Genomic DNA, 72,089 nt, shown 5'->3' with positions numbered 1-72,089 from the left:
TCTGCTTTGCTTTTTGTAGTGGTTAAACATTAAAAGGCTACTCAAAATTACCAAGAAACATTATAAAATTCAGGTGATAGCACATATATCTGAAACCGGTAATTTCAGAAAAAGAATTGAGACTGTTTGGAGTGCAGTGAAAAGGGGTAAAGGACAAAAGGCCAGAGGCTGGATAACATCAGCATTGATTTAACTGTTACAGCTATAAAGGAAATTTGCAAGAAGCTGGTATGTTTAATAATCGTTTCTTAAATGTAGCAGAAAATGTAGGGACGAACAGTTCAAGAAAAAAATCAAAGTTATTTGCTGAAAAACAACTCACATACAGTCCTATCTTATGTATGTCCCACCACTGTTCCTTCTCAAATTAAAAAAAAAAAAGGTCATCTGGTTTTAACGGTGTTTCCAAACAGAGTGCTAAAGACATGTTAGGTATAATTAGCGCTTATGGATGGTGGGCTCCATGTCGTTCCCAAGTTGTGCAGCGACCGTAAACCATAAAATTACCAGTTATGCCGCAACCAGTCACCAAATCATGTTTATTTATTCACTTTTGCAAATCGATTTCAACTGATTAACAGCCATCATCGGTGCTACAAATACAAGAATAAAAAGAATTAATAACAGTGACCAAATGAATGAATGTACATAAAGCAACGTAAACCAATTAAATGTATATAGACGCATTAAACCATTTAAAATGAACATACAAGTTTACCTTTCAACGAATATGTGCCCTGAGTAGTAATAAAGTCTTGAACGAGGACAAACATAAAGTGATACATCGAGAATTGGCAATGACAACGAGAAACCATAAGGGGGCGCTGCAAAGCAAACCGTCTATGAGAAACGATACAGCTAAAATAAAAATGAGGACAAGAAGAAAGAGGTATGACACACAAAGTGAGGTAAAATATAATGATATAATACGAAATTATCTACATGAAATGGATATATTGCCAAAGATTTTGTCAACCACATAGTACAACTATATACGCCAAAAAGCGATTGTATAAATTAGTAAAAAGGAAGAAACATAGATCAGAAGCACACCATCGAAAAAAAATTTTTTTTTTAATTTTTAATAATTATTTATCATATTTTTATCCAAGAGCAAAAGCTAATCATAATTCCAAAACGTAAAACCGGTGTTGGCATCCATCTAGCGTAGAGTTTATGACATTCAGGAAGATCGGACTTTTTTTCGGCAGATGGCGCCACATTGCTGAATGCGTATGTAATGTAAACTAAGTTATAAGAAAATTACGGACACGACGAAACAAATGTAGTAACGAAACAAGGTCAAATGAAAAAAAAGTGCTAGTGCATTTGAAACATGGAAAATTAACATTGGCTCGATAGGATGAATTGAGATCTCGTGTCTCATGATATACGGGCATACCGTAAGAGTCCCTACGGTTTAATTCATTAAGAAACATTAGTAATTGTTTTAACAAGCGAAATATACTGCATTTACTCAATTTCATGCGATTTTATACGTGGCTCAGCGCTCGACATGCCTTGCCTGCGGTATGTAGTGTGATTTCTCACATGATACTGCTATATACATATATGTAAAAAATGTTACTAAAATACGGATTCTTTAATTTTTTGTCGTTTTTATACAGGGCTATGTCTAGTGTAACGTCATACAGGCAGACTCATACAGTACTTAACACTTGACGTTTCTGTCATCTGGTACCATTTCACTTTCTGTCAGCTTGGATCCGCAATGTTTGATTTCGACATCGTAGTGTCAGCCACATTGGATAAATATGGCAACCATGCATTCTGGGACAGTAGTCCCAGCCAATAGGACAATGCCCCGTTCCTCATTTTTTAACATCCCACTACTCATATTTCCCTCAACTGACGTAGAAGAGAAGGAGAGAGTAAGAAGCGAGAAGGGAGGGGGAAGGGGTTGGTGCGATGTCGTGACCTTGACCTTAGTGGAGATATGACAACAATACAGAGTGGGCAGTACACACACTACCACCGTACTTGTTATTCTCGTGCCCTCACTTACAAATTATGGTGAGATTCTGGCCTGCGTTGTGCGGCTTTGTATGATACTATTAGCGACATTTTCAGGTCTCTAGCTTTTGTTTACATAGTTCAAACTTAATATTCACTGTTGAGTGAGGTGGATGCTTTCGGTTCAAATGGTTCAAATGGCTCTGAGCACTATGGGACTCAACTTCTGAGGTCATTAGTCCCCTAGAACTTAGAACTAGTTAAACCTAACTAACCTACGGACAGCACACGCATCCATGCCCGAGGCAGGATTAGAACCTGCGACCGTAGCGGTTTCGCGGTTCCAGACTGCAGCGCCTAGAACCGCACGGCCACTTCGGCTGGCGTATGCTTTCGGGACACAGGTATGAGATGACTAACACATATCTCTTGGTTGGTTTGTTTGCGGGATTGAAGGGACCAGACTGCTACGGTCATCGGTCCCAACACATATCTCCAAGTGATACTATTTACATTCTGCCAATATTTCAAGGTTATTTTATTGGGTGTACTGGACATGTACGCCAGGGAGGAAAGCTTTCATTTTTTCTCACTACCAAGGTGTACTACTGAGTGGTGTCATTTCCTGTTTGTCGGCAGGAGACACTCAGTGAATCTCATGTCGGGCGGCGAGAATCCCTAGAGAGCGGGGTAGGCTTTGTAGAAGTTTGGCTTCAGCCTGTTCTGAGGTTTTGATGGACTCAGGACAGAGGGCACCTTGCCACCACTGCCGTCCCCAGAGAGTAACTGACCATGACATTTCTGCCTTTTCTATAGCGAATCAGAATTCTGTGTTGCGTTGCAGATTTTTTCCTGAACTGTTAACAACATAGAATATTATATTCTCATCCCTCTGACCAGTGTAGTCATTCTCTTAATTGGTTTGTTACTTAGGTACATGTTCCTTCGATAATATGAACGATTATTTTATCGAAATGATATGTGACAAGTCAGTTTACGGGATATATGTACATGATTAGTGTTAGTATAAAGGAAGGCACTGTCATTTTATTCCTGCTCATACAATTACATTGAAAAACTATTTCTTTAATTCTTATTTTTATAATGGCTATCAGTTTTTCAGTAGAAATTCAGCAATGGAATGCTTCATAATTTCGGACCACATTCAGTATGAGAAGTGACTCTCCTGTTTGTTGCCGTCTCTTCACTATATTTTATTATGGAAAAGGACTGCATAACCGAGAGCCTACGAGCTGGCTGGGAAAAGATAAGGGTTATGTTGAAAGAAAAATCAGGGTTACTAACGGGTTCTCGTCCCATGCACTGTAGGTGGCTCACGTGGATAGCAATGAGCTAGGAAAAAGTGGAATATTGTTCAAGGAGTTCTTGTAAGAAGGTAAAGTCCAGGCTGGCGTCGCTTTCCAGAGGCTGGCGTGAGAACTGCCACTGCCTCAGCGGCCGCACTACTGAATAGTTTTCTGTTTAAATTTCTAAAACAAGCGTTTTCATTGGTTCGTAGCGTTATTTTTATTACAGTGTGTGCTTTTTTATGCGTGTTTACGTGAGAGCTCTCTTATTTATCAGCTTCGGAATCGTATGATAGAATGAGAGGAGTCTCATGGCTTCTTCTCCGTGTCACCTCACTTGTTTAACGATAACGAAATTTACAAGAGCAGCAGTTTGTTTGACCTGACTGTGGAAATATTACTGAATGGAACTCACAGTATCTGCTTCTAATGGTCGACAAGATTCATGTTCTGACAGAAACGGAGAAGTTTCAGAGTGGAGTGAGAAAACGCTTGCCGCAAGGTGATGGAGGAGTAAACACTTGTCGCTGGGGGTCTGAAAAGTAATTAGGTGGTGCAAGGCACGGAAAGGATATCTCCACTTCAGCACTGAGTACAGAGCGAACTGCACTCAGAGTCTCCAGCCAGTACCACTGATGCGTTCTGCATTCAAACTACGTGAGTTTGGTGAGATGGGCCAGCACTGCAAAGACCGATGAAGTAGGAACGCAAAGTTAATTCACTCCCTTCAGGAGTGAGTTGTTCTGTTGTAACGTTTCGCAGCCAGCCAGCTGCCAGCAGTATGCACTCTGGTGAGCTTTCTGGTCTTCATACCTAGTTTACGGTGTTCTTCCTGTAATCAGCTAAACACTACTGCAGTCGCAGGTCGTCTCTGTGAAATATTCTCACACTTGTGCTTTTAACATGCCCATTCACCTGCGCCAAGGTTAGGTTCTACAATTATAGTCGCTTGTCCAGTTATTAAAGGTTGGTTTCAGTTATATTAGTGAGTAACTCATATGTTGATGTTTTTATGATAATAAACCTGACTGTTATAGTGACTTGTTTTTGTTATAGATGGATGATAACTCTTCTCACTAATATACCTATGTGTGTGGTGTGGTACCCATATTTTCATACTTGATAGGACCACCCCTGTCAATTATCATTTCTGTAAGATGTTTGCATTTTCACAACACTATAGTTTCCCTTAAATTAATTTACCTGATCGTATGTGGCGCTTCACTCCTCTGTAGGTAACCAGGGATCGGACTGTAGCATTTAGGTACAACACTCCCCTTGGGCTTACAAGACCAGTATCTCTCTATCCTAGAGCAACTGTACGCGGTGAAGTCCTCATTGGAGATGTGCAGGTCCATCACATCTCGCAGATATTGGTCTGATATCCAACAAACTGCTTCTGTCAGATGACGTGACTTTTGCTGCAGTGGAGGCACTAGACGTCGACTCACCGGAACTGTAAGCGGTGGTATAGTTGCAATGGTAAACTGCAAAATGAATTCTCTGGTACCGTTTTATTCAGTAAAGAGCGTACACGATTTAAAACGGAATGCCATATACACTGAAGGCATTCCTTTTTAAATCGTGTACGCTCTTTACTGAGTATAATAAGGGTATCTGTTGAGAGGCCAGACATACATGTGGTTAATGAAGAGGGGCAGCAGCCTTTTCAGTAGTTGCAGGGGCAACAGTCTGGATGATTGACTGATCTCGCCTTGTAACACTAACAAAAAAGGCCTTGCTGTACTGGTACTGCGAACGGCTGAAAGCAAGGGGAAACTACAGCGGTAATTTTTCTCGAGGGCATGCAGCTTTACTGTATGGTTAAATGATGATGGCGTCATCTTGGGTAAAATATTCCGGATGTAAAATATTCCCCCAATCGGATCTCCGCGAGGGGACTACTCAGGAGGACGTCGTTATCAGGAGAAAGAAAATTGGCGTTCTACGGATCGGAGAGTGGAATGTCAGACCCCTTAATCGGCCAGGTAGGTTAGAAATTTTAAAAAGGGAAATGGATTGGTTAAAGATAGATATAGTGGGAATTAGTGAAGTTCGGTGGCAGGAGGAACAAGACTTTTGGTCAGGCGAATGCAGGATTATAAATACAAAATCAAGTAGGGGTAATGCAGGAGTAGGTTAAATAATGAATAAAAAATAGGAGTACGGGTAAGCTACTACAAACAGCATAGTGAACGCATTATTGTGGCCAAGATAGACACGAAGCCCACGCCTACTACAGTACTACAAGGTTATATGCCAACTAGCTCGGCAGATGACGAAGAAATTGAAGAAATGTATGATGAAATCAAAGAAATTATTCAGATAGTGAAGGGATACGAAAACTTAATAGTCATGGGTGACTGGAATTCGGTAGTAGCAAAGGGGAGAGAAGGAAACGTAGTAGGTGAATATGGATTGGGGCTAAGAAATGAAAGAGGAAGCCGCCTGGTAGAATTTTGCACAGAACACAACTTAATTGTAGCTAACACTTGGTTCAAGGACCATGACAGGAGGCTGTATACATGGAAGCAGCCTGGAGATACTTACAGGTTTCGGATGGATTATATAATGGTAAGGCAGAGATTTGGGAACCAGGTTTTAAATTGTAAGACATTTCCAGGGGCAGATGTGGACTCCGACTACAATCTATTGGTTATGAACTGTCTATTAAAACTGAAGGAACTGCAAAAATGTGGCAATTTGAAGACATAGGGCCCTGGATAAACTGACTAAACCAGAGGTTGTATAGAGTTTCAGGGAGAGCATAAGGGAACAATTGACAGGAATGGGGGAAAGAAATACAGTAGAAGAAGAATGGGTAGGTTTGAGGGATGAAGTAGTGAAGGCAGCAGAGGACCAAGAAGGTAAAAAGACGAGGGCTAGTAGAACTCCATGGGTAACAGAAGAAATATTGAATTTAATTGATGAAAGGAGAAAATATAAAAATGCAGTAAATGAAGCAGGCAAAAAGGAATACAAACGTCTCAAAAATGATATCGACAGGAAGTGCAAAATGGCTAAGCAGTGATGGCTAGAGGACAAATGTAAGGACGTAGAGGCTTATTTAACTGGGGGTAAGATAGATACAGCCTACAGGAAAGTTAAAGAGACCTTTGGAGAAAAGAGAAGCACTTCTATGAATATCAAGAGATCAGATGGAAACCCAGTTCTAAGCAAAGAAGGGAAAGCAGGAAGATGGAAGGAGTATGTAGAGGGTCTATACAAGGACGGTGTTCTTGAGGACAATATTATGGAAATGGCAGAAGATGCAGATGAAGATGAAATGGGAAATATGATACTGCGTGAAGAGTTTGACAGAGCACTGAAAGACCAGAGTCGAAACAAGGCCCTGGGAGTAGACAACATTCCATTAGAATTACTGACAGCCTTGGGAGAGCCAGTCCTGACAAAACTCTACCATCTGGTGAGCAATGACGTAAGAGACAGGCGAAATACCCTCAGACGTCAAGAAGAAAATAATAATTCCAATCCCAAAGAAAGCAAGTGTTGACAGATGTGAAAATAACCGAACTATCAGTTTAATAGGCCACAGCTTCAAAATACTAACGCGAATTCTTTACAGACGTATGGAAAAACTAGTAGAAGCCGACCTCGGGGAAGACCAGTTAGGATTCCGTAGAAATGTTGGAACACGTGAGGCAACACGGACCCTACGACTTATCTTAGAAGAAAGATTAAGTAAAGGCAAACCTACGTTTCTAGCATTTGTAGACTTAGAGAAAGCTTTTGACAATGTTGAGTGGAATAATCTCTTTCAAATTCTGATGGTGGCAGGGGTAAGGTACAGGGAGCGAAAGGCGATTTACAATTTGTACAGAAACCAGATGGGAGTTATAAGAGTCGAGGGACATGAAAGGGAAGCAGTCGTTGGGAAGGGAGTGAGACAGGGTTGTAGCCTATCCCCGTCGTTGTTCAATCTGTATATTGAGCAAGCAGTGCAGGAAACAAAAGAAAAATTTGGAGTAGTTATTAAAATCCATGTAGAAGAAATAAAAACTTTGATGTTTGCCGATGACATTGTAATTCTGTGAGAGACAGCAAAGGATTTGGAAGAGCAGTTGAACGGAATGGATAATGTCTTGAAAGGAGGATATAATATGAACATCAAAAAAAGCGAAACGCGGATAATGGAATGTAGTCGAATTAAGTCGGGTGATGCTGAGAGAATTAGATTAGGAAATGATACACTTAAAGTAGTAAAGGAGTTTTGCTATTTGGGGAGAAAAATAACTGATGATGGACGAAGTAGAGAGGATGTAAAATGTAGACTGGCAATCGCAAGGAAAGCGTTTCTGAAGAAGGGAAATTTGTTAACATCGAGTATAGATTTAAGTGTCAGGAAGTCGTTTCAGAAAGTATTTGAGTGTAGCCATGTATGGAAGTGAAACATGGACGATAAATAGTTTGGACAAGAAGAGAATAGAAGCTTTCGAAATGTGGTGCTACAGAAGAATGCTGAAGATTAGATGGGTAGATCACATAACTAATTAGCAGTTACTGAACAGAATTGGGGAGAAGAGAAATTTGTGGCACAACTTGACTAGAAGAAGGGATCGGTTGGTAGGACATGTTCTGAGGCATCAAGGGATCACCAATTTAGTGTTGGAGGGCAGCTTGGAGGGTAAAAATCGTAGACCAAGAGATGAATACACTAAGCAGATTCAAAAGGATGTAGGCTGCAGTAGGTACTGGGAGATGAAGAAGATTGCACAGGATAGAGTAGCATGGAGAGCTGCATCAGACCAGTCTCAGGACTGAAGACCACAACAACAAACACACACTGAAGGGATAAAAGTCATGGGATAGCGGTATCTACGCATACAGATGGCGGAAACACCGCGTACACAAGTTATAAAAAGGAAGTGCATTGGCGGAGCTGTCATTTGAGCTCAAGTGATTCATGTGAAAAGGTTCTCGTCGCAAGACGGGAGCTAACAAACTGTGGACGCAAATTGGTACTTGGAGCTAGACGCATGGAATATTCCATTTCTGAAATGGTTAGGGAATTGAATATTCCGAATCCACATTGTCTAGAGAGTGACCAGAATACCAAATTTCAGGCATTACCTATCATAACAGACAACTCAGTGGCTGGCAGCTTTTGGTTAAAAAAATTGGTACTGCTATCTTTGCGTGTTGTTAGTGTTAGTGTTAACATATAAGCAGTACTGCCTGAAACAGGCTTACGGGACAGTAGGGCGAAATGTGGCGTCAGTGTTCTATGGCAGCCGGCTACCGATGAGAGTGCCTTATCTCATAGCGCGACATGGCCTGCAGCACCTCTACTGGGCTGGTGACCATATCGTTTGAACCACTGTTGTTGTTGTCGTTGTTGTGGTCTTCAATCCAGAGACTGGTTTGATACTGCTATCCATGCTACTCTATGCTGAGCAAGCTTCTTCATCTGCCAGTAACTAGTGCAACCTACATCCTTCTGAATCTGCTTAGTGTATTCTTCTCTTGCTCTCCCTCTACGATTTTTACCCTCCAAGCTGCCCTCCAACACTAAATTGGTGATCCCTTGATGCCTCAGAACATGTCCTACCAACAGATCCCTTCTTCTAGTCAAGTTGTGCCACAAATTTCTCTTCTCCCCAACCCTATTCAATACCTCCTCATTAGTTATGTGATATACCCATCTAATCTTCAGCATTCCTTTGTAGCACCACATTTCGAAAGCTTCTATTCTCTTCTTGTCCAAACTACTTATCGTCCACGTTTCACTTCTATACATGGCTACACTCCATAGAAATACTTTCAGAAACGACTTCCTGCGACTTAAATCTATACTCGATGTTAACAAATTTCCCTTCTTCAGAAACGCTTTCCTCGCTATTGCCAGTCTGCATTTATATCCTCTCTACTTCGACCATCATCAGTTATTTTGCTCCCCAAATAGCAAAACTCATTTACTACTTCAAGCGTCTCATTTCCTAAGCTAATTCCCTGAGCATTACCCGATTTAATTCGACTACATTCCATTATCGTCGTTTTGCTTTTGTTATGTTCATATTAAATCCTCCTTTAAAGACACTGCCCATTCCGTTCAGCTGCTCTTCCAGCTCCTTTGCTGTCTCTGACAGTATTACAACGTCATCGGCGAACCTCAAAGTTTTTATTTCTTCTCCGTGGATTTTAATTCCTACTCCGAATTTTTCCTTCTTTCCCTTACGTTTGAACCATAGACGACTGAAAAACGGTGGCCCGCTCAGATAAGCCCCTGTTTCGGTTGCTAAGAGCTGATACTAGGGTTCGAGTGTGGTACAGACGTAATCATGCAGCCAAGTTGTCGGCAAGGCACTGTGCAAGGTGATGGCGGCTCCATAATGGTGTGGGCTGTGTTTACTTGGAAAGGACTGGGTCCCTCGTTCCAACTGAACCGATCATGACAGGAAATGGTTATGTTCGGCTACATGGAGAGCGTTTGCATGGACTTCAAGTGCCCAAACAACCTTGTAATTTTGTATGGATGACAATGCGCTATGTCACCGGGCCACAATCGTTCCGAATGGTTTGAATAACATTCTGGACGATTCGAGAGATTGATTTGGCCACGTACATCGCCCGATATGAATCCCATCGAACATTTATGGGACATAATCTAGAGGTCAGTTCGTGCACAAAATCCTGCACCGGCAACATCTCCACAATTACGGACGGCTACAGAGACAACACGGCTCGGTATTCCCGCAGGGCGCTTCCAACGACTTGTTGAGTCCACGACACATAGAAGTGCTGCCCTGCAGTGAGCAAAAGGAGGCCGACGCGGTATCAGGAGATATCCCGCGACTCCCGTCACCTCAGTGTAATTCCATTTATCTAGTGACCTCGTCACACACACTTCATTACACAATTATACCGTGTCTGAAACTGTAAGCAGATTATTCTCAGTGCACGTATGTGACGCATATATGCGATCTAATACTCGCGGACTACATCTACATCTACATCTACATCTATACTCCGCGAGCCACCTTACGGTGTGTGGCGGAGGGTACTTATTGTACCACTATCTGATCCCCCCTTCCCTGTTCCATTCACGAATTGTGCGTGGGAAGAATGACTGCTTGTAAGTCTCCGTATTTGCTCTAATTTCTCGGATCTTTTCGTTGTGATCATTACGCGAGATATATGTGGGCGGTAGTAATATGTTGCCCATCTCTTCCCGGAATGTGCTCTCTCGTAATTTCGATAATAAACCTCTCCGTATTGCGTAACGCCTTTCTTGAAGTGTCCGCCACTGGAGCTTGTTCAGCATCTCCGTAACGCTCTCGCGCTGACTAAATGTCCCCATGACGAATCGCGCTGCTTTTCGCTGGATCATGTCTATCTCTTCTATTAATCCAACCTGGTAAGGGTCCCATACTGATGAGCAATACTCAAGAATCGGACGAACAAGCGTTTTGTAAGCTACTTCTTTCGTCGATGAGTCACATTTTCTTAGAATTCTTCCTACGAATCTCAACCTGGCGCCTGCTTTTCCCACTATTTGTTTTATGTGATTATTCCACTTCAGATCGCTCCGGATATTAACTCCTAAGTATTTTACGGTCGTTACCGCTTCCAATGATTTACCCCCTATGGCATAATCGTACTGGAATGGATTTCTGCCCCTATGTATGCGCATTATATTACATTTATCTACGTTTAGGGAAAGCTGCCAGCTGTCGCACCATGCATTAATCCTCTGCAGGTTGTCCTGGAGTACGTACGAGTCTTCTACGAATGTACAATACGAGCAGTAAACTGTATTGTAATCCACGAAGATTATTTTCGACATGTTGACTAAGGAGGACACTGACGGTATTCTGTTACACTTATACAGGGCTATTACAAATGATTGAAGCGATTTCATAAATTCACTGTAGCTCCATTCATTGACATATGGTCAGGACACACTACAGATACGTAGAAAAACTCATATAGTTTTATTCGGCTGAAGCCGCACTTCAGGTTTCTGCCGTCAGAGCGCTCGAGAGCGCAGTGAGACAAAATGGCGACAGGAGCCGAGAAAGCGTATGTCGTGCTTGAAATGTACTCACATCAGTCAGTCATAACAGTGCAACGACACTTCAGGACGATGTTCAACAAAGATCCACCAACTGCTAACTCCATACGGCGATGGTATGCGCAGTTTAAAGCTTCCGGATGCCTCTGTAAGGGGAAATCAACGGGTCGGCCTGCAGTGAGCGAAGAAACGGTTGAACGCGTGCGGGCAAGTTTCACGCGTAGCCCGCGGAAAATTGGCTCATGCCACAACTGGAGACCGACAGCGCCGACTTCATCTTTCAACGGGATGGTGCTCCACCGCACTTCCATCATGATGTTCGGCATTTCTTAAACAGGAGATTGGAAAACCGATGGATCGGTCGTGGTGGAGATCATGATCAGCAATTCATGTCATGGCCTCCACGCTCTCCCGACTTAACCCCATGCGATTTCTTTCTGTGGGGTTATGTGAAAGATTCAGTGTTTAAACCTCCTCTACCAAGAAACGTGCCAGAACTGCGAGCTCGCATCAACGATGCTTTCGAACTCATTGATGGGGACATGCTGTGCCGAGTGTGGGAGGAACTTGATTATCGGCTTGATGTCTGCCGAATCACTAAAGGGGCACATATCGAACATTTGTGAATGCCTAAAAAAACCTTTTGAGTTTTTGTATGCGTGTGCAAAGCATTGTGAAAATATCTCAGATAATAAAGTTATTGTAGAGCTGTGAAATCGCTTCAATCATTTGTAATAACCCTGTATTATGATTAACGTAATGGGCGAAAGCTACGACCGACACGCATACGCTCATGGTGGCCGGCTCTCCGTGGCGGCCTCTCATGCTCAATGCGACACAGATTAGGGACCTGCTGTTCTGTCTTTCGGCCAATCAGCGCTACAGAAATGTTTCCTGACTATATGTATTGTTGCCCACCTCGGCCAGTGGCGTTCTCTTGCGTGGCCGCCGCCCATCCACGTCACCAAGATACCACAGTGTAAGTTCCACGTCATCCGAAGCTGTCTTCCCTCTCTTTCTCATTATAGACTGGCAATATATCGCACAACTTTATAAGCTAAAATTATTAGGTACCCATTTTTAGACATAAGTGCTACAGGGGGTTGTGGCAAACAGTACAGTCGACACCCCACGAGTTGTTGCCGCCCTAAAAGCATGGCAAATTCGACTACATCCAATCCAAAATTTTCGTATAACAACTTGAATGAGTCAACCCCGCCACAGTGCTTGGCGCAAAGAGACTGACCCATCGAGGAGACACAAAGCAGTACCATCTCGTCTTTGTAAATGTGACTAGTGCACCGAGAGTGGGACGTTTCTGCAGTATTCCACTGCTTTTTCGTAAAATAAGCGACATTCTCGTTGGTCACAGTGGCAACAACATCGTGTCGTTCTCTGGATGGAGCGTCTTTTTTGAAAGAGAGCAATTGACCATTCTGAGCAAAGATTCTGAACGACTCGTCACCGAGCCGCTGTCTGATGCTGGTCGAGGCACGCTAGCTGGTTTTTGGCAAAACTTAAGTGTCGCAATTGCGGCACAGCGTTCCACATCCTGAGCAGCTCCCTACTTACTCACATACTTTGCCACGCAACTTCCATTGAGTAACTGGTTAAAATCTGTGGCTTCCATTTGCATCGTTAGCTTTGAATTCGTGAACTGTCCAGGTGACGAGATCTTGATGTGTTTTTTCCGTACAGTCAACCACATAGCTTAGTACCTCATGACAGCATCATTTAGTATTTTCATTTGAGCATTTAGATAAATGTGCTTTCTGTTAATTTTATGTGAATTACGTAAGACGTTAAGAGCAAATAAATATTTGTTAGTCTCACTGTTGTCTTAGATATTAAGATCCCTTACTGTGCTACAACTTATAAAGGCACATTTGCATGCCGAGCGTGAGTTTCCTCGGAAACGCGAGATATTAATTAAATAAATAATCAGTGACAAATAAATAAAGCCTATGGCACACAACTGCAGCGCTGTGTCGCTGATAAAACAAAAGCACAATTACGTTACTCGTATGTTTGATTAAGGAAAGAGAGCTCTGGTTGAAGTGGTGCGAGAAGCACGTATTTTAGTTTATTGTCTGGCACACCGCCATATTTCATGTTATAGAAAATTACTGCGAGTTGCAACCATACTAGGCACTCGATTCTGAAAAGAATTTATATTTATAAAAGTAAGTAGGATTATGAACTGTAGGCTTATTCATTGAATATATCTGATTTAACTAACTGTGTAATTTTTTGTTTAGTAGACAATCACCTCTGTACGACGTTTTGGCATGGCTGGCAAATTATTGTAATATTGAGATTTAGATTATGAGTCCGCACCTACCGCAGCAGTCTTTGGAAACGATTTAATTACGAAGTCCGATTATTTCAGTTTTATTTCACGCTCAACTACGAGTAACATTGCCTTTACGAAAAAGCCATTGTCAAGCGTCTGATACCGAATAATTAAAACCTGACGACTCATAGGAGAGACAATCATACAGATAAAATAATTAATATTTTATTTTATTTAATTTATTTTATTAATTTTATATTGGCGACTGCGTGTCGGACTTGTTATTTTGTCATTTGTTACATTGTTCTCTTTGTTTCATGTGAAAAATCAACTTTCTGGACCTGGACTTGACTATATGAGAAATAACAAAAATCAGAAGATATTTGCCAATTATAAAATTTTTGCGGGAAGACGCAAAGAAGCTTCCAGCAAAATAAGGTAAGACGCAGCATCTTTGCATTAGCAGGCTTGACCAGACGTATAATCCAGTGTATTAGCTTTTCAGTAAAATTCTGTAGTGTTTCTTTTCCGCATAACAGTTTCAGTGATAAATTTCGTTCTCAGTACTTTTCCCTAAACAATAACGTATGCAACAATACCAATACACGAGTGTACAATATGGCCGACTTCTGTACGATATCATGTAACATGGCCAGCAGCCATTACCAATAATCTCAAATTCAGTTTATATTTTTAAATTAACAGACAGCCATTGTTGCTACGACCGATTCATGCTCAACAGCATTTTATTTTAAAATCAGTGTCAAATATTTTCTTGAAACATATATCACGTGTGGCATGGTAATAACTAGAAAACAATACGCAAAAATGGAACAGCAAAGACGTACTATTCAGACGCAATCCGACTCGGACGAGAGACAAATGTTAGAAAATGACTTTACGACAGCAACCGGTAGTGACGATTCATCAAACATTGACGCGAGTGTTGACGAAAATTTTGACAACAGGCCTTCCACCACAAAAATTTCAAAGTCTCAATCAGAGCCCATGTTAATGCATGACGTCACGTCTAATGACGCGGCGGGGGCAGAGACCTTGCAAACGGCAAACATTGCCGACATGTTACAAATGCTAATGAAACAAAACGCAGAAAATATGGCAACCTTACAGACGCAAAATGAACAGTTAAAGACACAAAATGACGGAATCAAATCTGATCTCATAGCACTCAAGACAGGTAATGACACTTTATGTAAGCGTGTGGAACTTATAGACGCCACACTGACCAAACAGATGACTGAACTCAGTGCTAAATTTTCCCAGCTTAATACGAGACAAGAAAAGACTACAACTGACGTAGCACTTTTACAGACACAAGTAAAAAACCTTAATGTCACGTGTGAAGTTCTTACTGAACAAATTCAAACATATCCTTCAGTACACGACAACCTTGAAAAACGAATTACTGACGTACAGAATAAATTTGACAATGTTGAACAACACCTGACTGACATCTTACAATCTGATGCCACAGCTCATTTTCAAAATATTAATAAAGAATTTCATGATTGGGTAGTGAACAAAGACAAACATTTTGATAGATGCTTACGTGAAAATTTACCAACAATTGTGCACGACTCCGTAGCGCAATACATTACTAATAACAAACAGCTGATCAGTGACGCAATACAATCCGTCACTGCACCCATGAGACAATTCACCGATCGACCACAGTCTGAATGCAACGAAAATATCAGTCAAAATGCACAGTTCAGGAACCAATATACATTCGAGTATGACACACACATACCGCACACGACAAATACACAAGAACAAAACACACCACGACTACAACACATACCACGATGTGGAAACACAAACACAAGCTATTATCATGGTAAACCACAGCAACATTATCGTAATTACTCGCCAGCTGGACATAGCAGTAATTACAGTGGGACAAATCCATATCATAATGCAAAGGAAGACGAAAGCTTAATGAAACACAGGCAATTTCAGATTTTTATCCCAGAAAAACGAACCATTCATCCGGTGATTTTTCTCAAATCTTTTAGTAACGCATTTCCACGCACTTGGAGTGACCGGAAAAAGATTTCATATATTGTCGGTTACATCCAAGGCGATGCAGCTGTCTGGGCATACAGTCAAGCTGACGTATGTACCACGTACAGTGAGTTTGAGCGTGCTTTTCTGAACAAATTCTGGTCGCAATCCGTTCAGGAGCGACTCAGAAGACAAATTTTAGAACCTGAAACTTTTAACAGTAAAAATGGTAACTTACGCAGATATTTTGAAAAATACTTGAACATGGAACACTTTTTAGACGAACCAGTCGCAACGCGAGATATACTCCGTGCGTTGAAGGCCAAATTGCCTTTCAACATTAAAGAAAAACTCCTACATATCCCGGATGACGATTCAGATTATTTTTTAACAGCTTTAGATTCGGTTGACATGTTACTTGAAGATCAGCGCTTCGCGCGGCAAAACAGCAGCCACAATGTTTACACTAGTGGTATGCAAAACATGCAGGCTTGCCAACACAATTCTGGCGCGCCCACAGTTGGATACGCGGTACAACAAAAACAGCAAACTCACATGCAGTCTCAGTACGGAAATCAAAATCAACACGCGTATTCCAATACAAACAATAGTTACAACAGTAATAACATTTCATGCGGCAATCCATACAAAAGGCACCGCGGTAATAACTACAACGGTAACAACGGATACAAAGGTAATAACAAAAACACAAACAGAAATAGAAATAATAATAACTACGAGCCAAGACAGCATCAAGGTTGGACTCGTAACGATCAGTACTTTCATTCAAACTCTGCTTTACCACAGCAGCCACCAGGTCAAAAATTGGAGCATACCTTACGACCGACAGGTAAGTTATAATGCGCAACAGCAACAACAACCGCAAAAGTTTGGAGATCATAATAGGCAATATCCGAATGTGAATATAATAGAAATGACACCTGATGCACAACCTCAATCTGTGTCAGTACCTAGTACAAATGATAATCCAACAAACTAGAAACAGTCACTACTTTGCCCCAGGTCGTGGCTGAAGAATCCTTGGGGGGCGGCTTCAATGTTAATCAGTTATTTGACACCACACTTGAACAACAGAATAATGATATGCCGAGTAATTCTAAACAAAAACTACCTGTTTTATTTATAAGATACAACCACAATAACAATATATCAGATGAACTTTTACAAGACAGTACACAATGTCGTTTAAACACAAATGAAATTGTTTTAGCATCCACTCCTGGTGTAGTAGGTGGGATTCCAACTACTATTATCCTAGATACAGGTGCAGCTGTGAGCGTTTTATCTTTTAATTTTTATAAAAAGATGTGTGAATTGGAACCTGTGCCTGAGTTTCCTGCCCAAAACTGTAAAATAACTACTGCACTAGGTAATAAGTCATGTAGGGTTACGAAGCAAGTTTTTGTAAACGTTAAAATAGGTAATGGAACCGTACAATGGCCATTCCTGGTTGTACAAAACCTTGTGACAAATTGCATATTAGGAATAGATATTATGAGCGAGAAGGACTGCATTATAGACTTCTCCAAAGGTAAATGTATTTTAAATGATAAAAGCAGGGTAATTATTATTGATTTGGACAGGAGAACTCTAAAGCATGACAAACACTGTACAGGGTACAAGGTTCAGTTAGTACTTGACAAAGACATTCAAGACATGCAAACACACTCATCTGACGCAGAGCTAATGGACTTGAAAACATTGCTTGATCATAAGATAAGTGAAGCTACAGCTCTCAGTGTACATGAACGTATAAAACTACAGGAAGTGTTATCCAAATATTTACAAGTTTTTACCAAACGATTAGGTGTTATCAAACACGTATGTGTACAAGATTGAAGTTAAGCCTCACAAGATCTTCTACCATAAGACATATAACGTACCGTTATCTCAACGACCTGCTGTGTGGCAAGAATTAAAACAAATGTTAGACTGGAAGGTCATTGAACCATCCACCTCACCTTACTGTAGTCCTCTACTTGTTGTCAAAAAATCAAATGGAAGCATTAGGTTAGTGTTAGACGCACGAGCTATTAATGAAATAATTTTACCGGTTCACACAAAACCTGAAAATTTAGAAGAGCAATTACAGAAATTTCTAGATGCAAAATATTTTTCCACAATAGATCTCGCTAATTCGTTTTGGCAGGTGGGTATCACTCCTGATTCTCGGAAATATACTACATTTATGTTCGGGGGGCGAACCTATCAGTTTTGTGTTCTACCCTTCGGACTGAATGTCAGCTCTGGGGTATTCATTACAGCCCTGGATACCGTGCTTGGCGACGATTTAGTTGAGACAGTCACACACTATGTAGATGATATACTGATAGCTACACAATCTTGGAATGAACACGTTGACACACTTCAAGGAATTTTAGAAAAATTTGCACAAGCTGGAGTCACAGCCAATCTTAGAAAATCAAAGTTTGGTTGCAGTGAGATAAAGTATTTAGGACATATCATTAATTCACAGGGCATACGTCCGGATCCCAGTAAATTAGATGCTATCAGAAACTTTCCTAGCCCTCGAACTAAAAAGCAGTTAAAATCATTCCTTGGGCTATGTTCATTTTTCAGACGTTTTTTGCCACAACCACTTTTGAACAGTAAACATCTGCTAAATCTACTCAGAAAGAATCAAGTTTGGATCTGGTCGGAACAGTGCCAGAATGACTTTAATACAATTAAACATGCTTTAGTGAATGCTAACATATTGAGCCATCCAGATTTCAATTTAGATTTTTGTATGACTTGTGACGCTTCACGTACTGGCTTGGGCTGTTGCTTATTTCAAGTTGTAAAGAATAAAGAGGAGGAACAGATAAGAATTATTGGGTTTGCGAGTCGCACTCTAACTGAATGTGAGCGTACATACTCCACTACTGAGTTAGAAACACATTCCATAGTACGGGCATTCAAGAAATTCAATTATTATTTATTTGGAAAACATACAGTAATTTACACCGAACACCAGGCCCTGACATTTTTGTTAACTTGTAAACTTGTACATCCTAGACTATCACGATGGGCAGTTACACTTCAGAACTACTCTTTTGAAATTAAGTACATAAGAGGTAAGGACAACACCATTGCAGACACTTTGTCTAGACTTCCACAAGGTATGAATGATACCAACAGTGACTTAGAAAATATAAATGACTACAGGATTCACTTAATGCAAGACAAGCAGTATCACCAATATTATATTGATATGTGCAGAAACATGGCTGAATTACAAAAATCTGATCCTCACTGGTATAAAATAATAACATTACTGGTAGAAAAACACAATTATCCTTTGACTAAGTATTACAAGTTACACAATGATGTGCTATTTTACCGCCGACATCCAAATGCTACTAACTTCTGTGTATGCATTCCCAAAGAGTCTGAACGTAATTTAATTTGGCACACACACTTAGTTTGGGGTCATTATGGGACAAAAAAGTGTTTAGCGAAGCTCAGTACATACTGTTATTTTAGCAATATGAGAAGAAAAATTTACAGGGAACTGAAAACATGTGTCATATGTCAAAAATCAAAACCTCAGAATTTGTCCACAAAAACAGATTTACATTCTATTTTACCTAGTAAACCCCTGGAAATTCTGTGTACTGACATCAGTGGACCGCATCCAGCAAGCTCTGGAGGCGTCAAATATATCTTAGCTTTTTACGATATATTTTCTAAACATGTTAAACTTTATGCTTTAAAATCCGCCACTGCAAGTGCTATAATACGAAGATTCTCAAGCGATTACCTGACGCACGTGGGAAAACCTAAAGCAATTCTATCAGATAATGCAGCATACTACTCTGGGTACAAATGGAGAAATTTCTTGAAGGACAATAACATTAAAAGTATATTTATTTCGAGTTTTAGTCCACAATGTAACGCGACTGAGAGACTTTTCCGAGAATTAAATCGTTTCATGAGGACCTATATTTCATCAAAACATACTAATTGGGTGTCCTACCTAAGTCTTTTCGAAGACGTACACAATAACTTAAATATTTACGATACAAATTACACACCTAACGAGATCATGTTCAATTGCAAACAGAACGATCAGTGGATAGAACCATTACCTAAGTTGTCAGACAAGGAAATCACACCTGAACAGAAAATAAAAGAAGTATTGACTACGCTGACACATCACGCACAGATACGAAACAAACATCACAGAAACATAATAAAAAGAAAACATAAATTCGAGGTAGGAATGCTTGTACTACTTCGTACTCATCATAAATCTGTTGCACTCAAACGACGCAACGCTAAGTGGCGTCTGCTATATGAAGGACCTTATATAATTGTTAACATACCGCACCCTGGTGCGTATCTGTTACAACATCGTAGAACTAACAAAATTATTGGGCTATACGCACACCGAGATCTTAGAGCATTTCATGCTGAATAATGTCAAAGACATACCCATCAAAATATTGCTACGCAACTCGAAAAACTCTGTTGCTACAACACAGATAATAAATAGTATAGAAATTTTCATTTCAGCGTTCCAGAGTCGCAGTTGAAGACAGAAGAACTTTTCTTTCAACGCCGCGGCTCCACCGAGGAGACTGAATACTAAAGTAAAATTTATGATTACGTAGCAGTGAATGATATATTAATTTTTCACGGAACATTTGTTATTGTAGGTACCACTGACTTGGTATGACACCTGACGAACCGACAGACGTCATCTGTGAAGCGATCTTTTACTTTGAGAAATAGATTAGACGCACATCTCTCAACACGAAAAGCATCTATCAGTAGTCAAGGCCACACAGACACTCTACACACACGCACAAAACGCGAGGAATCGAACATTTTCTCTCTCTTACTATTTTGAATATTTATTGAGTAGTGAAAACGCCTGGTCTTGCCTACTGATGTAATGAATGTTGTGTCTAACCTATCTTAATTTCAGATGACATCACAAAAAACATCCATAATATCCCAGCAAAACCGCTAAAGAGGATGTAAATATCTGCAATTCATGTAATCAAATGTGACACAATGTAATAACCTATAGCGATGTAATGATGATGTAAACATGTTTATGTGCAACTGTATTATGTTTATACTAAGAAAATATGTGACGTGTGTATGTATAATTACTTTTTTTTTTTAACTGATGTATCATGTAAAAATTTGAACAAAACGAGTGCCAAAAAGACATTGCATAGTGAACCTCTGTTTACGGACATTAACGAACATTACTAACTCTGCAACTACGCAGAAACCTATGTGAAGGAAACGGTTAATGCCATTCATTATGCATCGTACCTATGTAAACGCGATGAACGATTTCCTCGATTAATAACTACGAACATTTAGGTGAGCTATATTCAGCAAAAAACTGAAAATGTGAAGTCCATAATTCGTGCATCGTCTAGTGACATTACTACAGTACCTAACTTCAAGATGTTAACTGGATTAAATGGACACAAAGTGCCTGACCAGAAAACAACACGACGGGTGGAAGAATTTTGGTTGGAACTTCAGGGAATGAAATGTTCTCGAAATGTGACGGACACTCTTACCTGGACTGTCCAAGGATCGACGCCAGCTATGTGCCGTCCGAGGTTCTGCAACCAAGCTTCCACGGAATGTAAAAAACGAACTGCACATGGACCAATTACTCGACGGGTCACGTCTGATCTGTAATAAGCAATGCTTTTACTTACAACGAACTGCATCACAACGACTATAATGGAAATGGGAAATGGACACGCTTATGTATTAATCACGTTGTTATACAACGATGTTACTGTGATCAAAAAACTTTACCACGACGATACTAACCTGTAAAAAAAAAAAAAAATTATTGTGCAGCAGATGAGTATGAACTGTAATAACGACACGATGTGTATAGGTCAACGCACCTGAAAAATACGGACATTTTTCTTTGAAGTATTTCAAAACAATACTTTGTAACTAAGAACATTCAACAATCTAAGTTGTATTGTGTTATAACGAATATTGTAAATTTAAAACTAAGTTACCTGTCATAGAATGTAGTCTTCATATGTAATCTTGGTTGAAAATTTTCTTTGTGCAACGACTGAGAAACGCGCGCACACGAACAATATGAACTGCAATACTGTGCCGCGTGATCTAACTGTACGACATAACGGCAGTCACACAGACGCTTCTGCGCATGCGCGCACTCTATCTGCCAACATAAGAACTTTTACGGCGCACCCGCGTCATTCAAAGTTGTATATAATGTGTATAATGTGTATAATGTAGGTCATGTAAATAGTTGTAGATAACTTAGATTTTCTTGTGCCTTTAGGTGAATTGCTCGCCTGCAGGTGTGTCCTTTCGCCTCGCAATTCAGGGGGCAATATAAAGGCACATTTGCATGCCGAGCGTGAGTTTCCTCGGAAACGCGAGATATTAATTAAATAAATAATCAGTGACAAATAAATAAAGCCTATGGCACACAACTGCAGCGCTGTGTCGCTGATAAAACAAAAGCACAATTACGTTACTCGTATGTTTGATTAAGGAAAGAGAGCTCTGGTTGAAGTGGTGCGAGAAGCACGTATTTTAGTTTATTGTCTGGCACACCGCCATATTTCATGTTATAGAAAATTACTGCGAGTTGCAACCATACTAGGCACTCGATTCTGAAAAGAATTTATATTTATAAAAGTAAGTAGGATTATGAACTGTAGGCTTATTCATTGAATATATCTGATTTAACTAACTGTGTAATTTTTTGTTTAGTAGACAATCACCTCTGTACGACGTTTTGGCATGGCTGGCAAATTATTGTAATATTGAGATTTAGATTATGAGTCCGCACCTACCGCAGCAGTCTTTGGAAACGATTTAATTACGAAGTCCGATTATTTCAGTTTTATTTCACGCTCAACTACGAGTAACATTGCCTTTACGAAAAAGCCATTGTCAAGCGTCTGATACCGAATAATTAAAACCTGACGACTCATAGGAGAGACAATCATACAGATAAAATAATTAATATTTTATTTTATTTAATTTATTTTATTAATTTTATTGAGTAACTGGTTAAAATCTGTGGCTTCCATTTGCATCGTTAGCTTTGAATTCGTGAACTGTCCAGGTGACGAGATCTTGATGTGTTTTTTTCGTACAGTCAACCACATAGCTTAGTACCTCACGACAGCATCATTTAGTATTTTCATTTGAGCATTTAGATAAATGTGCTTTCTGTTAATTTTATGTGAATTACGTAAGACGTTAAGAGCAAATAAATATTTGTTAGTCTCACTGTTGTCTTAGATATTAAGATCCCTTACTCTGCTACAACTTCTCCATGGTTAAATGACCAACAAATAATAAATATAAGATATTGTTCGGGGGGTATTCAATAAGTAATACAACACTTATATTCTCGGCCAATTTCGATTGAAAATATTCGGAATTTGTTGCTGGGCATCGTGGAATATTGCCCCTTCAGGTCCTTTAGTTCCACGAAGTTCCGATAGGTAGCGACGCTGCATGTAGCATTTGGAATGGCGTTTGTAACAAGGGGTGTTTCATGCAGGGAGCTGAGTTTCTTTCGGCGGATAATGAGAGCATCGCAGAATGTCTGCTTAGATCTAGCAATGAACAAAAGCGCTGTGACTCATCGAGCGAGGCGTCTATCATCGTCGCAACCAGATCACGCAAACCTGTGAAATCCCCCACGTGCCGGCATGCTGCACATACGTCGCCTGCAGTGCTGGAAATGGGGGGACACTCTCAGTAGAGGTGATCGATGGACCACAATCAAACATCTTGTTACACACCAGGTAGTGGTGACACATTCGTCCACCTGTTGGGCTACTCAGTGATGTGTGCCCGCTGGGTTCCATGTCACCTAACAGAAGACAATGAAAAGCAGCGAGTTTGATCGAGATAATTTTTTGTCGAACATCGTCACAGGCGATCAGATGCGGATTCATTGCTTGGAAATATAAAGAAACCAGCATTCCATGGAGTGGTGCCACACCACCTCTCCTCCGAAGAAAAGCTACACCGTCAGTCTGTAAAGACACGTCAACGTTCTTGTGAGCTCTGAAGGGGTTATCCAGTTTGATGTCCTTTCTAATGGTGCAGCGATCAACTCAGCAGTGTACTGTGTTACCATGACGAAATTGAAAAACCAGCTTCAGCTTATTCGTCATGACAAAAATGCAAACGAATTTCTCCTTCGGCATGAGAATCCAAGGCGTCACAAACGAGGGTTGGTACTCAAATAGTGGCAACAACCGATACAAAAGAGTTACATGTTTGCACTGTTACTGTTCTTCAAAGTAGTCACCAGCGTTGTGTAGAACCCGTTGCCAGCGATGTGGATGGCGTAGTATACCGTCAGCAGAGCTTGTTCTGTTGGTGGTGCGAATGGAGCGGTCTACTGCCTGTCGAATCTCTGGAACAGTTCCGAAGCGAATGCCATGAAGTGGTTCTTTCATCTGCGGAATCAAATCAAAGTCACAAGGACTTACTTCCGGGGAGTATGGTGGATAACACAATACGTCCCAGTCCCATAGACCGAACAGAGCAGCCACAACTTGCGCTGTATGCGCCTGCGCATTGTCGTGATAAATGATGGGTGGGTTGCGCAAAAAGTGTCACCGCTTCTTTCGCAAAGCTGGTCGCAGGTGATGCTCCAGAGCCCCCAGTATGGTGAAAGCTATGGTGCTTCCCGTGTACGACTGTAATGGTGTTATTCTAACGCATTACGTTCCTCCACGGCAGATCGTCAATGCACAGTATTACTGTTGGGTTTTGGAGACACCTTATATCACAACTATATTACCTACGTAAATGTTTGCCCTTGATCATTGGAATGAAATTCTCTCAGAGCATCGTGTAAATAGTAAAAAATTGCATAACTGATCCAGTATTTCATTTTTAAATAATGACTACTATTTCTGCTGAATCTCATCTCATGGTTAGGTTGCAATTAGTATTCGAATACCACGGTGAATCATTTCACGTATTATTCCAGAAACATGTGAACCAATATACAAATCACCAAAGGTGGAGTTTGTGAACGATAATTTAAGTTATTTAGATCACAAATAAATACAAAAAAAATATGGCTTTGAGCACTATGGGACCTAACTTCTGAGGTCATCAGTCCCCTAGAACTTAGACCTACTTGAACCTAACTAACCTAAGGTCGTCACACACAGCCATGTCCGAGGCAGGATTCAAACCTGCGACCGTAGCGGTTTTGTAGCCAGCGTGCTTTGTGTTATGAAGAATTTCGTATTCTTCACACTTTGCCATGCGCAATGTGGTAGTAGCCAAGCACGAGATACAATTCAACATTTTATAGTTTAAATGCACTAAAGCAACCTGAGCATCATGTATGCAGTGGTGAACATTGAAAGAAGTTAGGCTCTCGCTCTAAGTTTTACGGAAATACTTCGCTGAAACTTCCCTACTTCACTGTCAAAGATTTGACGAAAGTGTTTTGATAAGTACAGTGAGTAATGTTAGTATTCGGACACTAAAATTTTTGCTTTATAGTACCATAACTCCATCCTTAACAAAAAATAAAAAATAATTAAATACTATATTAAGGTAGATGTTTAGTAAATACTAGTTTTAACGGTTTTTAATCAACTTATAACATTTGTCAAATAATACGATTTAAAAAAAGCCCTTTTCGATCGCTCAGTCCATGTTATATGATATGCGTAATGAGGCAGTGTTCATTTACAGCCGTGTTCGGCCGTCCAGGTGGTACAATGCTATGCAAAACCAATACCAGTGTTGATAGACGAAAACTAGTGATATTTCACAACGCGAAAGGTAAATCATGTAGACAAATTGCTGCCCTGCTCAACATGAGTAAGACTACAGTGGCAGATATCGTCAGACGATTCAAAAACGAGTACCACAGTGACTCTATACCTCAAAAGGGCCAACCAGAGAAGTTCTTCGCACAACGCAAGAGGAATCTAATGTAAAGATAGATCGTCCACTCTGTGCACCGAAATTAGTGAACTCTAAATGAGAGGGTTAAGAATGTACAACCTCATACGGTTTGCAGAGCACTGAAACGTAGTGGCTACAGTGGAAGAATGGCCAGGACGAAACCGTGTGCGAATGAACAAAATCGAAAGAAGGGACATGACTTTGCTAAAGAGCTTATTTCGAAGGGAGAAACATGGTGCGACACAACATTTTTAACGACAGAAATAAATTTAACACTTTTGGGTGGTATGGACGAAGAATGGTGTAGCGGAAGAAGAATGAAGGATTTAACGCCACATAATCTTAGGCCGACTGTAAAACCCGGAGGAGGCAGTGCTCTTGTCTGGGACAGCATATCCGCATCTGAACCGGGCGCACTAGTGTTCATTGACGGCTTCGTAGACCAATTCGCCTACCTTGACATATTAAAAAAAATACGCAGAAGTGCTGAAAAAATAGTATATCAACAAATTCAACTTTTACCAGGACAATGACTCGTAACGTAAGTCTCGCATTGCGCAGGAATGTTTGTTTACAATTGCCAGAAACTGATACAACGACCACCTCGATCACCAGACATCAACCCTATTGAGAATATGTGGGGAGAACTAGAGGAATGTGTTAGAAGAACATCAAAATCTTCCAAAGAAACTTTGAAGCATCGATTACAAGAAGAAGGGGACCGTCTACCTTTGAAAGAAGTGACACACTGTAATAGCTACCCGACGAGGTAGCGTAATTCCGGCAGAGCTGAACTACTTTTTCTTTTTCAACATAAAATTTACGTTTATTGGACTTCTTTTTACTTCTGGCAGCATGTTCGAATAGATTGTTATATGAACGTAAGCGCAATACATTATTATGGTACTGTCACTTAAAAATACAAGAGATACGTTGAAATGTAATTGTACATGAGTGGTCCATCTTACCCATACCAGTAAGTGTGAGATGGGCCACTGAACCGGTAGGGTTTGACCATATAATAGTGCATGTACATGAAGAAAAGAGTCAACGAAAATTTAATACCTTTATTTGCAATATGCTGTAATGAATTTTGAATTATACTACTAAATAATTTAGTCCAAAACAATATTACCAGTTTATTGTAAATCTAGATTGACCAGCCGCGAGGAGAGGCCGAGCGGTTTGAGGCGCCACGTCACGGATTGCGCGGCCCCTCCCGCCGGAGGTTCGAGTCCTCCCTCGGGCATGGATTGTGAGTCGTTCTTAGGATAAGTTAATTTAAGTAGTGTGCAAGTCTAGGGACTGATGACCTCAGCAGTTTGGTCCCTTAGGAATTCACACACATTTGAACATTTCTAGATTGCTCATCGGCTTTCCTAATGTGTTGTTGGCTTTGTTCAGGTATTATCCCGTCTTTCTCTCATCATAGCAGTTAGACTTATTATCAAATGTTGAGCAACCTTCAGGCGACCCTCATGAACGGGGAACACTTCGATTCCATTGATCACTTTTATTAGTTCCATAACAGACTTCACCACACCAAACACGTTCAACTTAATCCCATTCATCAAAGTTATCTTTGTAATCTTCTACAATGTCAGCATCTGATGAACACGGTGAGATATTTGCAGCATTTTTCTTTCTTAGCTTCTTCAGTCTGTTTTTCTCTTCTCTAGTATTTCCCTTTCATTGCCTTTTTCTGCCTTTTTTCTGTTTGCTATCTTTTCTTATCCTTTTTCTTTACAATTTTGTATTTTGTGTTCAACTCTTTGGAAACAGTTGCTGCCTTCCTTTTGAAATTCATGGTTTTATCAGTAGCACAAAGAGGTGATATTTCTCCGAAAAGTTTTGTCTTTGTTGGCTTAGGAGTAGTGAGTTTTGAGGTGGTAACCTTGAAAGTTTTATGTTTAAGAGGAGTGGTATACCAAGCTGCGTCAGTGAAGGAATGTCCCTTGTGCAGATAACTCAGCTCTTTTGATGTGCTTGGGATCAGCAGGTCTTCTGTTGAGTTTTGAGGTGGTTGGTTGGCCTGTGCGTGAGATCCTGCTCTTCCGTTTGTTGCCACAGACATATCTTCCGATAAGTAAGGTTAGTCCGACACTGTAGTCATCCTCAGTGGGATACTTGCACATGCCTTGAAGATAAATTTAATTGTGATCCATCTCTCTCACTTTGAAGCAAGTGCTCCATCACTCTCAAATAACATTGGCCTGTCTCTCCTGAACGTCTGGAGGCGACAAATAACGCTGTCTATCTTCCCCGACTGTCTGGGAGAGGTGGACCACCTCGACTTCTACCTGCAGGTTGCGAATTCGATGGCCATTTCTAGATTAGTTTTATGCTTACACATTTGTCAGGCTCGCAGTAAAAAACTTACATCGATATTCTGCAGACAGCCTTAAAACTAAAGTAATGTATGTACATGGCCAAACCTTTTGGCTTACCAGAACAGAGAATGTAGTTTTTGAAACTTCCAGACAGATGAAAAATGTGTCAGACGGAAACTCGATCTTGGAACCTTTACCTTTCGAGGGCAAGTGCTCTACCGAATTAGCTACCCAAGCACGACTCACGACCTGTCTTCACAGACTCAAGCTGTGAAGACGGGTCGTGAGTCGCGTTTGGGTAGCTCATTTGGTGGAGTACTTGCCCGCGAAACACAGACGTCCCGAGTCGAATCTCGGTGCGGCACAGAGTTTTACTGTGCCAGGAGTTTTCACACCAGCGGACACTCTGCTACAGAGTGAAAATTTCATTCGGGAACATAATTTTTCTCCAGAACTAGCACGAAAATGACAACAACACTTTTGCATACGTTTGTTCACAAAAGTGCTTCGTCGTGGGAGGTGCTCTCCAGAGATGCATTTGTGAAATACGCCACTGGTCTGTCTCACCCAGTGGTCCAGCTCTCCCGGACGTACCCTACTTCTGAAAAGTGTCCGAATATTAAAGTAACGTGAAAATAATACCTAGCTGTATTTAAATGGTATTAGTAAAGGGCTTTTGAAAGTTATGTTAAAAAGTTAATATTTTTGTTAACAAGATACGTAACTTGATTCGATTTTGTTTTTCGTTAGTTTTGTTAAGAGTGAAGTTATGATGCTACAAAGTAAAGATCTCATACTGTCTGAGAATTAACTTTATTCAGCGTGTTTATCGCTGGCCACGAACACTACATTGATGACGTCACAGAGACGTGCACTTTCAGGCCATGTACTTTTTGCTGGCCACGGATCCGTTCACCACGCGAGCAGAGCGCGGTTGCTGAGCGCTCCTGAGGGACGGGGCGGCCTGGAAGACGCGGCGGCCGCCTGTCTCCAGTGGGTCGGCGCGCCGCAGCCGCGGCCGCTGGAGGTCACAATATTTACACTCGGCGGGCCGCGACCGCGGGCCGGCGTGTTTGCGCTGGATGATATTGGCCTGCGCCGTGTTTATTTGGACAGGCCGGCCGGCGCGCGGCTCTTCTCCGCCTCGCGGGCCGTGTTGACGCGCCCTCCTCATTAGAATACGGCGGGCGGCCGCCGACCTATCGACCCGCCCCGACACTGATAAACCACTGTGGCCCGCGGGCGCGGAATGGCGCACTGCACCGGCTGGCGGGAGCCAGCTGCTCCGCCGCCTCCTGGTCGCAGCTCTGTGCCACTCAGGTTCGCAACAGTCGAACACTATCTCAGGCGTTCCACACTGACGGATATCTGGGTATATAAGTGGAAGTTTTTCGCTCTTAGACAGTTTGGGACTCCCAGATCGGACTTGCAGAACTGTTTCGAATAGGGGCGAATTTTTTCCGATAGTTAATGTCTGATAATTCCTTCCGAGGACTTCCTGTTAGTGTCTGTGAATCTCGGGAGAACAGGTGTCGGAAGCTTCGCACACAGCGGGGTCCGAGCGACAGTGAGAGCTGCAGATCACTCCCCGCGAGATTTTTCTGTCGCAGGAAGAGGGTGAGATAGAAGATCTAGTATTTATATTATAGCTGCACTTTTAATGCATTTAGTGGCAAAGAAAACACGTCCTTCTGAATTTGCTTCGTCTATTCATTTCTTGGTCTCTTTCTACGATTTTTGCCGGCCGGAGTGGTTCAATGGTTCAAATGGCTCTGAGCACTATGGGACTTAACATCTGAGGTCATCAGTCCCCTAGAACATAGAACTACTTAAACCTAACTAACCTAAGGACATCACACACATCCATGCCCGAGGCAGGATTCGAACCTGCGAACGAAGCAGTCGCGCGGTTCCGGACTGCGCGCCTAGAACCGCTAGACCACCGCGGCCGGCCGCCGGAGTGGCCGAGCGGTTCTAGGTGCAACAGTCTGGAACCGCGCGACCGCTACGGTCGCAGGCTCGAATCTTGCCTCGGGGATGGATGTGTGTGATGTCCTTAGTTAGGTTTAAGTAGTTCTCAGTTCTAGGGGACTAATGACCTCAGAAGTCAAGTCGCATAGTGCTCAGAGCCATTTGAAACATACGATTTTTACCCTTCCTTCCAATACTAATTGGTGATTTCTTGATGCCTCGATACGTGTCCTACCAACAGATCCCTTCTTCTAGTCAAGTTGTGCCACAAATTCCTCTACTCCCCAATTCTAATCAGTACCTTCTCACTAGTTACTTGATCTACGCATCTAACCTGCAGCGCCACATTTCGAAAGCTTCTATTCTCTTCTTGTCTAAATTATTTATCGTCAATATTTCAATTCCACACGTCGCTACACTCCATACAAATAGTTTCAGAAAAGACTTCATGTCACTTAAATCTATACTCGATGGTAACAAATTTTTCTTTTTCAGAAACGCTACATTTTATATCCTCTCTACTTCGATCATCATCAGTTATTTTGCTCCTTAAATAGCAAAACTCATTTATTACTTTAAGTGTTTCATTTCCTACTCTAAATCAATCACCATCACCAGATTAATTCGACTACACTCCATTATCCTCGTTTTGCTTTTGTTGATGTTCATCTTATATCCTCCTTTCAAGATATGCTCGTTCCGTTCAGCTGCTCTTCCAAGTCCTTTGTTGTCTCTGACAGAATTACAATGTCGACGGCAAACCATGAAGTTTTTGTTTCTTCTCCATGTATTTTAATTCCTACTGCAAATTTTTCTTTTGTTTCCTTTACGGCTTGCTCAATATAAAGGTTGAGTAACATCGGGGATAGGCTACAGCCCTGTCTCACTCCCTTCTCAACCGCTGCTTCCCTTTTATGCCACTCGACACACATAACTGCCTTATGGTTTCTGTACCAATTGTAAATAGCCTTTTGCACTTGCCACCTTAACAATTTGAAAGAGTATTCGAGTCAACATTGTCAAACGCTTTTTCTAAGTCTACAAATGAAACGTAGCTTTGCCTTTCCTTAACCTATCTTCTAACATATGTCGTAGGGTCAGTATTGCCTCGCATGTTCCAACATTGCTATGGAATCCAAACTGATCTTCCCCGACTAAAATTCGTTTGTAAAGAATTTGTGTTAGTATTTTTCAACAATGACTTAAACTGATAGTTCAGAAATTTTCACAGCTGGGAACACCTGCTTTCCTTGGAATTGGAATTAACTGGAATGCAAAAGTTCTGAATACTGTTCACCAAGCCTGCAGTCTTCTATAGCTGTTGTCCCCTGCGCAGAAAACAGCACGTAAGTCGTCAGTCCGTTACCTTGAGCTTTAATAAACTGTTTGCGAGAAGTGGTATTGTATAAATAATGAAATTTTGAACTGGTTTCCTTAAACGGGAAGCCACACGCCTTTTATTAGCAGAATATGAGGAACTACACAATTGTAGTCCACTTCATGAATTACAATTAATTTTCAGTCTTCACATTTTCAAAGAAAAAAATAATGAACTGTGCAATTGGGTAATAACTGTCGAACTATTCAAGTTACATGATCAAATAACCACAGATTGCTAACTAAGTTCTTAACCGACACCGACCAAGGCAGACAACATGTCTGCCCTCCGAGACTGCCGATAGAGCTCACAGACGATCAACTTCATCCGCCATTCAACTTATGCGCGATCCGAAGATACCCTAAGTGCTTCGTGTGCATTTTCGTTTGGCAGTTGTTCGTTATTCTGCTGGTAACTTAAATTTTTGAAGAAATGGAATGATAGACTGCTATTGAGAGATGTTTTTATATCAACGGCAAGTAAATTTCCTGTCTAGCTTTTCTAATATTAATAACATAAGTTTATCACTTTAGCGCGCTACTTCCCAACGCAGCAGCCAATCGCGGAGGAGGGCCAAAAATATTACTGAGAGAGTGTGTTGTGTGTCCACGTCAGAGTACAAGAATGCTAAACAGTGATTATAGGCAAATAGTGATCATATGAAATCACAGTATAATTATTGAAACATTAGTATTAGTAATAGTAGCATAGCTTTCAGTGGTAGTAGCAGCAATTGCTGAAAAGTAATAAAAAAAAAAAAATAAACATCTAATTGGTGGTAGTAGTATTAGCGACTTTTTTGTCATGGTATTAGTTATATGTTTTCTTCTCGTAGCAGTAGTATACGGTGTAAAAGCAATAACAGTAGCAGGTATAAGTGCAACTGTAAATTATTCAAGATTTGAAACAAGGAAAACCTATGCCGCTCTTTCTGTCGTAGTGAAGGCAGAACCGACTGATCGTGAGTGAAAATGCCACAGAAAACTGTAGGTAGCCGAGTAAATGTTAGACAGATAGTACAGGGAAAAAGTAAAGACAATTAAAGTAGTATCAGAGACAACGTAAACTTTATTCATGTTCAGAACAGACAAAAGGGATAGGAAAGAAGAATGTAATGAAATTTTGCGTGCATATAATTCTGTATGTAACGGTCCATTGTTTTAATCAAGACAGTGGGCTATGGTAAATAAGTAAATATAAGTGAGATCTAAAACAAACTGGAAGCAGAGACAATTTCAGAAACAATATTATGAACACGAAATCTGAAGTAAAAGAAAGGAAGAAAACAGGGAAAAATGGACAGAGCAAAGGAAACAGGAACACGGCCGAAGAATGAAGAGGTTATGGAAAGAGGAAAAGACGAAGGAAATAAGACGATAAGAATAACCTTGTAATATTCAACTTAATCACTGCCTTAATGGCAAAAATTTGTAATAATAGTAGTAAATAATGCTACCGAATTCGTCTATAGCAAACACGTGGAAGGAACAGCCAGATGTTAACATAGCCAGGAACAGACCGCGTGGCTCTTTCACACGTGGTCACAACGCCGAGACGACACGGCTTGCTTACTCGTACTGCTGGTTTGCGCTTCTGCTCGCCAGAGTATGTCAGACACGCGTTCTCAAACAGTCAGAGACGGTGACACCTTCAGTAATAGATCACTTGGTACGGAATATCTTTGCAACTGCCACACAGAATACGTGGAAGGAAGAATAATTTTGAAAGTTGTCATTGTAAAGCCACTTTCAATTTCGACTAAGGCTAGGTTCTCCCATATCAAAAGCGTATCGTAAAAAGATTGTTAAAGATCACATTTACGTACAGATGAATCATACCGTAATTCAAACTAATACAAGGGTATTTCAACACATACCCGATACGTCAACGTCTAACAACCATGGCCAACAGTACTCATGGTGATATATTCGTACTTCCGGCATTATTTTTAAAACCTGTTGAGAATTTAACGGTTTCGTGCTACACATTCTCAGTCCCCTAGCGAGAAACATTTATTTCGTTGTCGATCTGACACGATATGAGTATCTTTACTTTTGTCAGTTGTAAAGTGAAAAATAGTAGTAACATGAAACAGGTGCATTTTGTGATCTCAGTTTCGACTGTGTTTCTCTATGTGCAAATTTTCACTTTTTCTTCTACACCTGCACCTACGTCTGCAGATATATTTTGTAAACCACTGTGAAATAGATGGGAGAGGACGCTTCCCATTGTACCGCCCTTTAGGGTTGCATCTCGTTCCACAAGCGACTGGTGTTCTGTGCGAGTGACTGCTGAAATTCCAGTGTGGGCGCTGCAATTAGTCTAGCCTTATCTTCCCCGTCTCTGCTGGAGTGTTCATGTGGGACTGAAACATATTTCTACACGGTTAATCCTTATTCTGCTGCATCAAACCAGTCTCAGGACTGAAGACCACAACAGCAACAATCCTTATTCTTGAAACTTTGTGAGTGGGCTTTCAAGGGGTAATTAGCGTCTGTCTTCAAGTGCCTACCAGTAAAAGAAACTTTACTGTTATGCCAATTTGTTATTCGTGACGAGCATACCATAATTCCTTTCCTCTTACGAGTCTGGAAACAAAAATTGTACTGAAGAAAAACTGGTTAGCCGAAGTTAGTAAACATTTTCCTAATTGACGAAAAAGCTCATTTCGTTATGTACCGGAGGAAACTGGAATTGTTAAAGACGCGTTAAGGACTGATAATTGATAAAATATTTCATTTAGTAAGAGCGAAACAAGTTTGTTTTTCATTGCATCACAGATTTCCAAAGTTTCTTCCACAGATTATCGTATTCTCAGTCATAAATGATGGCGGCAGGTGTGCAGCGCAACCCGATCAGTTTCTCAGAGCAGTCCAGTTCGTCTTTATTAGCCTACCCTTCGTCTTCACAGACTCGGAGAGGGCTCTGCTCCCCTGCTTCCTGCAGTACTTCAAGTTTGTTTGGTTCCTTCGGAAGAGGGAGAGAACTTCCTCCCTTTACCAATGGCCGAGGGTAGCGACGGAACCGTAATGATTGCTGCCAAGGTGGCGCTCTCCCTAGTGCGCTCAATTCTCGACACGTATCCTTATTTCCTTCAGAAGGGTGGCGCAACAACTCGACCACTCCGATGGATCTGCGACGTAGCCTAAGCCTTTCACAACCAAGCGAATGCCTTCCTTAAGGATCGCAATGTACCAAAGCTGTTTCCCCTCCTTAGTTTTCAGTTCACGGATACTGCGTGGGCTAAATTATAGTTCACATCCCGTTCTCTCTAAAAGTACAGATTTCATCATCCTGTAAATGGACAATCATGGAACGTTTCCTCTAAGAAATTTGATATCAAGGCCGTCAGACACGTACTGCGTACTGCAGTTTGTAGAGTACTGCGACGACACTCTCGTTCCGGCCGGTCGGGTCGGCGATCAAACGCGCAGCCCTTCCCCAAATTCTTTAATACAGCCTAGTGGGACCCCAGACCAATGAACATTACCGAAGAGACGATAGAGCGAGAGTGCGTAAGTGGGCTCGTTCATGACTGAATCACTTTTTCTTGGGAGTCTTTAGATAAAACACAGAGAGGCATTTTTCTTCAGAATACGTTGTTTGATGTGGTCCTTCTTTACTTGCCCACATTGATTACATCTGAAAGCCATCTTCGAGACTTTTCCGGAAATATTATTCAAGTGAAATATTATTCAGGATGATGTCTGCGATTAGCTTCAGTGATCTATAAACGGTATTTGTAAGGCGTCAAATACTTTGTTCGGCGAAAGTCAGTTAACCGACATTGCAGCACAGGGTTTTGTAGATTTGATCTCTGTATATAAAAGGCAAATGTCCCGACTGACTTATTCACTCACTCGTTCATCGACTCATCATCGCCCAGCCCAAATAGCTAAGGATAGAAACTTGAAATCCGCGGATGGTGTTGATCTTATACTGTAGGCGTCGTTTAAGAAGGAATTTTTTGAAATTCCATCCCTGAAGGTGTTAAATAGGGGATGAAGTGTTTTTTGAAGCTATGTTGCTATTAAGACAATTTTGAAGCTAGACCTACGAAAATTGGTATTCGGCTTCTCGGTCAGAAACAGAGAAATACGTGAAGTGAATGAAAGAGTTTTGTTTGATAAGAAATCATTATTTAAAACTAATATGATTTTTTAAAGCAACATCTATGATAATTGGAATTTGACGCCTTGCTTAGGAAAAAATCGTGTTTCAGTGTTTTTGGGAATTCAGAGTGTAAGGAGGTGAAATAACTGATGAAATGCTTTACGAAAATGTTTCAAGTATGTATGTATGTATTGAACTGGGAAACGACTGAGACGCTTAGTTTCCGCCGTAGCCCTCAGTGGTACACAACCCCACAACTGGCTACAGCAGTTCACTCACCCCACGGCCGCCCCACACCGAACCCAGGGTTATTGTGCGGTTCGGTTCCCAGTGGACCCCCACACCCACGGGAACGTCTCATTCCGCACGAGTGTAACCCCAAATGTTTGCGTGGTAATTACAGTGAACGCGTACGTGGAGACAGTGTTTGCGCATCAATCACCGACATAGTGTAACTGAGGCCGAGGTAGATGGAAAACCACCTTAAAAACCATCCACAGCCTGACCGGCTCACCAGACCTCGACACTAATCCGCCGGGTGGATTCCTGCCGGAGATCGGCAAGCCTTCGCGCCCGGAAAGCAGTGCGTTACACCGCACGGCAAGCCGGGCGGACAAACGTTTCATTATGGAAACATTTAAAGTTAAATATATTAAAATTTGAATTTGGCATCTGGATAAGAAATGGAAAAGTAGGTGTTTCACTGTTTCTGGAAATTCCACCATAGGGACGTCAAATTCGGGATGAAAGTTTTTTGAATATATGATGCTATTAAGACAATTTTGAAGCTAGGACTACAAAAATTGGTATTTGGTTCCTCAGCCAGAAACAAAATAATACGTGTGTCAACATTTTGTAAATTCATCCTCTAAGGGTGTAATATAGTAGCTGAAAGTTTTTTTGAAAATCAATCATTGTGAAGAACTACTAAAGCATTATTAACGCTACATATATGAAAACTGAAATAAAAACATACGCCTTTATTGTTTGAAATTCAAACCCCTAGGGGAGTGAAACAGGGAATAAAAAGCTGTATGGAATTAGGGTCTATTCATCTTGAAAGCTCTTTTAAAGCTAACTGTATGAAAATTTGTATTTCGCATCTCTGTTAGAAATAAAAAAATATGCGATTGGTTGATTTCGGGAATTCGACATCCTAGGTGTTGAATACGGAATAAAATTTTTTAAGAAAATATTTCTTTATATTGAAAAACAACTAAATCTATGGAAACCGGTATGTCAGTTCTCGGTTAGACATAAAAAATACGTGTTATGGGATGAAACGCAGAATGCATGATTAACAGAAATCTTGGACTCCTGCTACCAGAATCACTTGTTGGTCAGAAGTAAATTCGGAAAAGACCAGGCTTCAGATGCCTCTGTTAGCGTGAAAACCTTATAAGGTGTTGCAGTCTATGAATTAAATCAATGGAAGCTATTTCTACATCTATATCCATACTCCGCAAGCCACCTGACAGTGTGTGGCAGAAGGTACTTTGGGTACCCCTATAGCTTCTCCCTTCTATTCCAGTCTCGTATTGTTCGTGGAAAGAAAGATTGTCGGTATGCCTCTATGTGGGCTCTAATCTCTCTGATTTTATTCTCATGGTCTCTTCGCGAGATATACGTAGGACGGAGCAATATACTGCTTGACTCCTCGGGAAGGTATGTTCTAGAAACTTCAACAAAAGCTCGTACCGAGCTACTGAGCGTCCCTCTTGCAGAGTCTTCCACTGGGGTTTATCTATCATCTCCGTAATGCTTTCGTGATTACTAAATGATCCTGTAACGAAGCGCGCTGTTCTCTGTTGGATCCTCTCTATCTCTTCTATCAACCCTATCTGGTACGGATCCCACACTGGTGAGCAATATTCAAGCAGTGGGCGAACAAGTGTGCTGTAACCTACTTCCTTTGTTTTCGGGTTGGATTTTCTTAGGATTCTTCCAATGAATCTCAGTCTTGCATCTGCTTTACTGACGATCATTTCATTTTAAATCACTCCTAATGCCTGCTCCCAGATAATTTATGGAATTAACTGCTTCCAGGTGCTGACCTGCTATATTGCAGCTAAATGATAAAGGATCTTTTTTTCTATATATTCGCAGCGCATTACACTTGTCTACATTGAGATTCAATTGCCATTTCCTGCACCATGCGTCAATTCGTTTCAGATCCTCCTGCATTTCAGTACAATTTTCCATCGTAACAACCTCTCGATTTACCACAGCACCATCCGCAAAAAGCCTCAGTGAACTACGGATGTTATACAGAAGATCATTTATGTATATTGCGAATAGCAACGGCCTTACGACACTCCCCTGCGGCACAACTGAAATCACTCTTACTTCGGAAGACTTCTCTCCACTGAGAATGATATGCTGCGTTCTGTTATCTAGGAACTCTTCAATCCAGTCATACAATTGGTCTGATAGTCCATATACTCTTACTTTGTTCATTAAACGACTGTGAGGAACTGTATCGAACGCCTTCCGGAAGTCAAGAAACACTGCATCTACCTGGGAACCCGTGTCTGTGGCCCTCTGAGTCTCGTGGACGAATTGCGCGAGCTGGGTTTCACACGATCGTCTCTTTCGAAACCCATGCTGATTGCTACAGAGTAGATTTCTAGTCTCCAGAAAAGTCATTATTCTCGAACATAGTACGTGAGTATAACACTCAGCACGACAAATTGACTATGTCAGAAAAAGAAACGGTTCATTAACACATTAATTTTTCACCAGATCTAATATGTGCCAAAATCCCATAGAAACAGAAACGGCTCCTTAATACACAAATGTTTCAGTATTCTTAATATACGTTCACAAAACTGATCTGATGTAAGTCGAGCGAAGCAACGGGCCCTAAGCCAGTTTAGTGGTTTATACGAAGTACGGCGGATGGAACTTTAAAGTGGCAAGTACTTATTTGTAGCTCTTACAAACTAGATACGTGTTTCAAAGTATACTGACCTTCAAAGTAGTCACCGTCATTGTGTATAACCCGTTGCCAGTGATGTGGAAGTCGTAGTATACTCTTAGTAGTGACAGTTGTGTTGACAGTTCGAGCGGCGCGGTGTATTGCCCGATGAATTTGTAGCAGATCTGAAGCGAATGCTGTGAAGTGTTTCCTTCGGTTTGGAAATCGAGTTGAACTTACGAGGGCTTAAGTCAGGGGATTGCAGTAGGTGGTATAGCACTTAGGAGGCCCATCAAATACGTAACAGCTTGCAACGTATGCGTTTGAGCATTGGCCTCCAAAATGATGGTCAGCTCCTGCAGAAAGTGTCATCACTTCTGTCTCTACGCTGTTCGTAGGTTGTGTTCCAAAAATGAATAGTCAACACAACTGGCATTGCCATACCTTCTACGACCTCCACATCGCTGGCAACGTGTTATACACAATGCTGAATACTGCTTTGAAGGTCAGTAAAACTTTGAAACACGTATTTATTTTGTACGAGCCGTAAATAAATAGTTGCCAATATTAAAGTTCCATCCCTCGTTATTTTTCTCACTGGAAATCCTCAATCTGTCCTCCATTGTTATTCAGGTATTTAACACAGTTTAAACACCTTTACGCGCCGATTTACGATTTACATATCTGTCTGCATAAGTCCCCCCCCCCCCCCCATTCTCCATTCCAAAAATAAAATTCTTATCCAATCAAATCCCTTAAATCCTATAAATTTTAGGGTTTTGCGGGGCAAGCATTGTCTTTCAGTATCACTAACACTGAAAAATCGCACGCTGTAAGGTCCGGTGAACTTGGAGGTCAATTATTTTACTCCCTCTTCCTATCCAATCTTGAAAACTTGTATAGAAAATTCTCAGCACCGTCCTTCTTTCAAATAAATTTGTTTCGTACAGCTTTAAGTACACAGGTGTTGTCTAATTCAGCAATAATTTCTATTAATATTTCAGGAAATCTTTCCGCAGTAACGGTCTCATCGAGAAAATAAGGACCTATCGCCTCTTTGCTGCATATAGGCCTACCAGCCTTAATCGCAGTTTCAGGAACATTTAACTCCTTCTCAATAACAAATCACTGGTTTTCAGAAAACCAGAACACACCATTATGTTTGTTAACTATTCCGTTTAACTTAAAACTTGATACACCAGACGACAGGGTTCTACTGTAATAGGTAGGACCACTTGCACTCTGGTTCGCAGATCACTCGCAGAATTCAGGTCTTCGATCAGGATCATCCTCGCTTAAGGCGTGTGGTAACGTAGTCTTATAAGGCTTCAGATGTAATGTTCTTAACAATCTCTCTAAGATTCTGCCGGACGATTGTAGTTCTTCAGCAGCTCTCCTTGCAGATTTCTTGGCTGTCTGGACGAATGCCCCCGGTACGAGCCGCAGTTTTCCTTCAGTAGCTACTAACATTGGGTGGGCACTGCGAGATGAGCCAGTTCCAGAACCCTGTCACCTCGAACCTTCGACTGGATTTGTAGGTAGCTAGCTTACGTGGCGGCTGTGTAGGCAGGATCTTTTCAATCAAGGGTCACCTTAGATCTTCATAATTTAGGTGAGACTTCCACAACACATGTTAAACAATCATGTGCTCTTTTGTAGCCAACATTTTATTCACAATGTACACCTTTCTTTTTTAAAATGAACGCACAAATGACGCTAAGGTTTGGATTGTCACTTGTCAATAACAGGCAAGTTGTGCCATCACCAAACCAGTTTCACTGCGCACAGGTTTCACTAGTTTTCAATGTGGGTGATATTAATTACTTAGCTAAAGTTAGACCATGGACAGAAACGCTTGTCGGTTAACACACTTATGCCGCACTAATGCTACTACCAGACATTCTGGACATTATTTTCCTTTAAATCTCTATATAAGTATCAGTTTTGGTATCTGGTATCTGCGTTGCATAACGTGTCGTACAAATTGGCAAGCGAGTGCACCACGTCACAGCCTATATTAGATGATCCAGTGTAGAGCTATGAACTTCGACGTGGCTTAACTTCATCATACATTGCGGTTTCATTTTATATAATGGGCTAAAAGGATTCAAAGCCACATAATAAATAATAGAGTAAGTCCTTCGTGGAGGAAGTAGGGCTACGAACCCATTATGGACGCAAGGAGAAACTTTCATACACAGGGCGTCGCTCCTCAGAACGCCGACCAGGGTGGCCGAGCGGTTCTAGAATCTACAGTCTGGAACCGCACGACCGCTACGGTCGCAGGTTCGAATCCTGTCTCGGACCAGGATCTTTGTGATCTCCTTTGGTTAGTTAGGTTTAATTAGTTCTAAGTTCTAGGGGACTGATGACCTTAGACGTTAAGTCCCGTAGTGCTCAGAGCCATTTGAATTTTCTCCTGAGCACCGTCAGGGGCCTTTCCCCTGCTGCCTCAGCAGATATTTACAATTTAATTTCGTCATTCGTATGACTGCTTAAAGGAGGAACTAAGTGTGATCTTCCTCTAGATCACAGATCCCTAAAATAGGCGTTTAGTACTTCTGCCTTTTCTGTGTCATCCCTTGCCTCAATGGTACTAGGGTCAGAGTGTATGGACAGCTTCGGTCCTTTTACTGATTTAATGTAAGACCAAAAGCTTTAACGGTTTTCTGTCAAGGCGGTAGACAGAATTTTCATTTTGAATTTGTTGAACGCTTACGCTAATATTTTCCTCGTTTACTTTTTGTTTGTCTACGTTTAAATTTACAGTCCAGCTTTCTTTGCTTTCGTGGCAGCTTCCTAACGCCTTTGTTGAACCACAGAGGATCTTTCCAGGCCTAAAAATATTTCTCGGCACGTACGTATCTTAAGGGCATTATAGGAAAGTCTTGAACTCAGTCGGTTGATGCTTGAGCTTTTGACGAAATCGTCCATCGTATTTGACAGAGCAAGTAACTGTCATCTTACAAATAAACACATAATAATGAAACTTCCTGGCAGATTAAAACTGTGTGCCGGATAGTTTTAATCTGCCAGGAAGTTTCATATCAGCGCACCCTCCGCTCTAGAATGAAAATCTCATTCTGGAAACACAGAATAATGTTTGACGAAACTAGAATGTTGTCTCAAGCTTCCATGTTGTGCGTATCTGTTATTAAAGAAGCAAAAAACAAATTCCACCGGGACAGCAACTGTAAGTAGTGCATGGAAGGGAGCACTCGACGCCGAGAAATCACACAGAACCGCGCAGAGTAGATATAGGTCATAAGGGCGCTGGCAACACCAGTACAGACATAGAGACCATCTCTGGCACCATTACGTAATGATGACACACGCTAACCAGTCACAAGCCGTCTCTGAGTTATAAATGGCCACCACAACAGCTGTCATATCAGTTATTTATTCCTGACAAAGATGGATGACTTCGGCGAAAGGTCGAAGTACTACCCAGATTTGACACGATAAATAGGCATAGAATTTTGACCTTGTCTTAGGCAGTTATAACAGTTTACGTTTGAGTTTTACTCAGAAACTCCTCCACATCGCCAATCCGGCGGACACATATGAGGGACGTTCTAAATAGCTTGTCTTCCAGTATTGCAGTCACAACTGGGCGAGAACCTTAGACGTCAGTCGTGTGCTGAGGCTATGCATGTCCTAGAATTTATCCATTTTCTTTCTAGAACAGACAGAAAATTGTATTCTTCCCGTACGATGAAATAGGTTTTTCAAAAGAGAATTATTTTTGTCGACGGAGAGGAAATTATTGCCAACAGAATACTCTGCGTTGTTAGCCAGCTTCTAAAGTCCTTAATGAGAGCATACTCCAGCGCAGGAATGGAGTTGCTTTGTCGCTAAGGACTGGTAGCCAAACAGTTTGTGTATTTCTGACAATTTATTCCTGTGATAACAACGTCTGATTTATCTGTGTGTCGAAATCTCTGCTGAGAGCATTTTTTGTACAATCATAGGCACAATACTCTGCGGAAGGATACAGTAGCTCAAGGGCAGGTGGTCTCAGTGTCGTTGCTGATGAATCTCGTGTTGTTCCTCAGAGTTCCTGTGCGATGTTCCTAGTTTAGAGTTTTACACCGTTGTTCATAAGTGTTCTTGTGTATATTGGCTGTTGATTTACAAAACAGCAACAAATGACTTATTCGTCAGTTTATTACTTAAATCAATTGGGCTTACTTCTTTCTTAGCAGCACTTCGTTCTAGCAGCCATTTACATAAATATTTGCCGAGGATTTATAGATCTTTAATAAGATTTAGTTCTGCATCTTCTAGGTCTAGATTCTTATTGTCTTCCGAAGAGTCGTCAAACGCGTTTTCCTTAATACGTCAGCAGATATTTGCAATTACTTTTTACCAGTGTGAAGCTGGAGTCACCCATACAAATAGTGCTCATTGTGTCTTTCATGCGATGCCCGGAGCCGATGGAAAGCGTAAGTTTGTTTCTCGTTACAAACAACATTTATTTTATAGCGGAATTTCACGTGCCCATTCGACAGAGCACTTCCTGATTAGTCTACAGTGAAATGTGATTTATCGTTAAGTATTAACATGCACAGTAAAACTCAACGAATAACAAGTACTCCAACTGTTGTGGCTTGGCAAGACAGCCAAGCCACTATGAGGAAGCCGAAAGGAACGCGTTTAAGCTCACGCAGGTTGAGGTCTGGAACAGGACAAGGTAATTAATATAGCCAATAACGTACGTAGCTGCTGGAATACTTAACTTTAATCCACAATTGGTGAACATCGCTCGTGACGGTACATGTTTTACAGCATCAATAGTAACTGGTAATGGCGCCTTGCTAGGTCGTAGCAAATGACGTAGCTGAAGGCTATACTAACTATCGTCTCGGCTAATTAGAGCGTAATTTGTCAGTGAACCATCGCTAGCAAAGTCGGCTGTACAACTGGGGCGAGTGCTAGTAAGTCTCTCTAGACCTGCCGTGTGGCGGTGCTCGGCCTGCAATCACTGATAGTGGCGACACGCGGGTCCGACGTATACTAACGGACCGCGGCCGATTTAAAGGCTACCACCTAGCAAGTGTGGTGTCTGGCGGTGACACCACACCAACAGCGTCAGCACCGCACTGGCCCGCGCTGGCTGCATCTGCTACTGAATCGCTGCTGAATTGCTGTTTATTCATCGTTTCTTACTGTCCCTGTTAATACATGGCCTTAAAACGAATATCGCGCTAGACTAGACTGCCCTATCGACTGAGCATATGAAATACCGCTTTTAAAAATCGTTTTCATTGTAATGGGAAACAAACCGACTCTGGGCGTCGCATGGGCTGACTCCAGATACCGACTTAAGTAAACAAGGGGTAGAAAAGCAACTGAAATCGCTCAACACAGAAAAGGTTACTGGACCTGACGGAATACCACATCGAGTGTACGTAGGGTATGTGAAAGAATCTTCCCCTTTTTCTAGCAGCAGTGCACCGAAGGCCTTTACAGGATCCAAGCGTCTTTAGTAATCAGAAATATAGCACAGGTCACTCCCGATTTCAAGATGGGTCGTCGAACAGACGCAGAAAACTATAGGGCTGTCTGTATCTCTGACGTCGTCTGTTGTAGAGTTTAGGAAAATGTTTTATCCTCTCGTGTCATGACATTCCTACAGACTGAAAACCTCCTCTATAGGAATCAATACGGGTTCCGAAAACAATGATCGTGTGAAACCCAGCATGCTTTGCTGATCCACAAGATACGAAAGGCGTTCTGTACGGTTGCGCACTGCCGCCAAATGAACAAAATAGGAGAGTGCGGAATATCAGACCAACTGTATGAATCGAAGAGTTCCTAGCAAACAGATCGCAGTATGTCATTCTGAATGGGGAGAAAACTTCGGAAGTAAAAGTAACTTCGGGCGTGCCCCAAGGGAGTGTTGCAAGACCATTACTTTTCACGATATATGCGAATGACCTGGTGGATAGAGTCGGAAGTTCCATGAGGCTTTGCGCGGATGAGGCTGTTTTATAGAGAGAATTCGCAACGCTGCAAAATTGGAGCGAAATGAGCTAGATTCAGGGAGTGGCAATTGACTTTCAAGTTAAACAAATGTAACTTATTAGAAATAAACAGGTAGAAAGAGCCTCCACTGTGTGATTACACGATTGCAGAACAATCAGTGGAAGCAATTTCTTCCATAAAATATCTAGAAATGCATGTACGGAGCGATTTGAAGTCGAACGACCACATAAAACTGATCGCGAATAAGCCAGATGCAAGACTGAGTTTCACTGGAAGAATCCTTAGGAAAGCAGTCTGTCAACAAACGAAGTAGCTCGTTCGACCTACACTTGGATATTGCTTTGCAGCTATTGATCCGTACCATATACGATTTGTAGAGGAACTAGAGAAGATCCAAAGAAGAGTAGCACATTCCTTTACAGTTTCATTTAGTAAGCGAGAAAGAGTCACGGAAATGCTTAGCCAACTCCACTGGCAGACGTTGCAAGAAAGGCGTTCTGGATAGCTGTGTGATCTACTAGCGAAGTTGCGATGGCATACGTTTTTAGAACTACTTACTCCTACGAATATCTCACGACAAGGCTATGAAGATAAAATTAGAGGGCCTGGATCCCACACGAAGGCTCAGCAGTAATCATTCTTCCCGTGAATCATACGCAAATGTAACGGAAGAAAGGGGATGTGGCACTGGCACACGAAGTACCCTCCGCCACAAACCGAGGGGTGTCTTGGGAAGTTGTAAATACATTCAGACGTAGTTTTTACCCAGATTTCACGTGACAAGTAAAAATGGTTTGCGCCAGTCTGTCGCCGTGAGAAGTTTCGCTCTCATATCTTACAGACAGAACCGGCTCTAGGGTTAGGGGGAGGGAGAGCGGGAGAAGAACCGTGCCAACAGCCAGGACGGCAGGTTTCTGGGGGCAGCAAAATTTTAAATTTTAATCTAGTTCTAAAAGAAAGGATTAAACAAGGCAAGGAAAGCTTTGCATAAATGAAGAAGTTTGAGAAAAAGTGGGGAATACAGATTATTCATAAAATCTAGTGTCTCACTGGAACATTTATACGCCTTTGTGAAGCAGATGACAAAGCGCAGGGGTTGGTCATGGGCGCGTCTTAAAAAATAGCTAAGCTTGCTGCTGCCGCGTGGCCACCTCAGTCTAAACAATGCTCCTAGATAAAACTTGAAATGTACCAGCGCCACCTTGAGGGCTCATACGTAAGCGAAAAACATTATAGCAAAGAAAAATACGTAAATATCAGCATATGATAACCTAGGAACTACTCTATAGCAATCTTAAACACCTGCAGAAGTATGGCTGCGAAAAAGAGTTTGTAATAAATACTTACATCAACGAAAAGTTTTGGACCACCCTGTGTTCCGGAACCTGTAGAGAAAATTGGAATAGAGATCATCATAAACATCATTTCCGCTCTTTTTATTGCTCATGAAAACCACGCATTGCATTTTGTACCACCATACAGCGAGACCTTCAGATGTGGTGGTCCAGATTGCTGTACACACCGGGACCTCTCATACCCAGTAGCACGTCCTGCGTGCCTGTATTCGTCCTGGGATACTACCCAAAGTTCATCAAGGCACTGTCGGCCCAAATTGTCCCACTCCTCAACGGCGATTCGGCGAAGATCCCTCAGAGTGGTTTGTGGGTCACGTCGTCCATAATCAGCCCTTTGCAATCTATCACAGGTATGTTCGATAGGGTTAATGTGTGGAGAACATGGTGGCCACTCTGGTCGAGTGATATCGTTATCCTGAAGGAAGTCATTCACAAAATGTGCATGATGCGGGAGCGAATTATCGTCCATGAAGATGAATACCTTGCCAATACGCTGAAGACAGGGTTGCACTATCGGTCGGAGGATGCCATTCACGTATCGTACAGCCGTTACGGCACCTTCCTTGACCACCAGCGGCGTACGTCGGCCCCACGTAATGCCACCCGAAAACAGCAGGGAACCTCCACCTTGCTGCACTCGCTGGGCACTGTGTCTAAGGCATTCGACCGGACCTGGTTGCCTCCAAACACGTCTCCGACAATTGTCTGCTTGAAACCATATGCGACACTCATCGGTGAAGAGAACGTGATGCCAATCCTGAGCGGTCCATTCGACATGTTGTTGGGCCCATCTGTATCACGCTGCATGGTGTCATGGTTGCAAAGATGGGCCTCGCCATGGACGTCGGGAGTGAAGTTGCGTAGCATGCAGCCTATTGCGCCCATTTTTTTAAATACCAAAGGCCTTACGTGAAACAATTCTTTAATATAGGCTGTAGTTCTGAAGAGCAAAACAACTCAAACTCAAAATCGGCTGAAAGCCCAACACTTAAAAATCAACAACATTAAAATTTTTAAAATTCCAAAGGCCTTACGTGAAACACTTCTTTGAGCTAGGCAGAGGAGCTAAAGAAACTTACTCCTTAAGGGCAAAATAACCTTAATTATAAAAAAAAAATCGGCTAGAAGCCATACAAGAACAAACAACAAAAACAAAACAAAAAGGCAGTACGCTCAAGGGCACTCAGATGTTCGAGGGTCGGCCTGGAATTCAAACACCAGCACTCGCTTAGGTGCGAAAGGCAGTCGGGCCAACCATTCACGATCCGACGACAACCCAACCGACCGATAGTCAACGGACCCTCCGACACGATAGTTTCCACTTCACCCGACCAGGGCACAACATCGAGTTCAATTGAACAACATAGGAGATATTGACGTCCTCAATCAATTATACATTGAGCTGTCAAACTACACACCATGCTCGAGACTGACAACACGATGAGGAAAATACACTGCTTGAATTTACGCCAACGGCCAGGGAAGGTGACGAGCACGTTAAGGGCCACAAGGCAGAAGATTCCACTGGCGCGCTTCAATTCAAATAACCACGTGCAGTTAAACTTCACCGGAGGGGGACTAGAATTTTCCAACTTGAAAACCACGTTGTTGCTCTCGGGAATATCCCAACAGCCGACAACGAACTCCAAACGACACAATGTAAACAGTCTTGACTTGCTGGTAGATTAAACAAAAATTCAGCTTTCGTGTGCAGGGTCGGTGAGCCACTGACCTCATGGAACAGCCCCACACAATCCGACATGGGTAGAGACCACAAGTGGCCCCAGCCAAACTATGCCCCGTCGAGAATTACTCGCTGCTCCTCGCCAACCGAACAACCGCACAGGCCTGGAAACGGTGAAAGGACCAAATATACGTCGGCCGATGAGCCGACCAATCGAACGACCAACCAACGGTCATCCCGCTCCAGTCTCCCTCCGTCGGACAGTTCATGTGTGTCGCCAGCGGTTGGCGAGCACTGGCTGTCGGCGCCTCACCAGCGCTCCGTCCCCGACTTCACTGCTGCTGCGTCCAGACTGCGCTGCTCGTCCGTCCCAAACTGACTGCCAGACACTCAACGACGCGGAAATACTGTCTCTCCAGAGATGGTAAGAAAGTGCACTTATCGATACGTGCTGCTTCTGCCGCTCACCGGCAAGTAAGGCAGGAAGTTAGTGACGCCAGTAAATGGAATAAGAAAACGAGGCGGCAGTACTGTAAGAGAAGATGACAAACAATAAACGGGATAAACGCGAGCCATGCACGGCTCAGAGGGAGCGGTATGGTCTAGGCAACGCTCTCCCGGTGTTCCCTGGGCGATCTCGTCGCTCTGGAAGATACCATGGAATAACACAAGTATGCATCTATCCTTGGGGACCACATCCACCCCGTCATGCAGTTTCTGTTTCCTCGGCACGATGGTGTTTACCAGCAGAACAGTGCGGCGTGCCCGACAGCTCGCAGTGTATGTGCGTTGTTTAAAGAGCACCAGGGTGAGCGTACCATACTTCCCGACCACCAAACTCTCCAAATTAAAACCCAATCGAGAATCTGTGGGACTACCTCGATCGGGCTATTCACAAGAAACCAAGCACAGCTGGCCACGTTACGGAAATCGGCACTGCCCTACATCCCTGTCGGAACCTTACAGATCCTCATGACTCTCTCCCTGCACGACTCGCAGTGGACCACGCTGTAAAAGGAGGATTCACAGGCTGTTGACAGGTGGTCCCATAAACGGGACTGGACGCTGTATATCCGCCCTAACGTTTAAGACATTGTGTACAAGATGAGAAAGTAGGTGTCAGACAGTGGCCCTTCTTATGTGCAACAAAGGTGAGACCTGTGATACGCTGGTTGAAATAAGCAAAGACGAAAACACGGAAAGAACTGTTGCATCAGACTGGCAGTTTGGCAAACGTTATCTGTGATTTAGCATTCATTGTTCAGTGTGATAAGGTACGAAATGTTACTCCCCATTAATACTTTTCACTAGAAACACACAAAATGTTAAAGATGTATCAAAAGCTATTGACTTACTTAAAAGACAACAGATTATTTCACAAACTACCCAAAGGAACTCAAATTCCGAAATTACCCATTGCAGGCTAAGGAACTGGCACCCCAACTCGGTATAGAAAAACCAACCGCAGGTGGTACAACCAAGGTATGAAAGAGGCGGAAGAACAAACAGTTCCAGAATTAGAGAGAAGATGGGAAAATTGAAGCGCCAAAATTGCAGTAGAAAAACAGAATTATACTTTAAAGTACTGGATGTTACAATATGTCCTCTCAGTGAGAGACTTCAGTACCTTAGAAGTCGCACTGAGCATTTTGATTTTTTGTGCACTGTTAGTAAAATTAATATTCTAAGTGACAAGTGTTGTGACTTGGCAAGACAGCCAAGCCACAAGGAGATAGCCGAAAGGCACGCGTTTAAGCTCACGCAGGATGGCGTGAGGTCTGGAACAGGTCAGGGATATGAGAGTAGCAAAAATAGTACGTATCTGTTGGAATACTTAACTTTAATCCATAATTGGTGAACATCGGTCTGACGGTACATGCATCACAAGATAAATAGCAAATGATAATGGCGCCTTGCTAGGTCGTAGCAGATGACGTAGCTGAAGGCTATGCTATCTATCGTCTCGGCAAATGAGAGCGTAATTTGTCAGTGAACCATCGCTAGCAAAGTCGGCTGTACAACTGGGGCGAGTGCTAGGAAGTCTCTCCAGACCTGCTGTGTGGCGGTGCTCGGTCTGCAATCACTGACAGTGGCGACACGCTGGTCCGACGTATACTACCGGACCGCGGCCGATTTAAAGGCTACCACCTAGCAAGTGTGGTGTCTGGCGGTGACACCACAACAATTGTTCCAAACTGGGCAACAGTTCTCCTCATGAACACGATAAAGACATCACTCTTGAATTTAAGTTAGTCTCAATGTTAGTCATGCTGGTAGCACTTGAAAGGCATGCAAAGAGTATGTCTATGTGCACAAAGTAACTGTAGCCCCATAAATTTTCCTAACACTACTGCCGACAGTGACAGGTGGAGAGGGACGTACCTGAGGTCAACTATGGCGCATGTGCAACTGTTTGGGGTGGCAACGGTGTCTGATGAAAATGAGCTAGCTGAATATTTCGATTTGAGTGGAGTCATACAGCAGTTATCAGACGTTAAAGCAAAAAAAATATCTGTAATGTAACTTATCATTAATTTCAGCTTCGATTTATTTATGTATGTTGTGCATTTCCATCCATTTACTTAATTAAGATGTATTGTAGAATAGGCCTACATTTCTTTCGTGCAACTGCGAAATAGGTTCCAAGTGCCACCCCACCTGTGCAACACCAGTGTTGGAGGTGCTATTTCACATACTATGCTTCGTTCACTTTTCCTTGTTCACTGAGACCAGCAGTTATATTAGAAACTCGCTGAGATATTTGGCTCGTTTCGCGCCTTTTGCGATCAACCATTGTTCAGCGCTGCAATTAACTGTTGCTCGGTGTGCAGTGAACAGGTGTGCATATGGTGCTTTGTCTTTATGGTGTGTTTCGAATATGTACTGCACATTAAGATACACGTTATAACACTGCAGCTGGATTTACGTAGCGTGTGCTATCAAATACCAAGTTTGGTTTATTACGTACCATGCCCCGACAGAACAAATATTCCTGTCACGAAAAAGCCATGTGTAACACTACTGTCCGCTGCTGATATACTATAACCTGAAAGCTGGAGGCAGTTTGTATAATGAAATTATTTTTATTCAAGCAATTATAGTATAAACAAGCAGAGCAGTGTTACCCTCTGAGAGGAATTTTGTTATGTTGACCGTGTTGTACCTAACGGAGGTGGCTTATCGGAAGTGAAAGTCAAAATTACGTAAATATTTAAACAGTAACAAACAATGTTTTACCTATTTACACTGTTCTAAGAATAAAAAAACGGTCGCCAGCCTAATTAGGCAAGAGAATGAGTAATATTCTTTTTCAAGAACTGAAAAGAAGTAACTTAAATGGGCAAACACAACCTATACTTTTGTTACTCGAGAGTGCAGTGAACTCTGACACCTGCATATGTTCATGGTAAGGTTGGATCTGACAGAACAGAACAAACTATTTGCATAAATATAACAGATAAACCATACACACTATTACTTTCAGGGCTTATTCAAACTGAATGGTCTTTATAACATTACTATCAATATTCACTGTAGAACCAGAAATTGGTCATAAGTTCAGTATTACTTTTCACACATTTCCCTATCTGACAAAACATTGTAAATGTAGTTCACTTCAAAATTATGAACTGGTCATAGGTTAAGTGTGTCTCAACTAAACACTTTTCTATGTAGAATGAAAGTTAAATGTATTTCCCTAACAAAGAATTTCTCACTGAATTTTGAATAAAAAAAGTTACTGTTTTCATAGATGTGGTCTTTCTATTAATTGTTATTTATGATGACCATAAAGGATAAACTGTGGATCATATTACACTATTAATATGCACTTTCAATACACAACAGCAACCAAATGTTGTACAGAATTTGACTTGAATAGCAAGAGTAGTTGAAACTTTCTATAATTAAGTAACTTGTTGCATTTGAACTACTTTCGATGGAGGGGGGCCCTTAATCTTGACCACTGTAGCAGAGTAAATTAAACACACTTTCAATATACTAGAGAATCAAGTACTTAGCAATTATGGTTCAAATGGCTCTGAGCACTATGGGACTTAACTTCTAAGGTCATCAGTCCCCTAGAACTTAGAACTACTTAAACCTAACTAACCTAAGGACATCACACACATCCATGCCCGAGGCAGGATTCGAACCTGCGACCGTAGCGGTCACGCGGTTCCAGACTGTAGCGCCTTTAACCGCTTGGCCACACCGGCCGGCTTAGCAATTATGAACATATAACTCTCAACAGTTGCAGTTCTGAACTTTTACTGCAGTGAAACACAAATTTGAGATATTTGTAAGATCCTTTCAACAAACAGTATTAATTTTTGCACACTCTAATGCCATATTAATTTTAATATCCCTTGAATAAAGGACACTCGGTAAACACTTTACCGTGGGAGGGACCCTAAGTGGATATGTGGCCGAGGATAAATCACGGTAGGTACAAGCGTTCAGTGAAATTTTACCTTATATTTGGGTACATTGTAACATCTTATGAGCTGATCCTTCATTGTACATTACTATAGTGTTCCATTACAGTGATTGCGAAATGTGGTGGCGATTGCATATTGGTAGCTGGATTTGCAGGTAGAATTGCTGTACTCTGTCATTTGTTGGAGGCGATGATAGATACCAATTCCAGAATAGTTCCAGCTCTTTATCCATCCATCCGAGGCTTTGGAAAGCGTCCGGAAAAGACTCTCTCGGAACCAGCACAATACACAACTTTTACATGAGCAGTTGATAGTTTGGTAGCTCGTTCCCGACTGACTGTTTGTTCCACACTTTCTACCTAGGCCAACCACAATCTGCGCGCTACACAGTTCCGTTCCCGAGGGGAACCACAACACCTTACACATACAAAATAACTAAGAACCCTAAGTGAAGGTCAGCAGTTTACGTAACAACAAACAAACATTTTAAATAAAACATAACATTTGCGTATATTGGTAGTTCTACACAAAATTATTTAAATAAAATTATTTAATTTTAAAAATAACCGAAGAGATTATATGAGGAAGACAAAAGATCGTTTGCTCACATTGTGCATATTACAGAGATTACACTTCATTACAGTATTGAATTAATCGTACACTAATTACAGAAGTTCAATGATGGGATGTTGAACAAAGTAGAAAGCTAAATGAATCAATAAAAGGTATGTAGTGTCTAAGCTACGGTGTTACAACGTCTACGTAAAGACGCAATTTCGCAAAACCTGTCTCTCCTCTGTGTCATTTACCCACAGCAAGCAATAGGCATGAATCGGAAATCCTAGCCATTGGAAGCACTGTGAGGACAATAGTGGCCTCTACTCTCCGCTGGTTGCTCTCCCCACGGCGATCGTGCTGTACCTGCCTCTATGCCGCACGTGCCCTTCTATTCAGTGAACGACAAAAAGTGAACAGATTCCAGTGTACACTTTGTAACTGTTGTGTACAACTTCGTACACAGTGGCAAGGAGAGGCTGGTTATAGAGCAGTGCAGCAACTGACCCCGTAGGAAAGCAGCACACGAGCAGAAATGATTAGTGAGCAAGTTAATGCAACAAATATAAGACTTACTTAACTTCTATTTTTCCAAATGAACGAAGACTAAATACAAATAATACAACAAGAGGTATGGTCCAGCTATTGTAACAGCAACAATGGTGGTGACCGAGCTCTGACTAGGCAGTGAATGCGCAGCTTCATGTAGTAATGTGGCTCTCAGCACTAGTGGGCGAGTCGCTACCGCCGGCCGTCGTATACTGCGGCAGCAGAAGGCGCCCCAAGTACAGAGCTGCTGGAGCTGCAGCTCGGTAACAATGCCCCACGGGTCTGTCGGATCCCAGCATGACCGCTGTCGGGGTCTCACGAACACTTGCAGTTTCATTGCTATAACGCCCATGGGATGATACTGATATGTGATATCACAGTTTATTTTGGTTGTAACTCAAAAGGTATTACACTGCAAATGTTTCACTTTCGCTTCACAGACAGGTACCTCATACCTGGCGCTGAGGTTAAAGATGTATTCACATCAGAAATACCTGTGAATAAGTGTGAACTGTAACAATGAGACATCATGGGTGAATGACATCGTGGAAAAAATTGATTAAAACTTCCTGGAAGATTAAAACTGTGTGCCGGGGACTGAGACTCGAACTCTGGACCTTTGCCTTTCGCGGGCAAGTGCTCTACCAACAAGGTAGGAGACGAGGTACTGGCAGAAGTAAAGCTGTGAGGACGGGGCGTGAGTCGTGCTTGGGTAGCTCAGTTGGTAGAGCATTTGCCCGCGAAAGGCAAAGGTCCCGAATTCGAGTCTCGGTCCGGCACACAGTTTTAATCTGCCAGGAAGTTTCATATCAGCGCACACTCGGCTGCAGAATGAAAATCTCATTCTGGAAAGAAGGTTGATTGTTTACTACATCTGAAAATTCAGCAGTGGGGGGGGGGGGGCGGGGGGGGGGGGATGAGCTTCAAATTTTCGTAGTAGGCGCAAAAATCACTGGAGCAGGCCATGCTCAAAGTTTATGTATAAGTTTGTGATCTGCTGCTATCCATTCACTAAATGAATGATAAGAAATGAATAAACGACTTTGTCTGCGAACAGTGTCAGCGACAGAGCTTATCGCTGCATAGACTGTGAACGTCAATAGTCGTGGCACAGCTGGCTGAGCTATGCTGAACGCTATTTTTGCTTGTGACAACGTGTCCCCATTAACAGTGGGGAACGGAGCTCTGCTGTTCAGTGACGCCACCGATCAATATTCTAAAAGCAACGTTTTGTTTACTAGGCTACCGCATCGAAGACTTACAAAACGACGTCAACTTTAGCTGCTCTGTCTTACAGCATTCTGCATTCTCTTTACTCCAGCACAAGTCTTTATTTAAATGTTCGGCTGCATACTTGAAACACATAAAAGTGTTATTCTTACTGGCTACCAAGAGTGCGGCTCTACTTATTGATGTGAAATGCGTTGTGCTTTTACGTAACGTAGCCTAATACTAAATTCACGGTGGTCAGAAACTGTCTGGGAAGCTTGTGAGTATGTGTCGCAGTGTAGTTTGCGCTGAGAAATGATTGTTCAGAAAAAAATTTCATTGGTTGGGCCAGTTATGATTAATTGGCGTTGAAGTTATCGAATCAGGCCTTTCACTAGCTGAGTGCAGTATAACTAGGCTAGTGTTATTACCTTTACAAACAACAATGTACTTAATGTCAGACAACTCTTTTTCCATCAATGCTGGGCTTAACGAGATTTCACTAAAGCAGTGGGTCATAGTCTTGAAAAAAGCGTGCTTGTAACAGAATGGGTGACAGGAATATACGTGTGTCATAGTGTTAGTTACGGCATGGTGTGTTTTCGTTATATGTCAAATCGAATACAGCCCTCGTTCCCCAGTACTTGTAAGTCCAAGAGATTAAGTACTTCATTTTCCTCCATCATTTCACGAGTGAACTTCAGCAGCTTATTAAGATCATACACCAAACCTGAACCTCGGCCACGACGACCGGATTCTCACCCAGGTGGTTTTATGTCTATATACATGACATACAGCTTTCGCAGCTGGCGCAATGAATTTCATGTCACAGCTTTGTGTGAGTGTTGTCCACGGCTTTACTGTTATTGTTGCCGCAGCTTACAGCCACTCCTTATAAAGCTTGTAAGATATTTATTTAATTACCCTCGCTTTTCGTTTTAAATAATCTGGTGATGTCTAACCATGGCGAAACACACTACTTTTAAGGAAAAATAAGTTTGCTACCGTGATTGTTCTATTTTCAATATAACCATGAAAATCGGTTGCTGCATTATTCAGCCAACGAGTGCACACTACACAGAATGGTCATGTCAGTCCTCTAATTGGCTGCACCTTTATGAAGGAAATATAAATAAAAATAATGAGGTCTTCGACGAGCGTACTCTTCAATAAACATTGTCTTCGTGAGAGTGTTATTTCCATTTATCTCCATGCACAGCAGAGCATGCACAAGAACCAACGTCCCAGTAAAGACGTATTCAGATGTAGTAAATGCATACAGAGAAAGACAACCTCAATCTCCTATCTTACCATGCATACTTTCCAGATGTAAAATTTTTATCTTATCACCAACCGGATGGTTTAATGAGACTAACTAACTTTGTTGTTTGGTATGCTATCCAATTGATCGCCCGAACCCATTCTCGTAAGCTACAAAAGCTAAGAAAAGTCTGCTGTCCCGTGATAAAGATGGATGATGCATGTGGTGACGATCGTTTCACATTCGAGAATCGTATTCTCAACTGGACAAATATAGTTTTCGACACACAGGAAACGCAGTTGTGGATAAAGGCTTAAAGCGTCATAAACAAACGGGGCTAGGCGGTAAACGGACAACATCCTCAGTAGCAGATTTGAAAACAGCTATCGGCGCAATTCTGTGCAGTACAGATGGGAATCTCTAAATCACCTGTATAGCTTGTAGAAAAAGCCTCTTGCAGGAAGTTTGTTAATAAAGGTAGCGTATCCGTATAAGCCTTCAGTGATAAGTTGAATTCAAGAGGCCATAATATTACACGCATGTAAGGATAGTACATCCGTTCTTTATAAAAGGGACTACATTGCTAATTCTCTAGCATTCATTGCCGAAAACAACATTCAGCGTATTAGGGCCGACCCTAACGTAAGACTTGCCTTCAAGAATACTGAGGTATGCATACTTAGCCTTGAAGTTACTGCGAGACTGAAATTAATGAACCCTGGAGCCTGTGCGTTACGTATCCGATACCTCCTGTATCTAATGGCATCGGTAACCCTGTGAAGTTGCTTCTAAATATACAGGGTGAGTCACCTAACGTTACTCCTGGATATATTTCGTAAACCACATCAAATACTGACGACTCGATTCCACAGCCGAACGTGAGGAGAGGGGTTAGTGTAATTAGTTAATACAAACCATAAAAAAATGCACGGAAGTATGTTTTTTAACACAAACCTACGTTTTTTAAAATGGAACCCCGTTAGTTTTGTTAGCACATCTGAACATATAAACAAATACGTAATCAGTGCCGTTTGTTGCATTGTAAAATGTTAATTACATCCGGAGATATTGTAACCTAAAGTTGACGCTTGAGTACCACTCCTCCGCTGTTCGATCGTGTGTATCGGAGAGTACCGAATTACGTAGGGATCCAAAGGAAACGGTGATGGACCTTAGGTACAGAAGAGACTGGAACAGCCCATTACGCCCACATGCTAACACCTTTTTATTGGTCTTTTTCACTGACGCACATGTACATTACCATGAGCGGTGAGGTACACGTACACAAGTGGTTTACGTTTTCAATTACGGAGTGGAATAGAGTGTGTCCCGACATGTCAGGCCAATAGATGTTCAATGTGGTGGCCATCATTTGCTGCATACAATTGCAATCTCTGGCGTAATGAATGTCATACACGCCGCAGTACACCTGCTGTAATGTCGCCGCAGGCTGCCGCAATACGTTGTTTCATATCCTCTGAGGTTGTAGGCACATCACGGTACACATTCTCCTTTAACGTACCCCACAGAGAGAAGTCCAGAGGTGTAAGACCAGGAGAACGGGCTGACTAATTTATGCGTCCCCCACGTCCTATGAAACGCCCGTCGAACATCCTGTCAAGGGTGAGCCTAGTGATAATTTCGGAATGTGCAGGTGCACCATCATGCTGATACCACATACGTCAACGCGTTTCCAGTGGGACATTTTCGAGCAACGTTGGCAGATCATTTTGTAGAAACGCGATGTATGTTGCAGTACTCTCCGATACACACGATCGAACAGCGGAGGAGTGGTACTCAAGCGTCAAATGCTTTAAGTAACAGTGCCTTGCCACCTAACTGAATTTTGCAATCACTTGATAAAAAAAATGTGTGTACTATCGTACCAATTAACGAAACTATCGATCTCAAAAGAGAAAATCTTCTAAAGCACAGTTGGCTTACTCTGGAAGAGACCAACGCAATTGCTTTCATTCTCACAGTACTTACAGTCTATATTTATTTTTCTTTCAATAACCAATGTTGTATTACAAACTAATGGCCTGGCTGTGGGCAGTTGTCTGGCACTTTTTATTGCTGACGTCTCTGTCTCCTCCGAAAACCATTTAGAGTGCGAGTACTTCGGTAAAAACACGGGTAGTTCAAAGGGTGTCCACTTCTATAGTCGATATGTCGATGACATTTTTATTATTTTTTGAGTCGCTGGCTCTGATTCAGATATAGGGAGATGATTTTGATAACCTGTACCCAAAACTGAAATACGCTCCTGAAATGATGGATTAAAATGAAGTACTCAGCCACTTGGGTACAGCTCATTGATGGTTGCGTGCGGTCTGACGTACACTGGAAACCAGCCACAAGGGACTCTGTAATACACGTCTCTTCCTGTCACCAATTCCGCTGTAAGCACGCCTTTTTGAAGAGTATGGACCACCGTATTAGGGATGCAAGACTACACTGGACTTGCGGTACGATATGAAAGGCTACAAGCGACTGTGAGTTTACGCCCTGACAGCAATCACTTTATATGGTAGGCTTACACTTGTCTACCTGGCCCATGCCTCTGCTACACTGATTTTGCTCTTTGATAATGGTTGTTGTTGTTTGCCTGCATGAGAGGTTATCACTGTTATCAGAATCTAAATGAACTTGAATGCTAATTTAATTTAATGAAGTGGTGGTCCTGTCACTACTGTAGCTAATTATTGATGGGTGATTAATATAACAACTAGGGTATAATATTTAATAAAAAAATTAAAGCAAAAGTTTATTTGATCATAGGACAGCACAGAAACAAAAGTTAAACTTGATGACAAATAAAACAGTATGTGTTCACAACACAGATGGACACGACAAATAGTTTACACTTCACTGGGTAGAAATTAGTTGGCAAAGACTAAGATGTATCTGATCAAACTATTTACTCTGACTCAGAACATGGATAACCCAATCTGAAAATATTGTGAGTGTGTGTGTTTCATTTTGTCAAGTTGCGCAGTGAATTGAGCCAACAAGTACCCTTTGGCTCCTGCAAGAAACAATTTCCACCTCACACTACTACAGAAGTCAGACAGACGCTCCTAATGTACCAACAAGAACTGCTTGAAAAATATTCAGCAACAAATATTTTCTGCAGTCATCCACTGTAAGAAAAAGACACAAAAATATTCTGTATTCTTACGTAACTAGTGGATTACTTGGGTACTGGAGTATTGCTAGTTAGTGTAAGAAAAACATTAAACGAACGAAAAATATTTACTGCAGAAAAATTCTGAGAAATCAAGTGAAACTTTTCCTTATAAATTAATACATTTTTCGGGTTCTTTTCAGAACAGTAGATTGTCTCTTATGGATAGGAATGCTATTAATTTACAAAGTATGGAAAGGTTCTTTTCTCCCTTTTCTTTGAGAATGTTATTTACTTGGCAGAATGGCTGAGAGCCAGGCCTACACAACTTGAATAACTTTTCTAGGTATGGTCAAGGCTGTCGTGTGAGAAATGTAATGGAGTGTACTGTTATGGAGGACAGATGGGGCTCACCTACGCTGTAGTGGACAATACCGTGAGCTGTGACAACTGCTGCATGCATCGCTCGCTGCTGACAAATAACACAACCGTCTCTTTCTATCTGGATCGACCTTCGCCAATCAAACTCTCCCTACACCTTAATGAAATCAAGGACTCCTATCCGCCCCTAGGCTAGCTATTGGCGTGGTACACCGGTCAGATAACCAGCCCACTGCGATGCCACTCAATATTCGCTCGCAGGCGTTTAACTAGTGCTCTGTCCATGTTCACTCCTCACAATAAGTGTGGCGGCCAACACAGAGACCAACGCTTAATCGCGAGCTACTCAATATAGAATATCACTCCGATTTGCTAATGACAGAGGTGCTCTCCCAGTGAAGTACTGAGGAGAGACTTTGCTCCTCGCTCTTTGCGTACACGTACGAGCGCACTCGCTCTCGTTACGTGTTCCCACTCCAAGAACGACAACAAAATGGGCCCTTTTTCTGGAAAAGTTGCAAGGGTATATCATTCGCTGTCTTCCTTCACTCTGCTGGCTCTTTGCGTCAGAAATATTCCGCCAGTCAGCAATGCTCTTTTAAATGGAAGAATGACGTTTCGTTTAAGTCGACCAATGCAGAAAGATGTAGCATCTCTGTTAGACATATACTGTCCTGTGAGAACTACGCAGTCGGTCTGTCAATAAATGCACCTCCTGGGGTCTCCCACACAATGTAGCGGAATTTGCTTTTAAGTCAAACACCGGGGTTGTTATCCTTTCGCTCTGGCAGAAGCTGTCCTCTCTCTGGGTGGTTGTTCCGGCCAAAGTAGGTGTGCACTGACCCACCCCTCTGAAGGGGCAGGCCTCCCACTGGGCCGGCCACCTCCCTAGAATGAAAATTCCTGTGGCTGTCAAGTTGTGTAGACCAGCCTCGACTTTTTCAACCTCAGTGCGCACTTGCGATTTTCTTATTAGATTTGCATATTGCTTACATGAATTCATACAAAATTGACTCTACCTTATCGAGTTTGGGTTCGAATGAAGCGTCTTGCTGTGCAGAATACGATTCTGAGGACGAAATGTGTAAGAAGTGAAGGTCACGAGACCACATCACCTTACAATATCTAACGCTGAATGGCCTTTGATGGATTTATTCTACATGGAAGTTGTACTACATTGGTGCAGCCTGTAACAAATGTCAATATTGTGATTTGTTTGCCCTAACAAGCCGGAGCTGCACTACTGCACCGCTTTCCCGGAGTGTAGTGCTGTCCCAGGTGACGATCGTGGAGCAAGCGTCCACAGAGTAGCGATGGGCGGCGCCAGTAACTTGTTATCACGGGCACAAAATATGCAAAGCGGCGGTTGGTGATCTGTTTGACGGATTGCAATGACTCTGTAAAGGAGTCCCGAAATCTCTAACTAAGAGAAGGGTTTTTGTGTCCCAACATAGACCACTTCAGAGCCGCCATAAATGTTGTGTTCCAGTATAAAATTCTTTCGAAGGCCAGAGGCTTCCAAAAAAAACTCGACAGGCAGAGCAACGACGCCACCTGACGGCTCCGTCAATAGTGTCCGGTCCACAGTGAACATGGTAACTCACGAATTTTTATGGCTGCCGTTCCTGTACGGAAAGAGTATTTACCACACTTGCGAAATACCTTGGCCATGTGACCTAATTTTTTCTTGTGTCCCTGCCCCTGCCGTGGCTAGAAGCGCCTAACAGGTAGATCCAGACAGGCAGTTTTCTCATCTTTTCTGCCGAAAGCGTTGTGTAAATACCAGCACGAGAATTTATTGGGACTAGCATTCTATTCCTCTAAGTGCTTTGAGATGTTCCTACACGTGGCTTCCAAGTGCCAAACGTCCACTGCAAGATTTACTGTTAAATGACCGAACTGCCTGCTTCTTCTCAATCCCAGGAAACACTATTTGAAGGACGTACACGATTAGAATACCGCACGCATTATCAATGTTTATGCTCTCATCAGTGCCTGCTCATGTTGATAACTACCTGTCGTCTCAAAAAAATTATATCTTGAGTGTAAAATCAGCAGTAAAGAGTAACCTTGAATGTGAAAAATGGTGAGAATGTGAGTCGTCCTCTCTCAGTGAAATCCCATTAAGTTCAGCATCGACAGAAAAATAGTTGCGTAATGTCAAATAAATTGTTGTTTGTAAAGCTAATAGCACAGTGATAGCTGACAATCTGTGTAGAATAAGGCTTTGAAAAGTGAGTATATCATTCCACTCCTTTCCCCGGCTACTAATACTAATTCCGAGAGAATCAGCTTCGTAGGAAATACTGCATACAAAAAGGTAAACTTTGTAATAAAGAAGGTTTGGACGCTATGTTTTTCTTCAGCCAAGAGCTTACAGAAGAGTTATATCTCAAATGAACAGCTGTATAGAAATAAATCCGATGGCGCAGGCGTGTACAAAATCAGCAGCAATGAATGTGATGCTTAATGCATAGAACAAACCGGTTGGACGTTCACAATTAGATTTACTGAACTGAAAATGACAGGTTAAACATCCAAAAAGACTCACGCTACCACCCGAACATGGGATTCGTGCCAGTAACAACACGGCACGAGTTCCATGTCATCCCTCTTTGCTGTATCAATCAGTCGATGATGGAGTAGAGTGAACACTACGTAAAAAATCAAGTACGCTGCGCCGTTTCCGAGATACTCACCGTTGAAGGTATGCAAACAGGTCGTCGCGCACACTAATTTAGTCTCTTGCACATGTTTAAATGTGGCATTGCAGAAACATCTGTGTCTCCACGGATGAGTTACCACTTCTTGATATGCTCATTACCAGTTGAAACATGCCTTTTTTGGAAGTTACAAATTTAAGCTAGGTGAGCAAAAGACTCGTTTGATCTGTTTTTGGAAACCAAGCGAAGAACAGGTTTAGCGATATTGTTTCTGGCTGACTGCTTGAAGTGGAGCCTGCAACGATTTCAGTGGCTAACCTCAATGCTAAATAACTGTTTTCCTTAAAACCATCTCAGCACCACCTTATTTGCAACACCCATAAAAGCTTTTTGGGCTGTTTCTGACCCCCTTTTATTTAGTTCCTAACATGAGTACTTGACTTATTGTGTGAAGCCTTCAATGTGAGATCATGTCTCTTAATGAGCAGATTATTTGAGCATTTTATGTTTTCAATTTGTGTCAACAATTGTGAAAGGGTCCTGTAACCACATTTCGTTAGTCCGGTAGCTCATTTTCACTAGCATTTCTCTTTATTTTCATTGTTTATCTTTTCTCATTACTCTCATAGTGGTGTAATTGAATGAATGTGGTTGTGTGTCACGTTGCTAGACGGTGGCGTAGTCTGCTGCAGAAAGTCTGCGATAGACATACAGATTCAGCAGCAGTTGTACAGAGTAGCCAACTCTTGTAGTGGTCAAGTAGCAAAGAGGTTTGCGCTACTTGTGAGAAATCCACTTGCGTTAGGTTGGTGGCGGAAATGGCATCTTTGGGTTTTCCGGGCCAAGCGGAGCGTGAAAGAGGCTGGAGAAGAAAAGGGGGCCGAACGGAGTGGCCGAGCGGTTCTACGCGCTACAGTCTGGAACCGCTAAACTGCTACGGTCGCAGGTTCGAATCCTGCCTCGGGCATGGATTTGTGTGATGTCCTTAGGTTGGTTAGGTTTAATTAGTTCTAAGTTCTAAGGGACTGATGACCTCAGAAGTTAAGTCCGAATGTGCTCAAAGCCATTTGAACCAAGCCAAAAAAAGAGAGCAGTCTGCGCCGGTACGGGAAGCGTCCACAGCTGTGCTCCAGTCGAAGAAGGGTGAGTTAGACTGACCGCGTGGCACGTTGTTATTTGGCGAGAGGAGAGCTGTTAGCTTTCGGTCTCGCTTTTCAACTATGAAAGATTTCTTTGCCTTGTCGCAGCAAGGAATGCAAAACTTTGGCAGTCTTTTCTTTTAGTAAATTTCTGTAGCAGACTTGGATCCAGTGGAAGAGCGCCACAGAAATGTGTCGATAAGAAGTGAGCCCCCGTTCTGTATGAATGCCTGTTTGCCTTCAGCTGTGCCTTGTATAAGCTTTCATTTTTCTAAATATTAATAGCTTTGCCTTCTCGTAAATTTTCCTTCCTTTATGTGTCTTTCGTCAGTGGGCAGCCAGCCACGTGGTAGACCACTAGAGTTTGTTGGGTTACCGTCATCACTAGCTGTCCGACCTCATGTTTGTTTTAAAGAATATTAACTATTCATGATTGTGTGATGTGATTTTGTAGCAACTTGGCCACGATACCTAGAAACTGCGTCTACACAAACCACGTGGACACGCAGGTGTACTGCCAAAGCCGGCCGCGGTGGTCTAGCGGTTCTAGGTGCTCAGTCCGGAACCGCGCGACTGGTACGGTCGCAGGTTCGAATCCTGCCTCGGGCATGGATGTGTGTGATGTCCTTAGGTTAGTTAGGTTTAAGTAGTTCTAAGTTTTAGGGGACTGATGACCACAGATGTTAAGTCCCATAGTGCTCAGAGCCATTTGAACCATTTTTTTGTACTGCCAAACGTGTACCGCTTAACGAGTTATTGCGATCAGTTATCAGGCAACAGTAGTTGTGTGAATGATTCACACCAATGATTTTAGGTGTAGATTGTAACGGTGAATGTATCGATGCTTTTCTTTAATGTCTTTGGAATTAATGTTATCAGGAATTCTGTACATGCCTCACATCCATATCTTAGGAATAAATGATTTTATCCACAATTTTCTCTTGTATTCCGAGGTTACGTTTTTGCACCTAAGCCACTCACCTCGTAGCTTTCCTGTTAGCACATCCAACGCGTTTCCTTACGCACAGGTCCAGTGATAAGTTTCCCCTTTTATTTTAAAACAAATGCTTTAGATTAAGTCTTATTTTCAGGTGTGTTTGTGGGAGCAGATCTTATCCGCAGTGTTCATGCATTTTCTATTTTATTTAAAATGTTTGATTCTCGCGAACAGTGCACGGGCAATGTTATTAATTACATCGTATCCCCTATGAGCGATATCACGACGTATGCATTTTTATGAGTCTTTGGTCTGTGATAAAATTAATTTATTTTCCGACTCGATGTGGTGTGCGTACTGTAAGACCTTCGGTACACACACCATCAGATTATTTGGCTTGTCGCTCTAACGAAGTAGGCGAGTGTCAGCAATATGTCTCGTGGTCTTATCGTGGCGTGTTTATCTTCTGCCGTTAGGTCAGACGATAGAAATGCCACTTGCACGCTTAGAGTAGCAGATTGACGGTGACTAACTTTAAACAGAACTTGATTAATTTTCACACATATTTATTAAAATAATAAAAATCATAGATGTTACGTAATTTGATTCTGGATGCTGTTTACAATTGACAATCTGAAGTTCCTTTGGTCTTGGTACGTTAATCTTATTCTCACATATCTCTGATACTTGACAAATTGTGTATATATTTGTCTTCATGGCTATGTACAGGAATATGGTAATCTTATTAGGTGCACACCGAAACTTGACTATAGACTGGTACAGACAAATGCAGACTGGTACAGACTAGTGCAGACTAATGCAGACTGACTAATCGTTATAATACCTCGAGCGTGTCGCCACTGTCAGTGATCGCAGACCGAGCGCCACCACAAGGCAGGTCTCGAGATACGGACTAGCACTCGCCCCAGTTGTACGGACGACTTTGCTAGCGACTACACGGACGAAGACTCGCTCATTTGCAGAGCAGCTAGTTAGCATAGCCTTCAGTTAAGTCAATGGCTACGACCTAGCAAGGCGCCATTAGCATTACATTGCATTTATCTAGAGAGAGTCTCACTTGTATCATCAAGAACGCTGTATACACATGATGGATTAAAGTTAAGTATTCCAGCAGCTACGTACTTTTCTTTATAGCATTCATTACGTATCCTGTTTCAGACCTCATGCCACCCTGCGTGAGTTAGCGCGTGCATCTTGGCCGCCTCTTTCTATTAGTGTACGTAGTGTTGGCAAGTCTGCCGACACTACACATAAGTTAGAGTCTGTGGCGACCCTAATCTTAACGTAATAACCCATAGAAACAGGTAAGTTACAATTGTATGAAAGATAAAAAATTAAATTTTTGTGTTCCATGGAAGCTTTCTTTCAACCGTTTAGTAATACAGATTTACACGGCAGGGGGTATGCATTATAGCGCAGCTACGGTCATAGTAAGCTGCAGTTGACTGATTCCATCTTGCCGTGATTGCGGAGAAACGCCAATTGAGATTCGGTCTTCCGACCGGCCGCACGAAGCGGGCGCGGAGCACGGGAGTGGCCACACGGGCTGTTATCCTCGCGTAACGGAGCTCGTGCCGCGATACGATTGGCGCCGGGTCCCCCCGATATTTCAGCGTCTAACGACTGCCGACCGCCCGGCGAACACAGGCCGAGCGCCAAGAGCGACTGGGGCAATTGTCTCTAACGATCCGGCGCGGCGTGGCGCCCGAAGGGGGAGGAACGCCGCGGCAGCACGCGACGGCCGCCGGCCGAGCACCGGCCTCGTGCCCGGCTAACTCCTCTGCGCCCGTACAGCCGTGGGAGGGGCGCGGAAAGCTCGTAACGGCACTAACAGCCAGTCTGACTTCAGTGCAGTTGTAAAACGACCCTCAGCTGCCGTAATTTTTCTAGTAGCTTTGGTCAGTTAAGGCTGTTCCCGCATTACGTGTACGTTGGGTGTGCTGCATACCCTTAGGGCGTTAGCTTTTAACGATATATTTCCTCAGGTATGCGATCAATGTCTTTCTACACCACTGGCCATTAAAATTGCTACACCAAGAAGAATGCAGATGATAAACGGGTATTCATTGGACAAATATATTATACTAGTACTGACATGTGATTACATTTTCACGCAATTTGGGTGCATATATCCTGAGAAATCAGTACCCAGAACAACCACCTCTGGCCGTAATAACGGCCTTGATACCCCTGGGAATTTAGTCAAACAGAGCCTGGATGGCGTGTACAGGTACAGCTGCCCATGCAGCTTCAATACGATACCACAGTTCAACAAGAGTACTGACTGGCGTATTGTGACGAGCCAGTTGCTCGGCCACCATTGACCAGACGTATTAAATTGGTGAGAAATCTGGAGAATATGCTGGCCTGGGCAGCAGTCGAACATTTTCTGCATACAGAAAGGCCCTGCAACATGCGGTCGTGCGTTATCCTGCTGAAATGTGGAGTTTCGCAGGGATCGAATGAAGGGTAGAGCCATGGGTCATAACACATCCGAAATGTAACGTCCACTGTTCAGAATGCTGTCAATGTGAACAAGAGGAGACCGAGAATTGTAACCAATGGCACCCCATACCATCACGCGGGGTGATACCCCAGTATGGCGATGACGAATACACACTTCCAATGTGCGTACACCGCGATGTCGCCAAACACGGATGCGACCATCATGATGCTGCAAACAGAACCTGGATTCATCCGGAAAAATGGCGTTTTGCCATTCGTGTACCCAGGTTCGTCGTCGAGTACACCATCGCAGGCGCTCCTGTATGTGATGCAACGTCAAAGGTAACCGCAGCCATGGTCTCCGAGCTGATAGTCCATGCTGCTGCAAACGTCATCGAACTGTTCGTGCAGGGGGTTGTTGTCCTGCAAACGTCCGCATCTGTTGACTCGGGGATCGAGAGGTGGCTGCACTATCCGTTACAGCCATGCGGATAAGATGCCTGTCATCTCGACTGCTAGTGATACGAGGACGTTGGCATCCGGCATGGCGTTCCGTATTACCCTCTTGAACCCACTGATTACATATTTTGCTAACAGTCATTGGATCTCGACCAACGCGAGCGGCATTGTCGCGATACGATAAACCGCAATCGCGATAGGCTACAATCCGACCTTTATCAAAGACGGAAACGTTATGGTACGCATTTCTCCTCCTTACACGAGGCATCACAACAACGCTTCACGCCGGTCAACTGCTGTTTGTGTACGAGAAATCGGTTGGAAACTTTCTTCATGTCAGCACGTTTTAGATGTCGCCACCGGCGCCAACTTTGTGTCAATGCTCTGAAAAGCTAATCATTTGTATATCACAGCATCTTCCTTCTGTCGGTTACATTTCGTGTCTGTAGCACGTCATCTTCGTGGTGTAGCAATTTTAATCGCCAGCAGTGTAGATTCCCCAAAAACCAGAAGCGGTGAACCATTTTAGAAACTGAGGACATGTAATGGGCCGGTAAACTAAGGAAAATTTTTGTTTTACATATTTTCCCGTCTCTTATTTGAGAATAAACAGTACGTACAGAAAAACTGAAATTTACAATATTTAATTCCGGTGTTATTCGAAAATTGTAAAGTTGAACGGATAGATGTTGCAGAAAAACGAGGAGAGCAGTACAGATTCATCATATAGCGCTAGGAAACGCAATTTCCCCAAGGAAGAGGTAAAATAGAAACAGCTGTAAAACAAAAATACGTGAAACATCTCTTTAGTACGTCGTCAGGCTTCCATAAAACGTAATTCCTTATTCATAAACAATTTTTGACAATTAAAGGAAACTCTTGCCTTTGATCACGATGAAGAACGTTGTACTGAGTACAAAGTAACAACAACTTTATATATATACTGAAACGCCAAAGAAACTGGTATAGGCATCCGAATTCAAATACACAGATATGTAGCCGGCCGCGGTGGCCGTGCGGTTCTAGGCGCTTCAGTCCGGAACCGCGTGACTGCTACGGTCGCACGTTCGAATCCTCCCTCGGGCATGGATGTGTGTGATGTCCTTAGGTTAGTTAGGTTTAAGTAGTTCTAAGTTCTAGGGGACTGATGACCTAAGATGTTAAGTCCCATAGTGCTCAGAGCCATTTGAACCATTTGAACAGATATGTAAACAGCCAGAATACGCCCCTGCGGTCGGCAACGTCTATATAAGACACCAAGTGTCGGGTGCAGCTGTTAGATCGGTTACTACTGCTACAATGGCAGGTTACGAAGATTTAAGTGAGTTTGAGTGTGGTGTTGCAGTCGGCATACAAGCCATGGGACACAGCATCTCGGATGTAGCGATGTAGTATGGATTTCCCCGTACCACAATTTCATGAGTGTACCGTGTGTTGTATCCACGGACCCAACCAACCAACCAACTCGCGCACGCGCGCCCTGACCGTGACATCGCTGGCCACAGTTCCTGTCTCGGCCGTCGGCGTCTCAGGGCGTAACCGCCGACGGAAGAGGTCGCGGGTCCGCAGCGCCCTCTGCCTTTTGCATATAAGGAGGAGTGCTGGCCCCGAGACGGACGGTCTATTGTCGATTGTCTATTGCTAGCCTTTCGTGGAGTTTATAGCGGAGCCATTGCAGTGTGATATTTGCTATTCTATTCGACTAGGTTCAGTACACGGATTACTCTTGGATATTACTTGGACCTGTATTGCTGGTGCACGTTTCGTCAGAAATAAAGATAAGTTATCTCTTCATTCTAGCTGGCGCAATTCTTGTCATTAATTATTTTTCGTCCAACAGACATAGGTACATCCTGGTCACTACCCACGCTTTATACAATTTGCGGTGGCTGCCCCAAAGTACCGCCGAGGACCTTGGGTTTGGGAGCCGTCACAAATCCGGTATAACATTAAAGCTCCGATATCACTGTGACAGGAATAAGATACAGCAAGAACATGACCTAAGGTGACTGAAGAGAATCATTGAACGTGGCAGAAGTGGAACCCTACCGCAAATTGCTGCAGATTTCAATGCTGGGCCGTCAAAAAGTGTTAGCGTGGGGACCATTCAACGAAACAAAATCGATATGGACTTTTGGAGTCGAAGACCCACTCGTGTTTCCTTGATGACTGCACGTCAGAAAGCTTTACACCTCGCCTGGGCCCGTCAACACCGACACTGAGCTGTTGAAGACGGAAACATGTTGCCTGGTCGGACGAGTCTCGTTTCAAATTGTTTCGAGTGGATCGGCATGTACGGTTATGGAGATAACATTATGAATCCATGGAGCCTGCATGTCAGCGGATTGGTACACTTGTGAGGAGGGACTGTTGTGAGGAGACCCGGCCGAACGGGTAGCGGGCGGTCTACAGGGGCACCAAACAGGTTGCGCGCCACAGTTCAGTACTGCTGTGGATTTAGCGGAATATACCAACAATGAAGATGTAAGTCATCGGCGGTGCGTAGTCGTAAAGAAGAAGTGTAAAGAAAGACTAACTACTAGAAACAACTTACTTTTCGGTGAAGGCAGCCATACATGTATTTCGAACGTCGCGGTTAATGAAGTGCGAAAACACGTGGCAAACGCCAAAAGGCATGCAAAAGAAACGGACACTCAGTTTCTTCTGTTTACGTCGAAGTAGTAAGGCCGCTCTTCAATCAAGGATACGACATCGTCACATCACCGCCGTCACACAGGAGTGCAAAACGATCGCTGCAACGCATCAGGCAAAAAAAAAACAAAAAAACAAAAAACAACCGTGAGATCTACACAAGATATCCGACCGATGCTGCACGAATATTTCTGCAAGAAAATCATTTGCTAATGAATGATGGGAGCAAATTTTTACTTGCAGATGACAACAGAGTACCAAATGATAAGATATTGGTGTTCGTCAGCGGAAGGGGAAAATCTTGTTTAACAGACTGCGATTCGTTCTTTGTCGATGGAACGTTCAAAGGCTCCAGCAAGCAGTTTGGACAGTTATTTATTGTTCATGCCGATATTTCTAGTTCTGAGGAGGAAACAAACATAGTTCCAACCGTGTACGCCTTGCTACCGAATAAAAAGCGAGAAACGTACGATCGCTTTTTCACAGCTGTTAAGAGCAACGTACCTGGATGGAATCATACAGCTATCATGATGGATTTTGAAGCTGCAGTCATCCAATCAGTAACACATCTGTTTCCTAATGCAAATATTAATGGCTGCAACTACCATTTCAACCAGTGCTTGTGGAGGCAAGTGCAGAATTGCGGCCTTGTTGCTGCCTACAAGGAAAACGAAGAAATTCGTTTTCACATAAGATTGTGTTCCGCTCTGGCTCACATTCCACTGGACATGTTAGATGATGGATGGCTATGGATTGAGGAGAGCACGCCAGATAATGAAAAATTGCAGGATTTTTACGACTATTTTGTTGAACAATGGCTGGATAATGACGACATGGTTCTGAGCGCTATGAGACTTAACATCTATGGTCATCAGTCCCCTAGAACTTAGGACTACTTAAACCTAACTAACCTAAGGACATCACACAACACCCAGTCATCACGAGGCAGAGAAAATCCCTGACTCCGCCGGGAATCGAACCCGGGAACCCGGGTGCGGGAAGCGAGAACGCTAATGACGACATGCCAAGGGATGTATGGAACTGCGCAGGAAGGCGTCACCGCACCAACAATGTTTCAGGATGGAATCGGAGGATAAATACATTAATTGTTCATCCAAATTTTTACTCCTTAGTAAAAATTCTCAGAGAGGACACAGAATAGACTATCATGGGCACCAGTTTGACCGACTAGTTTCAAATCTAGTTGGGGAAAGAAGAAAGAAGTCGGCAATTAAGACAGATGAGATAGTTTCTAAGGCCCTTACAAGACTCCAAGTTGACGGCAATGTAAAATCATTTCTTACTTGCGTGGCCTATGCACAGAAATTCCAATGAAAAGGAAATGGCTGAAGCTACAGCAATACTTGTAAATATTGAAAAGGGGTTCAGTTCACGCCGATCACCGTATTGTAAAAATTGTAAATAAATAATCATCCTGTAAATATTGTAAATAAATATAATGGGGGACGAAGAGAGACTACCTCCTCGTGGTGTTCCCTGGACACGACACAAAGTCGGCTAAATGTCTTTTGCAAATTGTAAAAGATTCACTAATGAAGTATGAAAAGTCATAGTTTTTGTAACAGTCACAATCAGCATTTTTGTGTAGGGAATTTTAGAAACAATGTCTCTTTGAGTGGACGATGAATACATCTTGTTTCAATACATAAATTGCATTCCTTAACGCTAATTGCTAGCAGGACTCACATTAGACCTCAGTACACTTCCCTGCGTGGTACGGGAAAATTGAGGTTTATTCCGAAATAATTAAAGAAAAAAGTTTCTACTGAGAACCAAATTCTTTAGTAGGCTCCTCTTAATATACGGCAAAAGTTTGCCACTCCTACCATACCAAATTTTGGGTGAGGGGTTGAAAAATGGAAAACATTTTGCATTTCTATAGTTTCTGTAAAATGCATCGTTAAGTATGAGGTTGAGCGAAAATTATGCCCAATGTAAGATCAATCAGAACAAAAATTCCAATGAAAAAGGTCTTACGCATTACTGTGCTGCAACTAATAGTTGACATGATATCGTGGGGGCAAAATCAGCTCCGATTTCTAATCTGAATAAGGCCACAATTCCTTGCCCAAAAAAATTCTGAAATAATGTAGCCTGGCTGCACTGGAGGAGTGTGAATGCCCTCGGCAGTTGCCCGGGCCGGCACAAGCCGAGCGCTCAGTCACACCAAGCGGCAGCAGGTAGTGGCCGAGCAGGTAGTGGCGCAGCATTTTCGACACACCCTGTGCCGGTCCCTCAGTATCCCGGATTTCTCACATTCGAGTTTCTCACAAGTGTCTCTTCTCAGAAGTGTCCACAACTCCATGTCAGCAGGGGACTGCTCAAGCGGTAATGGTGTGGGGCGTGCGCAGTGGAGGTGATATGGGATCCATGATATGTCCAGATACAACTCTGACATATGACACGTACATAAGCATCCTGTCAGATCACCTGCATCCATTCACGCCCATTGTACATTCCTACGGACTTGGGCAATTGGAGCAGGACAATACGACACCTCACACGTCCAGAATTGCTACAGAGCGGCTTCAGGAACGCTCTTCTGTGTTTAAACATTGCCACTGGCCACCAAACTCCCCAGACATAAATATTATTGAGAATATCTGCGATGCCTTGGAACGTGCTGTTCAGATAGAATCTCCATCCCCTCGTACTATTACGGATTAATGGACAGCCCTGCAGGATTCATGTTGTCAGTTTCCTCCGGCGCTACTTCAGGTATCAGTCGAATCCATGCCACATCGTGTTGTGGCACTTCTGCACGCTCGTGGCCCTACACGATATTAGGCAGGTTCTTTCTGACACGTCTGAACAAACAGACACCACATGTGTATATAGTTGAGACGAGACAGCGAACAATCTCTTCAGTGCGGATATACACCAGGCTCGAACTCTTACGGCTATCGGAAAAAT

This window comes from Schistocerca serialis, chromosome 5 (genome assembly GCF_023864345.2).
Source record: "Schistocerca serialis cubense isolate TAMUIC-IGC-003099 chromosome 5, iqSchSeri2.2, whole genome shotgun sequence".
NCBI classification, from domain to species: domain Eukaryota; kingdom Metazoa; phylum Arthropoda; class Insecta; order Orthoptera; family Acrididae; genus Schistocerca; species Schistocerca serialis.
The sequence above is the reverse complement of the archived record's forward strand: the minus strand, read 5'-3'. Positions refer to the sequence as shown.